The sequence below is a fragment of the Lygodium microphyllum genome, chromosome 2 (genome assembly GCF_053477565.2).
Source record: "Lygodium microphyllum isolate KBCC chromosome 2, Lygodium_microphyllum_v1.1.10, whole genome shotgun sequence".
Taxonomy (NCBI): Eukaryota; Viridiplantae; Streptophyta; class Polypodiopsida; order Schizaeales; family Lygodiaceae; genus Lygodium; species Lygodium microphyllum.
The window spans coordinates 6,537,428-6,609,516 of record NC_141136.1 but is presented as its reverse complement, the minus strand read 5'-3'; the positions used below and the strand labels follow the sequence as shown (position 1 = coordinate 6,609,516).

General features: G+C 42.1%; 1 protein-coding gene across 10 annotated transcripts; it reads left to right on the top strand.

Annotated features, from left to right (window-relative positions):
• The first annotated feature begins 28,463 nt into the window (after positions 1-28,463).
• Positions 28,464-59,683, top strand: LOC148039444 (oxidoreductase). 10 transcript variants are annotated; one of them, XM_087690723.1, is made up of 10 exons: positions 28,467-28,713; positions 28,878-29,053; positions 56,172-56,271; positions 56,981-57,015; positions 57,126-57,201; positions 58,206-58,266; positions 58,358-58,396; positions 58,535-58,647; positions 58,737-58,953; positions 59,032-59,679. In XM_087690723.1, the coding sequence occupies exons 2-10, from the start codon at positions 29,034-29,036 to the stop codon at positions 59,241-59,243; spliced, it is 873 nt and encodes a 290-aa protein (XP_087546849.1). In that variant the 5' UTR covers positions 28,467-28,713; positions 28,878-29,033; the 3' UTR covers positions 59,244-59,679. The 10 variants fall into 10 exon arrangements, with proteins under 10 accessions (XP_087546821.1, XP_087546829.1, XP_087546849.1 ...); XM_087690703.1 differs by lacking the exon at positions 28,878-29,053 and having other exon boundaries at positions 28,465-28,713; positions 59,032-59,682; XM_087690738.1 differs by lacking the exon at positions 56,172-56,271 and having other exon boundaries at positions 28,468-28,713; positions 56,944-57,015; positions 59,032-59,676.
• The last annotated feature ends 12,406 nt before the right edge of the window (positions 59,684-72,089 follow it).

Sequence of the window (72,089 nt, the reverse complement as noted above, 5' to 3'; positions counted from 1 at the left end):
CAAGAAAGCAAGCCAAGCTCGCGGTGTTCTGGTAAGAGGAGCAATGTTGCTTTCATTTTCTGTTTTGGGAGCAGATCTCTGCAGGTAGCACAGCCGGAAATTGCAGGAGTGCATTGTCTCAGGTTGAGACGCCCTTCGCGGTGAAGCAAGAGGGCAGTATATGCTGTGGTAAGGGCTTTAGCCCTTGGCGATCCTATTTTTTTGATTTGAGGCCATTTCGGGGCGTGTTTTGGAGGTGAAAGTTTTCTGCACGCACTCAGGAAAAGGCCCTGTTTTATGTTGTGCGACCACTGTTCTACAAGTCGGTGAAAAGTTACTGTAGAAATTGCATCGTATGCTTGTGCGCAAAGACATTGGGAGTTTCAGAATCATCCTTGGTTCCTGTTTATGCAAAATCGTCACTAGGAAGTGACTGTGTGGTCAAATACCACTTTTGCCAGTTTTGCTGATTTGCCCTTGTGGGGTGAAGCTGAGTTTTTGCAGTGACAGAATTTTTCGCAGTGTTATGTAATGGCGTCTGATTCTCTTTCACAGATTGTAACTGAAAAGCTTGACAAGAACAACTTCCAGGCATGGAAGTTTAGAATGACGAATTTCCTTATGGAAAAAGGATATTGGGAATTTGTTGCAGGAAATGAAGAAGAACCAGTTCTTCCTGATGTTCCCAATCAACAGCAAATGTAGGCATTTAAAGCATGGCATGAGAGAGCCAGGAAAGTTATGTGCTGGCTGTCTATCAGTATTTCAGACTCTATGATTGTGCATATTCAGGATGCAAGTACGCCAAAGGAGGCATGGGATACTTTGTCAAAAATGTATAGCACAAATACGCAAGCCAGGAAAATGCAGCTCAAGCAAGAGTTGCATAATGTGCAAAGAGAAAATATGAGCATCAATGACTACCACATGAAGGTGAAGAAGATTGCAGATGCACTTGCTTCCATTGGGTCGCCAGTGGAAGATGATGATTAAGTTTCTCTGACCTTGAATGGTCTAGGAAAGGATTATGCACAGTTTCGGACATCCATTTCAGTTCGTGAAAGATTTCCTGATTTTGAGGAGTTGATTGCTCTTCTAATTTCTGAGGAGCAGAGAAATGGTGGTGCATTTTCTTCAGGAGGAACTTCAAACGAAGCTGTCTTCTACTCAAATGCTGGAAGAGGTAGAGGCAGAGGTAGAGGAGGCCGATTTGGAGGCCGTGGTAGAAATCAGAATATGCAGCAAACTCAAGAAAACCAGTCCTATGGAGGAGGACGTGGTAATTCTAGAGGCAGGGGGAGCCAAAGAGGTCGTGGTGGATGGCAAAGAGGCCAAAATGCAAACAGTAATGTTGAATGCTACTACTGTGGTAAAATGGGTCATATGGCTAAAGACTGCTATAAAAAGCAGAATGACATCATGAATGGAAAACTGCAACAAGGAAATTATGCATCTTCCAGTAGATAGGGTGATGACAGAAATGAGCATTTGTTTATGGTGCAGCACATGAACAATTCTGTGATAAGTGCAGAAGAAAGCAATGATGTGTGGTATGTTGACTCAGGTGCATCAAACCACATGACAGGTCATGCAGAATGAATGGAGGATGCAAGGAAAATGGAAAAACCAGGATTTGTGGAGACTGGTGATGATACTGCACATCCTATTGTGCAGATTGGAAAAATTCCTTTGTCTATGTAGGATGGGAAAAAGAAATACATGTCCGATGTATTTCATGTCCCGAATATCACCAAGAATCTGGTTTCTGTTGGTTAAATGGTTGAGCAGGGCTTGTAGGTCAGATTTAATCCTCATGGATGCTTTGTTGAGGATATGAAAAATAAAGGTCGCTTGATAGCAAAAGGAAAGAAGAAGGGCAGAATGTTTACATTGGATGCAGACATGCCTGAATTGAGTGCAGCAATGTTTGCACATGGGACCGGTGTAGTTGTAGATATTGATATCTGGCATAAACGCATTGGTCATGTTAATGTACAGCGACTTAAATCAATGCAGGCCCAAAACATTGTTGCAGGATTGCCTAAGTTCAAGGTTGCAGAAATGCATAAGGTATGTGAAGCCTGTCAGTTTGGAAAACAGGCAAGGAAACCATTTCCTAGACATGTTCAAGAGAGTAAGAAGCCATTGGAATTAATCCACTCTAATGTGTGGACTACTAAAGCTGCATCTCTTGGAGGCTGTCATTATTTTGTCACTTTTATTGATGATTATAGCAGAAAAGTTTGGGTGTATTTTATGAAAAAGAAAAGTGAAGTTTTTGGGCATTTCAAAACTCTTAAAGCTATGGTTGAAAAAGAAACAGGTCTGCAGATAAAATGCCTAAGGTCAGATAGAGGGGGAGAGTACCTCTCAAATGAGTTTGCAAGGTTCCTGCAGGAGCATGGTATAAAGCAGCAATATTCATGCATTCATACCCCACAACAAAATGGAATTGCAGAAAGAAAAAACAGGCATATTGGAGAGGTATCTCGTGCCATGCTCAACGAAAAAGACTTGCCAGATTTTTATTGGGCTGAGGCAGTTGCTACAGCAGTCTACATAATGAACAGGACTCCCACAGCAGCAATACATGGCATGACTCCAGAGGAGAGGTATACTGGTAGGAAACCAGTTATTTCTCATTTGAAAATTTTTGACTGCATTGCCTATGTTCATATGCCAGATGAGTTGAGATCCAAGTTGGATCCAAAAGCTGAGAAGTGCATCTTTATTGGTTATTCTCTGCAGCAAAAAGGGTATAGATGCTATAACCCTTCTACTCGTAAGTTTACAGTGAGCAGAGATGTTATTTTTGATGAGATGAGTAGCTAGTATAAACCAGTAAATGTGATTGATAATGTAGATGCACAAAATGGTAATGTTGCACAGAATTCTCAGCAGCAGTCACAAGATATTAGTGGACCTGGAGCGTCCTCTAGCAGTGGTTCACATTCTTCTCCATGGATAGGTAGATTGAGATCAGGAGAATCTTCTCAAAGCAATGCAGATAGTGGTATGCAGGCATCACGAAAAGGAAAAGAGAAGGTAGATTAGCCCATGTTTGATGTGAATGCAGGTCACTCTTATGTGGATGGTGAATCCAGTGGCTCAGAACTGAGTATTGATGATGAGTTGGGTATTCCTTCTATTGTTACACCTGGAGTAAGGAAGACCACGGATGTTTTGAGAGCACCTGGGAGTGAACCCACTTTGCGCAGGTCTACCAGAGTTAGGTATCCTGTGGATAGGCTGAAATATGATGGATTTACAGCCATTCACTATGCATATATGGTCAAGGTGATACAGGAACCAGAACCCACTTCTTTTGAGCAAGCCATGGGAAAAACGCAATTGGCTGTAAGTGGGTTTATAAGGTGAAGCACAATGCAGATGGTTCTGTGAATAGATATAAGGCAAGATTAGTAGTCAAGGGGTATGCACAAACATATGGCATTGACTATGAAGAAACATTCAGTCCGGTTGCAAGGATGGCAACCGTAAGAGCAGTCATTGCTATGGCTGCATCAAAGGGATGGTCTTTACATCAGATGGATGTAAAGAATACCTTCTTGCATGGTGATTTGCAAGAAGAGGTCGATATCGAGCAGCCACCAGGTTATGTACATGCTGTTCATCCTGAGTTTGTTTGCAGGTTGAAGAAAGCCTTGTATGGCTTGAAGCAAGCACCTAGAGCATGGTCTGACAAGATAGGACAATATCTTGTCACTATTGGCTTTCAGATTTCCAAGGTAGATTTCTCACTTTATGTGAGAAAAACAGAGAAAGGTATTATGCTACTTGTCATTTATGTTGATGATTTGATTATGATAGGTGACAATGATGAAGATATCCTTCATGTGAAAATGCTATTGAAGCAGAAGTTTGAGATGAAGGATTTGGGAGAGCTGTGTTATTTCTTGGGTATTGAGGTGATTAGATCACCAAGTGGGATACAGCTCTTGCAGAGGCAGTATGGATTGGACATGCTGTCCAAATATGGGATGACAGGCTGTAAGCCTATTTCAGTTCCTTTGGAGCAGAATGTGAAGCTGAGCACAGATGCAGGTGAGCTTCTGGAAGACCCTACTATGTACAGACGCATAGTAGGAAGTTTGATTTATATGACTATTACCAAGCCAGATTTGAGCTATGCTGTTGGATTGGTAAGTCAGTTTATGCAGACTCCAAGGAAACCGCATTTGGATGCGGCATGCGCATACTCAGGTATGTGAAGTCCACATTGCAGTATGGACTATTTTATGAGACTGGGGTTCAGATACAGCTGCATGGATACACTGATGCTGATTGGGCTGGTAGTATTTCTGATAGACGATCTACTAGTGGATATGTGTTCTCTTTTGAGAGTGCTGCAGTCACTTGGAGCAGCAAGAAACAGCCTACAGTTGCCTTGTCGAGCACAGAGGCTGAGTACAGGGGTGTAGCAATGGCTGCATGTGAGGTAGCTTGGTTGCATAAGCTACTTTATGATATGCATTAGCGTACAGATGGACCAGTTGTCATTTATTGTGACAACATGAGTAGTATACACTTGGCAAATAACCCAGTCTATCATGCTAGAACAAAGCACATTGAGGTGCATTATCACTATGTGCGGGAAAGGGTTTTACTAGGTCTTATTGATCTAGTTTATGTCAGCATAGAGGATCAGGTAGTTGACATATTCACGAAGGCATTGGGCGCAGAGAAGCTGCGCAAGTTCAGAGACCTGCTTGGTGTGCAGGAATTGGGATTGAGCTCGAGGGGGAGTGTTGAGATATCGAGCTCCACTCGTGATACGCCAGGGTGACTTGTGCATTTATGTCACCGACTTGTCAGTTGCAGATGCGGTTGGTACACCGCCCATGAATAATAGCTAGACGACAGCTATCCTTATCTACTCTAGTTCGTGGCTCAATTAGTATACCACCTTAGTTGGTTGTCTTTGGTTTGAGACCCATATATAGGGTTCTTCTATTTCTTTGTATGAGAGTTCTTTTGGCTTACACAACTAAGAAGAGAAAAACTGTTTTCAGCCTCCACCTCTGTGTGTATTCCCCCATTGTGTAAGCAAGAAAGCTACAAGTGAGACTCCTTCCTTCTCTCCCACAATCTTGATAATAGTCATATAAATCAAACTTCCTACTATGCGTCTGTACATAGTAGGGTCTTCGAGAAGCTCACCTACATCTGCGCTCAGCTTCACATTCTGCTCCAAAGGAACTGAAATAGACTTACATCCTGTCATCCCATATTTGGACAGCATGTCCAATCCATACTGCCTCTGCAAGAGCCATATCCCACTTGGTGATCTAATCACCTCAATGCCCAAGAAATAATGCAGCTCTCCCAAATCCTTTATCTCAAACTTCTGCTTCAATAGCATTTTCACATGAAGGATATCTTCATCACTATCACCTGTGATAATCAAATCATCAACATAAATGACAAGCAGCATAATACCTTTCTCTGTTTTTCTCACATAAAGTGAGAAATCTGCCTTGGAAATCTGAAAGCCAATAGTGACAAGATATTGTCCTATCTTATCAGACCATGCTCTAGATGCTTGCTTCAAGCCATACAAGGCTTTCTTCAACCTGCAAACAAACTCAGGATGAACAGCATGCACATAACCTGGTGGTTGCTCCATATAGACCTCTTCTTGCAAATCACCATGCAAGAAGGCATTCTTTACATCCATCTGATGTAAAGACCATTCCTTTGATGCAGCCATAGCAATGACTGCTCTTACGGTTGCCATCCTTGCAACCGGACTGAATGTTTCTTCATAATCAATGCCATATATTTGTGTATACCCCTTGACTACTAATCTTGCCTTGTATCTATTCACAGAACCATCTGCATTGTGCTTCACCTTATAAACCCACTTACAACCAATTGCATTCTTATCTTTAGGCAAAGGTACCAATTCCCATGTAGCATTTGCTTCCAAGGCATCCATTTCTTCATCCATGGCTTTCTCCCATTTTTCTTTTCCCATGGCTTGCTCAAAAGAAGTGGGTTCTGGTTCCTGTATCACTTTGATCATATAGGCATAGTGAATGGCTGTAAATCCATCATATTTCAGCCTATCCACGGGATACCTAGCTCTCGTAGACCTGCGCAAAGTAGGTTCACTCCCAGGTGCTCTCAAAGCATCCCTGGTCTTCCTTACTCCAGGTGTAACAATAGAAGGAATACCCAACTCATCATCAATGCTCTGTTCTGAGCCACTGGATTCACCATCCACATAAGAGTGACCTGCATTCACATCAAACATGGGCTGATCTACCTTCTCTTTTCCTTTTCGTGATACCTGCATACCACTATCTGCATTGCTTTGAGAAGATTCTCCTGATCTCAATCTGCCTATCCATGGTGAAGAATGTGAACCACTGCTAGAGGACACTCCAGGTCCACTAATATCTTGTGATGACTGCTGCTGTGAATTCTTCAATCACATTTACTGGTTTATACCAGCTACTCATCTCATCAAAAACAACATCTCTACTCACTGTAAACTTACGAGTAGAAGGGTTATAGCATCTATACCCTTTCTGTTGTGCAGAGAGTAACCAATAAAGATACACTTCTCAGCTTTTGGATCCAACTTGGATCTCAACTCATCTGGCACATGAACGTAGGCAATGCAACCAAAAATTTTCAAATGAGAAATATCTGGTTTCCTACCAGTATACCTCTCCTCTGGAGTCATCCCATGTATTGCTGCAGTGGGAGTCATGTTCACTATGTAGACTGCTGTAGCAACTGCTTCAACCAAGTAAAAATCTGGCAAGTCTTTTTCATTGAGCATGGCACGAGATACCTCTCCAATATGCCTCTTTTTCCTTTCTGCAATTCCATTTTGTTGTGGGTTATGACTCCATGAATATTGCTGCTTTATGCCACGCTCCTGCAGGAACCTTGCAAACTCATTTGAGAGGTACTCTCCCCCTCCATCTGACCTTAGGCATTTTATTTGCAGGTCTGTTTCTTTTTCAACCATAACTTTAAGAGTTTTGAAATGCCCAAACACTTCACTTTTCTTTTTCATAAAATACACCCAAACTTTTGTGCTATAGTCATCAATAAAAGTGACAAAATAATGATAGCCTCCAATAGATGCAGCTTTAGTAGTCCACACATCAGAGTGGATTAATTCCAATAGCTTCTTACTCTCTTGAACATGTCTAGGAAATGGTTTCCTTGCCTGTTTTCCAAATTGACAAGCTTCACATACCTTATGCATTTTCTGCAACCTTGAATTTAGACAATCTTGCAATAATATTTTGGGCTTGCATTGATTTAAGTCGTTGTACATTAACATGACCAATGCGTTTATGCTAGATATCAATATATGTAACTACACCAGTCCCATGTGCAAGCATTGCTGCACTCAATTCAGGCATGTCTGCATCCAACGTAAACATTCTACCCTTCTTCTTTCCTTTTGCTATCAAGCGACCTTTATTTTTCATATCCTCAACAAAGCATCCATGAGAACTAAATCTGACCTGCAAGCCCTGCTCAACCATTTGACCAATAGAAACCAGGTTCTTGGTGATATTTAGGACATGAAATACATCCGACATGTATTTCTTTTTCCTATCCTGCATAGACAAAGGAATATTTCCAATCTGCACAATAGGATGTGCAGTATCATCACCAGTCTCCACAAATCCTGGTTTTTCCATTTTCCTTGCATCCTGCATCCATTCTACATGACCTGTCATGTGGTTTGATGCACCTGAGTCAATATACCACACATCGTTGCTTTCTTCTGCACTTGTCACAGAATTGGTCATGTGCTGCACCATAAACAAATGCTCATTTCTATCATCACCATGTCTACTAAAAGATGCATAATTTCCTTGTTGCAATTTTCCATTCATGATGTCATTCTACTTTTTATAGCAGTCTTTAGCCATATGATCTATTTTACCACAGCAGTAGCATTCAACATTGCTGTTTGCATTTTGGCCTCTTTGCCATCCACCATGACCTCTTTGGCTCCCCCTGCCTCTAGAGTTACCACGTCCTCCTCCATAGGACTGGTTTTCTTGAGTTTGCTGCATATTTTGATTTCTACCACGGCCTCCAGATCGACCTCCTCTACCTCTGCCTCTACCTCTTCCAGCATTTGAGTAGAAGACAGATTCTTTTGAAGTTCCTCTTGAAGAAGATGCACCACCATTTCTCTGCTCCTCAGAAATTAGAAGAGCAATCAACTCCTCAAAATCAGGAAATATTTCGCGGACGGAAATCGATGTTCGGAACTGTGCATAATTCTTTCCTAGACCATTCAAGGTCACAGAAACTAAATCATCATCTTCCACTGGTGACCCAATGGAAACAAGTGCATCTGCAATCTTCTTCACCTTCATGTGGTAGTCATTAATGCTCATACTTTCTCTTTGCACATTGTGCAACTCTTGCTTGAGTGCATTTTCCTGGCTTGCGTATTTGTGCTATACATTTTTTACAAAGTATCCCATGCCTCCTTTGGCGTACTTGCATCCTGAATATGCACAATCATAGAGTCTGAAATACTGATAGACAGCCAATACATAACTTTTCTGGCTCTCTCATGCCATCCTTTAAATGCTTGCATTTGTTGTTGATTGGGAACATCAAGAAGAACTAGTTCTTCTTCGTTTCCTACAACGAATTCCCAATATCCTTTTCCCATAAGGAAATTCATCATTCTAAACTTCCATGCTTGAAAGTTGTTATTTTCAAGCTTTTCATTTACAATCTGTGAAAGAGAATCAGACGCCATTACAGAACACTACAAAAAATTATGTCACTGCAAAAAACACAGCTTCACCCTCACAAGGGCAAATCTGCAAAACTGGCGAAAGTGGTATTTGACCACACAGTCACTTTCTAGTGACGATTTTACATAAACAGGAAACAAGGATGATTCTGTAACTCCCAATGTCTCTGCACACAAGCATACGATGCAATTTCTGTGGTAACTTTTCACCGACCTGTAGAACAGTGGTCGCACAGCATAAAATAGAGCCTTTTCCTAAGTGTATGCAGAAAACTTCCGCCTCCAAAACAGGCCCCGAAATGGCCTCAAATAAAAAAAACAGAGCAACCGAGGGCTGAAACCCTCACCCGCAGCATATACTACCCTCTTGCCAAACCGCGAAGGGCGTCTCAATCTGAGACAATGCACTCTTGCACTTTTCGGTTGTGGTACCTGCAGAGACTTGCTCCCAGAACAGAAAAATGAAAGCAACACTGGTCCTCTTACCAGAACACCGCGAACTTGGCTTGCTTTCTTGAGCTCCTTACCACGAACAAGGCTCTGATACCATGTCAAGATTGTGGGAGAGAAGGAAGGAGTCTCACTTGTAGCTTTCTTGCTTGCACAATGGGGGAATACACACAAGGGTGGAGGCTGAAAACAGTTTTTCTCTTCTTAGTTGTGTAAGCCAAAAGGAATTCTAGTACATAGAAATAAAAGAACCCTATATATGGGTCTCAAACCAAACTCAACTAACTAAGGTGGCATATTAACTGAGCCATGAACTAGAGTAGATAAGGATAGCTGTCATCTAGCTATTATTCATGGGCGGTGTACCAACCGCATCAGCAACTGACAAGTCGGTGACATAAATGCACAATGGTCACCTTGGCATATCACAAGTGGAGCTCGATATCTCAACAGGCAATACCTAGGTATCTTGGAGCTTATGGATCTCACACTACAGGCTATCATTCATCATGATGTCTTCTAGGGAAATCTTCCTCAACATCAGATGCTTCTCTGTGGCACATCATGCTGCGAGATTGGTCATTCTATGCTTCAGCATTGCTCAAGATTCATCACGCTGTCAAAATATGCGCCCGTGCTGATCCAATGCTTTGATCCATCTCTATGCATCACAATTTCAGTCGTCATCATAGGGCAATGATAGCCCTTGAAGTAAGCTTCATCCTCATATAAATTCCATAAGGAAATTCGTCAATATCCTTTTCCCATAAGGAAATTCATCATTCTAAACTTCCATGCTTGGAAGTTGTTCTTATCAAGCTTTTCAGTGACAATCTGTGAAAGAGAATCAGACACCGTTACAGAACACTGCAAAAAATTCTATCACTGCAAAAAACACAGCTTCAGCCTCACAAGGGCAAATCTGCAAAACTGACGAAAGTGGTATTTGACCACACAGTCACTTCCTAGTGACGATTTTGCATCAACAAACAAGAAGGATGATTCTGTAACTCCCAATGTCTCTGCGCACAGGCATACAACGCAATTTCTATGGTAACTTTTCACTGACCTGTAGAACAGTGGTCGCACAGCAAAAAACAGGGCCTTTTTCTAAGTGCGTGCAGAAAACTTCCGCCTCCAAAACGGGCCCCGAAATGGCCTCAAATAAAAAAAAAACAGGGCAACTAGAGGCTAAAGCCCTTTCCCACAACATATACTGCCCTCTTGCTATACCGCGAAGGGCGTCTCAATCTGAGACAATGCACTCTTGCAGTTTCCGGCTGTGCTACCTGCAAAGACTTGCTCCCAAACTCGAAAAATGAAAGCAACACTTGTCCTCTTACTAGAACGACGCAAACTTGGTTTGCTTTCTTGAGCTCTTTACCACGAACCAGGCTCTGATACCATGTCAAGATTGTGGGAGAGAAGGAAGGAGTCTCACTTGTAGCTTTCTCACTTACACAATGGGGGGATACACACAAAGGTGGAGGCTGAAAACAGTTTTTCCTCTTCTTAGTTGTGTAAGCCAAATGAACTCTAGTACAGAGAAATAGAAGAACCCTATATATGGGTCTCAAACCAAACTCAACTAACTAAGGTGGCATAACTGAGCCACGAACTAGAGTAGATAAGGATAGCTGTCATCTAGCTATTATTCATGGACGGTGTACCAACCGCATCTGCAACTAAAAAGTCGATGATATAAATGCACAACAGTCACCCTGGCATATCAAGAGTGGAGCTCGATATCTCAACATCTTGTGCATGAACGACCCATGATGAAACTAGATAGCCCCTTGTTGCAAATAAGTAAACTTTTTACAAGCAGTTTGAGCAACAACAACAATATTCTTTCTTATCACCTTCTAGAAATTTCCCCATCATCATCCACATTGGAGCTAGTACTATTAGTAGTCTCAAAATGGATGACAAACTCATTATCCTAGCGCTGCGTATCTTTGTCTTTGCCTTAGTGCTGCTAGAATCCTTATGACTGATGCATTGATAGATAAGGACTTCGATTACAAAATTCTTCCTTATTACTACTAGAGAAACCTAGGGCAACCACAATTGCAACCCACTTGATCCATATGGGGGACATCCTTATTCCTTGCTAGACAAGTGCAAATCGATGATCACTATTGAGAATGAGAGCATCCTTCTCCTCTTCTGCATTCTCCCAAACATTGAGCATTGGCACCGAAAACCTTTTAGGTCTAACATTTAAGTTTATCACAAACTGCAATATTGACTACATTGGCAAATGCATCCACCTCCAATTTCTAGACACTCATATCATAATGAATTTTTGCTCTAAGGAGACACCATCTCCTAACCATCCATACCCCACAAGCTAGCCCACCCCTCATGAAAAGAATTCTTGTGAACCAACTCTTGATAGATCCACTACATTCAATAGAGGACATCCTTCCCAAAATCTAAACATTTTTCCCATGTAAGATAAGCTAGTTTTATCCTCCTCCATCAATAAACAAAAATCCAATCATAGATTTCTCTACACAAGTAGACTCAACATTCAATACCTTTGCCAAACTTTTTAGACTCATGGACTTAGGGCTGTTGATCAACCCTAACATGCTTTTACTTGCATCTCAATGGCATCTTATATGGAAAGTATATAAGCACCTCATCCGTAAAAGTCTTATGGTCCTGGATCAATTGAGATAGGATATCCCACAAGAGCAGTTAGAAATGTGCCAAATACTTCCTTCCTATGTGAAAAGTACAATCCTTAAGGACTCTTGCACTGTTGAAAACTCACACCAACTATGCAGCTCTACTACTCGCTTTCTTAGCAAATGGTACACACTTCACCATAAAGCTACAACCCTTGAATGCAAAATCATCACCACAATTCAGCATCGAAAGATCATCAACATCTTAAAGTATGACCTAACATACAACGAGATAACATCCCTCCATGCAATCATCGAGTCTCGTGCACTAACTCTACCAAAAGAGTTGCTTCATCACCTACTCCTCAACAAGCTACTGGTTGAGGAAGAGCTCCACATCGCAAGTCATTTCAATAGACCATCGCTCCTAGATGACCTCATGTCATATCTTTGTGAGCTACTTGTATGGCCTGCTAACCTAGACTCTCTTGTCGAACTTGCGTACAACCCAAACTCCTACAAATGGTGAATTCTAGACCCTTCTTCTACTATATACATAAATAAAACCACCATCTTTTGTATATAAAAATAACATTGTAACAATAAAAAACTTTTACAAATCTTGTTGTGCACATGTGACCACCTCTCCCAACCTGGGAACCTTGACTCACTTTTGCAAGAGGGAGGGAGATCGATGACCAATGCCAATGACCATGCCTACGATCATGTTGACAAACAAATAACAAGCAACTCATTGAAACCAACCAAGCCACCAAATAAGTAATAGTTATTGTAATGTCATGGTAAGAGGTGGGTAAGTTGTGACCTTTAATTTGTGTAATGATACGCATGTATAGAGTAGTGGTACAACATCATTTGGCATATGAACATGGAAGCAGGTTTTGAGATTTTATAAGGTGACTCATGAATACTTTTATGGCTTTGTAGGAATTAGAATAGCTAATAATTAGGGAATAAGTCTAGCCTCATTAAATACCCTCTTAACAAACAAGAATATATTCTCGTTTTTGTAGCAAACCAACTTTGGCATTAAAGTGAGCATGTACAAAATGGGGTACATTCAATTTAGAGTATAAACAATCTAGACAATATATTAACACATCATCAATCACTCCAAGAATTGATAACAAAATGCGAATTGGGCACCTATGTCAAAGCCTCAACCAACCCCAACCATTTCACAATATGTGAAGCCACAATCTAGTACTAATACCCAAAAAAGAAGGCATTCAAGCTAAAATGTAATATAAAGAATGGAACCACTATGAGGCCTGGGAGACCATCATTGGACTTGCTCCAGAAGTAGTAGAAAAAACTTTAGGCATAAAGGGTGCTCCTACTTGATGTATAGGATGAGGAGCTAAAAGTCACAACACATGTGCTCCACCACCTCTTTACATACAACAAGCCTAGAACCAGCCAGCTCAGGACTCCTAAGTGGTTCATGAAGATGTCATGACAAAGAATATTGTGAATCGAGACCTGATTGCATTATGGCTGGAATGTATAACTAAGTCTCTTGCCAAAGCCCCCAAGGTCTATGAGTGAGATACAACTTGCAAACTAAACTACATGAGGCAAAGAACACCATCATAAATTATGGCAGTGCCTTGTCTCATCTCATAGCAGTCCATCTTGGCATTGATGTAGGAGCACATATAGTACCTCACTCACCACCTAGCCTAGAAGAACAAGAAAATGAATTAGAAGACCAGTCGAAGAGATGAAAATGCCACGGAGGAGGGGATGAGAACAAAGAAGATAGTTGACTAGTGGAGAAAATCTCAAAGCTATCTAAGTTGGACTAGATTCTCAAGTGTGGGCCAACATTCAAGGTTTACTTGGAACTCAACCCATGTCCCACTGACACTACACGAGTGCCTCACATCACCAAGACAAGTATTCACACCCTCAAGGAGAGCACCGTGATAGGTACATAAAATGCATGAAGAACCATCAACATAGGTGGCCCATACTACAATGTCCTCCACCTCTAGTAACCACCATTTTCCTCTTCACCACACTTTGCACCTTTCCCTTATATTGTCATAGAAAATTGGCCCTCTAGGATCTCTTCATCAACTGACCCAGCACTTCTTGCCAACCACATCATGCTTCTTTGGCATAAGTGCCATGGGAATAGCACTCCACTAGGAGGGGGCAAATGTTAACGAGTTTGAAGATATGAAGACTTGAAGAAAGAGAAGAACATGGAAGCCTCAAAATTTTGGAAATTATTATGCTTTGAGAAAAGAAATCATTTGTTGTAAATGAGAGCCGAGCTCCCTCTCGTGCAAGTTATAATCAAAATTGGTAGCACTCAATATATGAATATGGATTTGAGTGCATGCAAGGGGAGAAGTTTGATCTTTGGTCCAAAAGATGGGCACGATGCCCAAGGGTATTGGGAAACCCACATAGGACAAGTACTAGCGTACCAAGTATGTCAATATAGGGCACAATTGATAATTCAAATGGTGACGAGGAAGTAGGGAGATTTATTGAGCAACTGGTTGAGAGCCCCATGGTGCCTCATGAAGAAAGAGTGGAGTTTGAAATTCCCACTCTAATTTAGCCCATTATGCTAGACTAATCTACTTGTATCTCTCATCCCCCTAAGAGATTTGAACTTGGGGTTGACTATTGGATGTTGACAAATTGTGAAGAATCATTCTATTATAAAGAGGCCATGAATCATGATGATAAACTTAAGTGGAAGCTAGCTATGCAAACTGAAATGGATTACATTGAAGGATCAATATTGAAAGTTGCTTCCTTTGCCATAGGGCAAAAGTTCTTTGGTATCCAAGTGGATCTATCAATTGAAGATTATAGGTGATGCTAAACTAAAGTACAAGGAAAGGTTAGTGGTAAAAGGTTTTAAGTAAGAAAAATGTGTGGACTTTGCAAAGATCTTTTTACTTATGGGGTGAAATTGACTACTCTTTTGCACTGTGCTTGCCTTGGTGGCTAAGGATGATATGGACCTTACACAATTGGATATCAATGCAACATTTCTATATGGTGGTCTTCATGATGAGATCTACATGTAGTAGTCAAAAGGTCTTGTGGTGCTATAATATATGTACATATGCTTTGGGAGAAGTAGCAGTGCTATACTTGAATACATAGATGCAGACTATTCAAGACACATTGACAATAGAAAGTCAACCAAAATATATGTTTTTACTTTGTATAGTGGTGCAATCTCATGGATGACTTGCTTGCAAAAATTCCTGGTATTATCTACCATTGCAGCTGAATATATTGCAACCATAGAGGCATACAAAGAAGCCATATGGCTTACTCGTCTAGTGGGATATTTGGGCCTCGGCAAAGACATGTTGTTGTTGCATAGTGATAGTTAAATGCCATCATATTAGCAAAGAATCTTGTGTTTCATGCGAGAATCGAGCACATAGAAGTGAGATCACTTCATTCATCAGGTGCTTGAGGATAAGTTAGTTGGGCTTATCAAAGTTCATATTGATGATAAACTTGCAAACTTTCTCACCAAGAGTTTGTCCTCTGAAAATTTTGCACATTGTAGGCAATTGATGGGCATTGCTTTAGGATAACTATGGGCTCATTGCCTAGACCAAACTCTACATTTCTAGTTTGTTGTAATGATACAACTGCCTTTTCATTTGCTAACACTACCAAGAGGTTAGACATTGGTGCAACCTCTATACATAGCTTCTATGCATATTTTGAAGAAATAAAGGAATGAGTACCATGATGGTTTGTTAGTGTCTAAATCACTAAGAAGTGGCAATTTGGTCCCTTCTTATCAAGAGTGGCATGAATCATCGCTCTTTTGATTTTTGCTTTCATTGAGGACTATTCTTCTTCCTCTCCTATGATGGTTATTATAGTATCTCTTCCTTATCCTCTTCTTGTTGCACCTCTATTTTGGCCACAAAATTGTCATTGTTGAGGAGATTTGTCTAATCTAGAATACTATATTTTATAGTGGCCTAATTCATCATAATAGAAACACCTTTGAGTACCATTGCCTCTTTTAATGGAACAAAGGTGTGGGTTGTATTTACCTTGGCTTTCTTCCTTGCATCAACTTGTTGTTGCCCTTGCACTCTTTTTATGAAGGCATGATATCCCTTATTGGGTGATGCATTACCCTAATATCTTGTATTCCTTGGTTTTTCTTAGAGGCTAAGTGTTTTAGCTCTTACAAAAGCATCCTGGAGATCTATGGGATGCATGGCTTCCAATAGAGTATTTAAGGGAGGATTTAAGCCTTGGTAAACATTGGCCACTTATTGAGCAATATCCATAGGCAGAGTGTACTCCTTGAGGGTCGCAAACTAGGAGTAGTATGCTTCCAAGCTCAACTCTAACTAGCAAAGCTCAAAGAACTCATTCATCTTCAAGGCACAATAGGAAGGCCAAATATATCTTCCACACACATCTTCCTTTATGTGTTTCTAAGTAGTAGTGGCCTTCGAGACTCCAATGTCTCTACACCACTCCTTCTACCACAAACGCTTTTGTTGTTAGTTTCAAATAAGCTAACATAGCTTGGTTAGGGGTGCTTGTCCCAACAGCTCCAAAAAAATCCTCCATGGATTCAATTTAGACTTTAGCATCCATCTCAACATCCTTAACCTCCCATAAAACTCTCGAGATTTTATTTGCTTGAGAATGGACTTCTTCTCTTGTAATTCACTAGGATTAACATCAATTGGAATGTCTTGGATTATAATATGCAAATAACTAATTTAATATGAGTTATCAAGATTCTAAATAAACCTTCTCATGTTTCAATGTAAGATTTTTAGACCTTGCACAAGTAGAAGAGTTAGAAACATCTTTTATTTAAATTTTCTTGATAACCAAAGGTATCATATCATGATAAGGGTTCTATTATCAAGATTCACCCATGGAAATTAGATACATAAATAGTGTGTTACCATGGAGGTTTGGCAAAAACTTCTAGGAGTCTATATTTGGAAGAAAGGCCTAGATAATCTTCTTTATAACAATTTTGGCGAAGAGCGGCCTAGAATAGCAACTCTATTAGCCGGAATCAATTTAATTAATTCGTCATAAACATAACGATTTAGGCAAACTTGCCATCCTATTGTGAAAAGAATAGCATTAACCCTAGATTCCTCAAAAATAAATATCTTGAAAATCTTTAGATTTGTCCATCCACTGTATTTGTTTAAGGTTGGTTTGAATATACAAAAGACAATCGGCATCGCTGAAACAATATATGCCATTCCCATCCATCACCTTTTGCGATACAATGGAAAAGGATCACAAAGTCAATCTAAGGTATGCATAAACTGCAGGGGAATCTACAAGATCTTTATGAAGAAGGTGGGTACAAGCATTGAGTTGATCTTGAAGTAGGTGGATGGAGCGAGATGTCACAACAGAACTTGCGAAGAGGAAGATGTGATGAAGTTCTTTGAAACATGAACATGACCGACAATCTCTCTCTCTCTCCTCTATACCTTCTCACTCTCTCCTATATCTTGCTCTATACCTCTCTCTCTCTCTCTCTCTCTCTCTCTCTCTCTCTCTCATGGTATGCATAGACTAGAGCTTGGTTTGACAGACATGGGCTGGACATTGATAGACTCCCACCTCTTCTATATGATACTCAGGCTCCCACTCACACCCTCTCTCTCTCTGAGAGGAACAGAGTCATCAGACAGGAGATATGGCATATTTATATACAAAGGACATGGGTCAGCCCTGCACAGCCACTGCCATCGAAGATGGCACATTATTATACACAGTTCTTGAGCATATCAGAGCAGGGATTCATAGAGATTCCGAGATATATGTAGATCTATATGCCACATCGATTGAGAGTTCTTATTGGACAGCTCAGGGTATCATCACATCAGCTTATGATTGAGAGTGGCAGAGCCAGTGGCATCCCACGAGAGGAGAGGATATGCCCCCTTTGTAGATCAGAGGTGGAGAGTGAGGAGCATTTTGTTCTCAGATGCCCGACATACTCAGAGTTGAGATCTAGATACACACTGAGCAGCTCACTTCAGGGATGTATGACTGATATGGATTAGAGATCATTTGGCCGTTTTCTGGGAGAGGCATGGCACATCAGAGAGCAGAGCACACAATGAGTCCCAGTCAAAGAGGGGCCCACCCAGACGACTGTTACACAGTTCTTTCAGACAGACAGAGTGAGAGCTACTGCACCAGCCTCCAGCTAGACCTCCGGGCTCACACTACAACAGGCTGAGAACCAGCGTACCCGACGCCGCACGAGGATCCGTGGGTTTCGGACCCCACAGCCACACCGACAGGAGATCCGGAGGATTCTTGATCTACATCGACAGCAGACTGAGATTCGACGACACTCGACACATTGGATCTCAGATCTCCAGTTTGCTCTTTCTCCACCGCCGATGTACCACATCCTGCATCCAGGAGGGATCACCTACTATTAGCGACTTCGACGACTGCTACTACATCCTAGGATAGTATATCTCCCTGCATTTGTTACATATACACATCGCACCACTTTATCACAGCTGACAGTTGTTCCCCTATCACAGCCGACATTTGTTCCCCTTTTGTAGCCATTATCTGGAGTACCAGAGCTACATACGCACATACACATACACGACACTTATCACACTCACAGCACCGTACTTTCAGTTTCCAGTTTTTAGCTTTTCATTCAGCACTTTTATTTTGGATAGCTGGACCTCATAAGTTGTATCACAGTTTGTCTCATAGGCCAGTTTTGGTCTTTAGAAGACGTTAATATAACTTTCTTTCTTTCTTTCTTTCTCTCTCTCTCTCTATTCTCTTATTCTCTCCCTCTATATCTCATGCACGTGCACACATGCACACACACACACACACACTCACTCACTCACACACACACACACACACACTCACACACACACACACACACACACACACACACTCTCTCTCTCTCTCTCTCTCTCTCTCTCTCTCTCTCTCTCTCTCTCTCTCTCTCTCTCTCTCTCTCTCTCTCTCTCTCTCTATGCATGGTTAAAAGTGTAACTACCTAGCATAAGCCTTAAAGGCTTAACTTATATAGCCTTTGGCCTCCTCATTGTGCAACACGCTTTGAGCACCGTACTTGAGATTTTTCTCTCAAATTGATTTGTGATTGACTAGTCGAATTGATCTGATCTAGATTGTGCTTTGCTTGCTATGTCTAATCGATTATATGGGAATACTTAAGGAATCCATGTCATAGTAGCTTTAGGATATCTGTGAGCATAGCAGAAGTCAAAGTTGACGTTAGATGAAAGTGGCGATGATGTCTTATAAGGTGACCATGATGATGACAAGGATGATGGACTGACGATCCAAAGGCATGAGCTCTTTTGTTTTTGAAGATTTATTAATATTTTTCTCTAAGGCTATTACATAATGTGTTGTCAAGACAAGGTCATAACTCAATGCACACAATGCCTCCAACTAAATGTGGATTTGTTAGGAGTACTTGTCTCTTAGGCAATGAATGTTCCTTTATTAAGCTTTGTCACTAAGGTTGGGAGTACTTGTCTCTTTGGCAATGAATGTTCCTTTATTAAGCTTTGTCACTAAGGTTATTACATAATGTCTTGTCAAGGCAAGGTCAAGTGACTCAAGGTATACAATGCATATAGGTAAATGTGGATTGGTTGGGAGTAGTTGTCACTTAAGGAGCAAGCATTCCTTTTATCCAACTCAAAGTGTTTTAGGCACTTGTTGTGATGGTATAGCTCTTAGCTCAAAGTCATCGAGTTTTAGGCTTAGAATACCTTAAGATGGGAAGTTTTGGCAAAATTGCCATACCTTGAGACATATAAGACAAAGCTCAACTCAAGACAATGTTTTAATGGCAATTGTGAGGTCTGAGGATATATAATTATGATGTTAAGTGTGTTCCAAAAGGTATTAGACTCAAGGATGATGCAATTCATCATTCCAATACTTGAAGTTTGTAGGTTTTGGGGTTTTAAAGGCAAATTAACAACACAGTAAGGCAATTCTCTTCTTAAGACAATGTTCTCAAACCATACATAGCAATCTAGTAGAATCTTCTAAATCCAATTACAAGCTCTTTCGAGTTCTCAAATCATGCATAGCAATCGAGTACAATTAAAAATTTATTTGAGTACATCAAAATCAGTTGCAAAATTGAATTTTCATGTCATTAAGCATTCACAATCAATGCAAAATATAAGCACTCTCCTAGCTACAGTGCAAAGCTCGTGCAAAATTGATTTTTTATGCCCTCAAGCATTCACAATCAAAGTAGAATACAAGCACTCAAATCTTCCCACCAGTGGCTAGTTGCAATGCAAAGATTCCAAGTGCATGGATTGACCCTAAAAGTCTCATGGATGCAACAATAAGCTTAAGTTAGAGAAAATTGTGGGTTATCCTACTCTCTTTATGATGCGACTTATGCATGGTCTACTATTGTCTACTTATGACTGCTAATTGTTTATACATAAGCTATTACTTATTTCTAAGTTTTTCAAGGTTTTAGTATCATAAAACTACTCTAATCTATTCTTTCCATCCATAGAATCCTAATCATACATCCCTAACAAGACAGTGTGGTGGTGGCACCCCTGCACCCTTGATTGGCATGCTACTCTGATCTCCTCTATTGTCACCCTTCTCTGTGTAAGTATAGTGTGTGTGATTATTATCTTGAAAAAATGGGCGAGCTAGGATTGTCTACCCCCTCTTTGCAAGGTTCTTGCTTGAAGTTTGTCTCTCCTTAGAATAGTGTGGGGTATCTCAACCTAAGCTATATTGTAGGCCTTGCATCTACAAATGTAGGGCTTCTCACACTCCACCTCCTCTTAGCATATTCTACAAATCCTCTCAACTCCAGGGATGTGGTTTGCTCTCCCTGTCTCAATCTTGAGCTAATGAGAGGAGACCCTAAACAGGCTTATGGCTACTCACATCTCATGCAACATGTATATGTTTATGTATCTAGGTCTCTCAATAAAACCATCTATTGTAGTCCCCATAAAGTTGTGCATGCAATATGACATCTTTGGGAGAAGGGGCTACTGGGTGAGATCCATGTATGCTACTGATAGAGATCATGTTTCATGAGCATGTTTCTCTTAGTGAGAAACATGTGTATAGAGGGGGAGTCAGGGTCATATTGGAAGGGAGAAGGTGGTGCATATCAATCCTCTATCTTGTGAGCCATTGCTTGATTTGTGCATACCATGAGTTTTTGTATCTTCCCCTATAAAGAATGGGGATTAGAGGGTCTTGCACGAGGTTAGCACATGTGAATACCCGATTACACTGCGGGATATTTAAGGTGTACAAGGACTTGATTAGGGTACCATTTGAGAAATACAAATCTGTCTCCTCCCTTCACCTTCAGCTCCCATGGCTTCCCCCCCCTCTCTCTCTTATGCTAGTCTTTCTCTCTCTTCTTCTCTCATCTTCTTTCCCCTTCTCTCTCCTCTCTACAGTCTCTCCCTTCTCTCCTCTCTCCTAGGTCTCCTTCATTACAGTTGGTATCAGAGCTTAGTTTTTAAATCCTTCCTTTCTCTCTCCTTTCCCTCAAATCTAGTCTCATTTTCCAACAATAAACCCTACTTTTCAGGTACACAGGTAGAGATGGCAGCTTTCTTGGAAGTCACACAGGAGCTATGGTAGGAAGTTTGACTAAATTTGAAGGCCAAAAGACAAAGATGGCAGCTTGTTTTTCAACCCCAAGCCAATTTTGAAGGTGAAGGGAGGAGACAAATTTGTATTTCTCAAATGGTACCCTAATCAGGTCCTTATACACCTTAAATACCCCGCTAGGGTAATCGGGTATTCGCATGTGCTAACCCCCTGCAAGACCCTCTAATCCCCATTCTTTACATTGATTAGGTCCTTGTACACCTTAAATACCCCATAAGTGTAACCGGGTATTCGCATGTGCTAACCCCGTGCAAGACCCTCTAATCAATACCCCATCAGTGTAACGGGGTATTCGCATGTGCTAACCCCATGCAAGACCCTCTAATCCCCATTCTTTACATTAAACCCCGTCATTGTAACGGGGTATTCGCATGTGCTAACCCTATGCAAGACCCTCTAATCCCCATTCTTTACATTAACCCATCAGTGTAATGGGGTCTTTGCATGTGCTAACCCCGTGCAAGACCACCCACTAATCCCCATTCTTTACATTTAACCCATCATTGTAACGGAGTATTCGCATGTGCTAACCCCGTGTAAGACCCTCTAATACCCCGTTACACTGACGGGTTAAATGTAAAGAATGGGGATTAGTGCACAGGGTTAGCACATGCGAATACCTTGTTACACTGGCGGGTTAAATGTAAAGAATGGGGGATAGAGGGTCTTGCACGGGGTTAGCACATGCGAATACCCCATTTCACTGACAGGTTAATGTAAAGAATGGGGATTAGAGGGTCTTGCATGGGGTTAGCACATGCGAATGCCCCATTACACTGACGGGGTTTAATGTAAAGAATGGGGATTAGAGGGTCTTGCACAAGGTTAGCACATGCAAATACCCCGTTACACTGACGGGGTATTGATTAGAGGGTCTTGCACCGGGTTAGTACATGCAAATACCCGGTTACACTTACGGGGTATTTAAGGTGTACAATGCAAAGAATGGGGATTAGAGGGTCTTGCACAGGGTTAGCACATGCGAATACCCGGTTACACTGACGGGGTATTTAAGGTGTACAAGGACCTGATTAGGGTACCGTTTGAGAAATACAAATCTGTCTCCTCCCTTCACCTTCAGGAAGCATCACATACAAACATAGCAGATCTTCCATCGTCATTCCTTGAAACGGTTCCTAGATTGAAGCTCCGTCCCATCGATCTTTGATGAGCAAAGATCTGGTTGAAGGATACTTCAGCTTGCATGTAGACATGAGGATAGTCTTTGTCTCTGCTGTACCAGCTCTCCAGGTTAGCCAACAGGGAGAAAAACTGCCTTTCAAGTCTCACTTGCTCAGCAACGTCTTTGCAACATTTTTCGAACTACAATATCAAATCTGGAAACATCATAAATCCTTGTAAAGTAGCCTGCAACACAACAGCAAAGCGAGAGAAAGAAGACTCCCCACTGTCTGACAATTCCTCTGCTCAGACAACCAATAAAGCCAAATGTTCCAGGTGATTGGATTGGAAGATGGATTCAAGAGGTGTAGCCTTCCTGGAAGTTGATTGAGTACTTGATCTCTAAGACTTGATAGATCAAAATGTCAAGGGAAAATCTTCTAGTGTCTACGAATCCAAGGATGCATCAAAGTCTATGTGATAGTCATCTTTTTGTGACACATAAAGGAGATTACTCATCTACCTCGTGAACAAGTCAATGAACACCATGCGAATGTGCTAGAGAATCTGCCTTTCTTGTCTCAGGAAGTTCAAGTCCCCAAATCCATACAGTTGGCCCAGCATCACTATCAATTGGTCTATCAAGACTGCAACTTTGCTTCAAGTTCATCTATCACTTTGTTTATAAGCGTTATAATGCTTGGTATATGGGACTTTATTACAGACTTGGGGTGCTTTGAAAGTATTTGGCCCAAATATTCAGATCTTATGGGTAATCTTCTCCACCACTTATGGGTAATCTTATGGGTGTCACGTTGTGTCATTGAGATCTAACATCAATACTAGGAGCACCCAAGGAGCTTAGTTGTTGTTATTCAAAAGGATTCCAGCAAGCCTTGGTAGTGTTGACTCTAGAGGGTATGACCAAATCTGACTTAACAATAAGTGAACTTGACAATGGTACTCAATGTGGGATGCCTATGCCTTGATTAGCAATCTTGGTAATGATGCTTATGATTGGTCTTGAGATGTCATGTCTGGTAAGGTTATGCTCTTGTTGGCAATGTATAAGCCCTAATCAACAAGGATTTGGTTCATATTGGCAATGGTTCTCACGCATAGTGATGCATGGAAGTTGCAAAGTATTGCAGGGATGCGGACTTAGGGAACTGCTGACAAAAGTCAATTACAGCAAAGCCTTCTTGTGTGACTGCACACGGACCCCATAGCTCCATTCGAAGAGGACATCATCCAATTCAATCTGAGCCAAAAATCTCCCCATTCTGCCCTAAGGTTTGGGAGATACTCCCAATTTTGTGCTTAGAGGTACTATGGGACAGGCAGCAGTCCTACACAGTCAGCCCACAAAAGTCAATTACAGAAAAGCCCTGATCATTTACTGTCAGAGATATTTTTGCATAGCCTCGTAGAGGGGATTGAGAGCTTTAATTTGAATAAAAAAGTTTGGCAATCGGAGCTTCCTAGCTCAAGATATTGTCATTTCTGTAACAAGGGGTTTGGTGGACTGCACTTGGGATGGCTGGCCACAAGGGTAAAGCAAAGGCCCAAGAGGACTTCCACCGTGAAATAAGGGACTCCTGTGCCTCAATGAATGATCCTAGCTCAGCCCAAGAGGATCATGAGGACATGTTTGAATAGGGTGCCCTCGAGATGGACCACTTCTCTATGCTCAACCATACTCTATGCCAACATGAGACACGTCATGCCGACCGACATCGAGAGTTGGAACAACACCATAGGGAGAAAGAAACCCGCCAAGATCAGCGTCATTCCGAGATGATGGCCAAGATGGACTTACTCATTGAACACATGGGCGCCCTCATCCCCGCCATCGCACCCTCCTCGGCTCAGCCCAAGGAGCATGTCCCTCCCCGTGAGGCCAACTCCCCTCCTACCTTGGAGATCGGGGGTAACCCACAAGGTTTTGGTGGCACCCATGACCTTTCCCATAGCATCTATGAGCTGGGTGAGCCCCTTATGCGACATGATGAACCCATTCTCCCATCACCTGTGACGAACCCTTCTAGCCCATCCTTGGGACAGCAGCTCCCCCGTAGTGGAAGCTATATGTAAGGGCAAAATGCAAATTTTGGGCACATAGTATGCAGGGAGCACATGGGCAGCATGCACATGGCAGTTTTGGGCAGCAAGGACCCAATGTTCAGTTTGGTTTGCATGTATTGCATGGGCAACATGGAAATTTTGGGCAGCAAGGCCCTAATGCAGGTGCACATGGGCAGCATGGGAATTTTGGGCAGTAAGGCCCTAATAATCAGTTTGGCCCACATGTAATTCATGGGCAGTATGGCACCCATGGACATTTTGGTCAACATGGCATGTATGGGTATTCTCACGGACATTATGAGTACCATGACTACTTGCATGCGCCTACTTATGATCAACATGCATATGATGATTGTGAATATTTTCAGCAGCATGCATATGGAGATTCTTATGCAATGCAGGAGCAACAAGCCATTGATTATGACCAGCATCATGCCGATACCTATGCTCATGGACTTGCCACTCATCATATTTATGGTCAGCCTAGGATGCAAGGACCCCTTTGTAGTCATGTTGGACAGTCATCATGCAATCTTGGGCAGCATGTTTATGGGCAACGATATGACCAAAGTTTTGGTAATAATCAAGAGCAAATAGATGTACATGAGTAGCAGGGCTATTATCACCATATGTAGTATGGACAACATGAGTATCATTATGAGCAACGACCACATTGGTATGACCCTCCATATGGACAGCATGAGCATTATGGTCATGGGCAGCCATCTATTGTACATGAGCAGCAAGTTGACTATCAGCAGGATGTCAGAACTATTACTGAGCTGACCAATGGTGATGATCGTGTGTGTAGATTGCTATCTAAGGCTAAATGCATTAGACACCTTACTAGCGATACGATACGAGAACTGCACGCTGTGGGCTTATGCTATTGATGTGCTAAGCCAATATCTTGTGATCATCAAGACAAATGTAGAGCACAGAATGCAAAACTCCTATTTGTATTCGAATATCATTATGACAAAGATAAGATAGATCTTGCTGAAGACCATTTTGATGTGGGTCCAAAGCAAAATGAACTTTCATTCAAGAAAGAAGATCATGTAGATCTTAAAGATCATGCTCATATTACGGATCAAGAAAACATGTCCTTTCAGGAGACCCTTCAGTCTGTACACATGTCACATATAAGGGTTGATGCAGTACACTTTTCCACTTATGTAATCCCATGTGTTATTGACAGCATCCAAGCACAGACTGAGCTTAATCATATGATGCTTATGGCAGACTCAATGCAATAGCTAGTAGTACTGACCATTCTAACTTTACTTGTGGATGGTAACCCAATGCATGGAAAGGATAACCACTTTCTATTTGACCCCGATGGTAGTGCAGAGAACCACGCTTGCATGGATGACTTGTATGCTGGTGATGCTTAACATGCAGGTTATCCATTTGATCCCGGGGGTTAAAAAAAGCTCTATCTACATCAGTACTTCCCCGATGTAGTCCCCTGACCTTGAGGTAGCAACCTTGGCTGAAGGACACCTCGATTTGGGCCTGTTTTGCAGTAGACAGCTATCTATTTTTGAACAGTTTTGGGCCTGCATTAATTGCACCCATGCATGACCTACTTGGGCTGAAAGTACGCTCAACGAGCTTAGTTTTGACATGCGAAACTTCTCGTTTGGAGTTTCCCATGGCAAGTTATGATCAGTTTTCCACTACAGGCCTATTCGAGATAGCATGATTGGGCCTGTTTTGCACTAGACATGCATCTATTTTCGAACAGTTCTGGGCTTGCATTAATTACACCCATGCATGACCTACCTGGGCTAAAAGTACGCTCAACGAGCTTCATTTTGATATGCAAAACGTCTCGTTTGGAGTTGCCCATGGCAAGTTATGATCAGTTTTCCACTACAGGCTTGTTTGGGACAGCATGCTGTCCAGTGTTGTCCAGCCCTTCTTGTTTGGAATTGGTGTCTATCCTTGTACTAAGTTATCTCCTTCCCTCATGCTCACACTGCATACATGCTTGTAGGCCACCGTTCCACAAGATTTCACACCCCCCTCCCCCCCCCCCCCCCCCCCCCCAGCCATACCAATACGTCCTCTTTTTGTTTTTGAGGGCAAAAACCTTTAGGATGGAATGTAAAGAATGGGGATTAGAGGGTCTTGCACGGGGTTAGCACATGCGAATACCCCGTTACACTGATGGGGTATTTAAGGTGTACAAGGACCTGATTAGGGTACCATTTGAGAAATACAAATCTGTCTCCTTCCTTCACCTTCAGCTCCCATAGCTTCCCCCCCTCTCTCTCTCTGTGTCTTTCTCTCTCTTCTGCTAGTCTTTCTTTCTCTTCTTCTCTCATATTCTTCCCCTTTCTCTCTCCTCTCTGCAATCTCTCCCTTCTCTCATTCTCTCTCCTAGGTCTCCTTAAGAAGGTGGATGCGGTCGAGTGAGGCTCTAGAGGGTGTGGAATCAACAGCTAGTGTGGCACATCATATAACCTCTTTGCATATGAGTGCCATGTCTTTAGGTCTATATGAGCTTGGGGCACCATGGATCCCTTAATTTGCACCATATTGTGGCTACATCTCTGCTTTTGAATAGGTGGCATAGATTGTGCTATTGTGCCTACTTGTATGGTCATTGTCTATGATGAGTGAGGGTCCTCATTTGTCTAAGGGCCTTCCTCTTTGTAATATGCCTTAGCCCTCTTTGGATTTGAAGGTGTTTGTATAGTTCCTTGTGCTCCTCATCATACCATCAGGCACGTGTTACGGAGTGTCTCTATTTGATGTAAAAACCAATGTACCCCAAACTTTTTATCACATCACGTGGCTAGTAATACATTGGAAATGAATATCTGCAAAATATCATTGTTTCACTTCCTAAAAATAGTCCCTTAATACCCTAGACACTTGGTGTCAATGAATAAAGATAAGACCTCCACGTGGAGATGAAGGTGGAGGTGGACCCAATCCTCCTTATGATTGTAGAGGAGAGACTACAAGGGAAATTGAGGGCCATGAATAGTGGAAATGACTTGAAAGAGTGTCACTAGAAATCAAACCCCAAAATTATGGATTGTGTCTACTTGATACAAGAATTAATGCGCCCCAAAATTGTTCATCATAGCATTGGGTTGATGATAAACTAGAAATTAATACATGCAAAATATATTTCTATTACTTGCTAAACATAGTCACTTAATACCCTAGGCATTCCAAATCCATATACAAAGACAAGGGAGCCATGCACATGCAAAAGTGGAGGCGGACCCAACCCTCTTCATGATTCTAGAGGAGAGAGAACAAGGGAAATTGGAGATGGAAATTTAGTGCCACATTTAAGGTAAGGGACCCAAAAGCGTGTCACTAAAAATGTTGTGCTTCGATCTTTGTATGTATCACAAATTTAATGTGTGTCTAGCTTTGACTTCTCACTTAAGCAAAGAGGAAGTACAAAACAAAAAAGATAGAAGAAAATATAAAAAAATTATGTAGTTTTTGTGTCAAAAAGTCAGGTGACACTAAAGGCTTAGAAAGAGCATAGTTTGAATAGAAGAAATGGTCAATTGAGACTGTCCATTTCCAAGACATGGAAATTAGAGCCATTCCCTTGTGCAAATCAGAGTCACTTCATTGGGGGTTGGACTGTTGCCATTCTAGCACTGCTACACTAATGGCTCCTTTACCCTATTAAACTTGCATAGCCCATCTAGTTCCCTCATTTTCATTTTTTTTTGTGGACAGTGAGCCAATTGATGGTGTTGACTACCATGACTAGAGTAAGGTAGTGTTAGGCATGTGCGTGTCACCGTTCGCGGGTTGCTATACAGACACTAGAAGACGTTTTAAGGCCTGTATTCGTACCGGAATGAGATGCAGACCATGGAAGATCTGGACGCGTACCGAGTGGGCAACCTGCCTACCATCTTCTACATCCCTAACTACGTCTCGCCGAAGGAGCAGCTCCAACTCCTGCACCAGGTAGGATATACTGTTGTTATTGTATAGCTTGTCGTTGCACGTCTTTGCTCTCCGAGTTGTTTCAATGGATATCGCTTTCCAATTCCTGTTCTTTGTAGAACGTATCTGTTTATGGTGGGGCTTATTTCAATGGATAATGCTCTCCATTTTGCTGTTGTTTGTAGAATATGTTTATTTATGGTGGGTTTACATCTATGGATAATGCTCATTAATAACTACACGATGAGCGTAAAGCTGAAGAACCTTTGTTCAACAAGGGAGTGCAACATGGGACTACAGAAATCCTTGTCAACAAGCTGTAGGGTGCAAGTGGCTGTGCAATGGGCCGTCGGAACAAAAGGTGAAAAGCTTCATGATGCTTCTGATAGCCTGCCTATGTTAATCATGTTAGTCTGTCATCTCCCGGTTGTGAGCATCTGTCAGAGTCTCGCAAAGACATAGGAGCTCTGGCAGTTGTAGGTGCATTTTATTCGGTCGTCAGCTTCTTGTGTGCATTCCTAGGCCAGCCAGTTTTTTCTTTCTACAATCTGCCTCTGCCTGTCAGACATTGTCCTTGCCATCCGGGATTTTTCTGTAGCCTTCCCCTATTTTTTTGGCATTTTCTTCAAAGTGACCAGCATTAAACGCTGGTAGGGTTTTCTCCGCATGTAGTATAGACTGATCCGTACGGTACGTATTCACATGATTTAGTACGAAAAAATAGGCACTTTTTGGCCACTCTCCTTCGAGCATACAATGTTCTTTTTTTCCTTTCTCCTTTGTTTTTTCTTCTTCTTTATTTCTTATTTCTCTCTCCCCCAAGCACCTCTCTCTCTCTCTCTCTCAAGCTTCTCACACCCTCTTTTTCTCTCAAGTCTCTCATCTCTCTCTCTATAGCCTCTCTCTCTCTCTCAACCTTCTCGCTCTCAAGCCCATACTTCTCTTATTTGTATGATCATTCATGTATGAGTGTCCACTCCCATCTTTGTAGTTGTAAGTTGTAGGTAGGAGTAGTGCATGTTGCACATGCAACATTAAGTTTTGATACGCTACCCTCAAGTATTCATCTTATACTCTAAAAGCATTGCTATTTAGACTTGAAAAATCTATTCTATTATCTTTAGTCCAAAATAATCAAGTTAGTTTTTTTGTACTAATATTGTACGGTACCATATAAAATCTTAAGGTACCATTTAGTACCGTATTTTATTGTACCACATTGTATCATACCTTTGGTACGTGACAACTATGAATGCTAGGTTGTCAGCTTTTTTGGCACCTACTAGTGTAGGTCGGCTAGATTTGGGTATTTATGGCTATTTATAGCCAGTCCCTCCACTTGGTAGGCGCACATTCTTTAGTCTACAGTCCTTCGTTTGTAGGTGCACAGCCGGCCAATCCATGCTTGGTGTTGCCATTATCATCAGCCTGATCTGGTGCCCTCATTGACTTTGTGGGCTGCGTGCAAGGACTGATTAGTGCATCCCCATTGTATCAACATTCTTCTTTAGTCAACATATTATTTTTTCTTCATTTTTTGCTTCCTCTCTTTCTCTATCTCTCTCTTTGCTTCTCTTTGTGTTCGTGTTTCTCTTCCGTTGCACACTCTCACATGGTATCATCGCCTAAGTGGGGATACAATTTGGGGATTTATTGAAGAGGAGCAAGTGATCTTCGCGAAGGAGCAGCCTTGATATGAAAACATAGATTTTTAGCTTTCTTTTGCTACAAACGTAGCCCCTACTAGAGGTCATGTGCCTTGTCGACAGTCTTGGAAACCAGGCGACATTCCCTAGAGGCTAGGTGGGAACATATAGGGCAAGGCGATAGCATACAGGCATCAGGTGGCTTCTCCTTCCTTGCGTTTTGTTAACAATGCAAATTTGCTGGTGGTGGCGACAGTTCCCTAGTGTTAGCTATCCCTTTTCGGTGGTAGGCAACAACTTTTTGAGTGCAGGTAGCAACTGAATGCCTTCTGTTTATTGCGTTGTTTCCATTCATATGCAGATATTTGGGTGATTGCAGAATCGAAGATGTCTTATTAGTTTATAGGCTTTGATGAGAGGAGGAGCTTCTCTCCGGATACTCCTTTGAGTGGAGATGCAATTATTGCGATTATCGTCGGCGGGAGGAGACTTCCATTCACACCTGTTCCCCTTCTATTCATTTTTCACAGAATGTTCCATCCAAAGTGAAGATGCGGTTTTCCTCCTATTTACACTTTTGCCCTAGCTGTTTGAGAGGCAAGCAATATAGGCAGCCACATCCATAGGTTGCGACTAGTGGGCTTCTATACCGCTTGAGTTGGTACACATCAACCTTTAAGGACCTATGGGCATGGCCTTCCTTGGAAAGGCCAAGTATTTGATATTGATTATAGATGACTTTAGTTGTTATGTGTGGCCTTATTTTTTGGAATACAAAAGTGAGGTGTACTCTTGTTTCTGCAAGTGGAAGGTGTTTGTTGAGACGCAAACTACCTCCAAAGTTTGTGGCATTCGAGCAAATCATGGTGGAGAGTTTACTTCTAACCTCTTTTCTCAGTTTTGCAGGGATCATGATATTCGGGTGGAGTATTCCCATCCGAACACACCTTTGAAGAATGGTGTGGTGGAGCGTGCAAATCGGACCATGCTAGAGATGGCATGATTGATGTTGGAACATTGGGGTCTTTCTCATTTCCTTTGGGATAAGGTGGTGGTTACTATAGTTTACATCTGCAACTGCTCCCCAACATATGCCTTACAAGACATGACTCCATATGAGGCTTTGTTTCGCAGGAAGCCTTCAATGTCTCACTTTTGCATCTTTGGATGTGATGCATTTGTCCATGTGGACAAGAAGAAGAGGAAGAAAAATCTTGACTTGAACTCCAAGAAGCTCATCTTTGTGGGCTAATAGCACTACTATGAATGGCTATTAGCTCTATGTCCCGATGACATGGAATCTTGAGGTGAGCAAGGATGTAATCTTTGATGAAGCTGTGGCCTTCGAGGATCCTATTGATGGTTCTCTTGTAGGTGATTCTTCATCATCGACGATTGACCCTTCCCCAACTTTCCTTAGTTTCTCTTCTCCCTTTCAGGTTGCCTTTTAGCACCTTGTCTTCATCTTCGGCTCCTTTCCTTCCTCCTCCTCTACCCTCTACCCCGGCTTTTGTCATGAGGACGTAAAATTTTGAGATACTTTAATCTTGCTGATAACATTCGATTAAATTATTAATCAAATGTGCAAGGTTGTTTAGCACATGTGATGCACATGGCCGCTATTTCATGGTAACATGCTAAGAACCTTGAGGATGTAGTGGGTGTCAAATGCAAAAGTTGTGATAAGTTATGCCAATTGGGTTGTGTTGGTCAGTTGGTATCAAATTGGACCCTAGGCAGTGGTTTGGTCAATAAGTGTCTGCAGTGACACTAGGGACTAGCATTAATTAATTAATTAATGCCAGTCTAAGGGTCAACAAAGGTTGGTGACTACTCCAAGTTGCAAATGGCCTAGCCAATTTAATTGTGGATGGGCACATTTAATTTCGGGTAGGGTCAAAAGGGCTGAAATTAATTTTCAGGATTATTTAATCTTGAAAATTAATTAAATGGCTAGATAATGCTGAAAAATGGGTTTAGAAGTTTGCCACTTGGCAAAAATGCCCATGAAAATTGAGAAAATGTTTTTGGGGGTTGGGCCTTAGCCATTCAATTAGTTTACAGCTTGGGGAAGAGAGAGAGAGAGAGAGAGAGAGAGAGAGAGAGAGAGGTGTGTTGGTTTATTTTCTAATTAGAGAACAACAATTTGCTGCAGAAGACAGTCATTTGGGGGCCTCAGCAGGTAGGGGACAGCAAGGAGTCACCTTCCAAGGGCTAATAATAGCATTGCTGATGAGGTGACATCATTTTGGAGATGTCCGGCAGTAGATGATTGCATTAAATGCAGGCTTGAGTAGACAATAGGCAGAATTTAGGGTGTTCTCGCTAAGAAAATCAGATTTCTCTTTCATCTTGGCTTTCTCTCACCTTCTCCAACCCATTCTTAGGAGATTTCAGCATATTTCTCAGCCATTTTGAGCAGATCTCAGCCAAATTTGGTGGACAACAGAGAGATTTGTGCTGGAAACCTTATAATTATGCAAAAATTAGAGTTTAGCAGCCACCTTGGGACCCATGCCAATAGGAGAAGGCATTGTACACTGAAATCAGCACGTGAAATTCGTGGAATTGATAGGGATTTCAGATGCTAGGCCATCCATTTTGAATTGGGGCAACATTTGGCCAGTTGGTAGTTCCATTTGTGCAATTCTTGGGTGAAAATCAAGGGGCAATTGGCCTAAAGGGCTTGTTGATTGTATATACAACAAGGGGCTTTTGGATCAGCAAAGGAGATTGTGGAATCTCAATTTATACTCAATCCATTAGCAATTATAATTAAAGAAATACTGAAAGGGGTGTCAGTTTTGGGGCCAATTGGGTGTCTATTGTCCAAGATTATTAAGGTAAATTGTGTATTTCAATTTAGGTCTATTTAGTGATTGTTGTAATTAAGTGCTTAATGAAAATTACCACCCTTTTCAAGAAGAAAGATTGGTTTCAGCTTCCCTACCACCTTTGATAGATGTGATTACTTCGTCTTCGTCGAGTTTTTCCATCCCTTCAGCCTCCACTTCGGAGTCGTTCAGGGATGCTCAGTCGTCAAAGGGGGAGCCTTCTTTAGATGAGGGGGATTTACTTTCTTGGTGAGGGGGAGTCCCTTCCACAAATAAGTGTATTGCAAGTACTGGAGGCTACTCAATCTCCCTTGCAACAGGATGAGTGTATTTGGATTCCTTGTTCATACCAACAACTCGTGCAGGACTCAGCTGTTTCTCAACTTTTTACTTCTCCAACAGGTCTACGTAGATCAACTCGTTTACAGGCCTAGTTGAATAGTTCACTCTGTGTAAACTATACTCTTATGTCACAGATTCTTCATGACATCGAGCCTACTACAATTGAGGAGGCTCTTGTATAGGATATTTGGTGTTAGGCCAATAGGAGGAGCTCGATTCTATTGAGTGAAATCAGACTTGAGAGTTGGTTTTGTGCGCGCCAAACCGGAAGGTGATAGGTGTGAAGTGGGTCTATAAGACCAAGTACCTTACTCTTTTGGTTGAAGTGATTCTGATTGGGTAGGTGATGTGGATTTGAGATGGTCCACTACAGGTTATGCCTTCTTCCTTGGATCGGGAGCTATCTCGTGGAGTAGTAAGAAGTAGCCTATTGAAACCAGCCTTCCTTCTTGGAATGGGTGGTGATAACCTGATTTAAGAGTTAATTACAGCAATAAATAAGTGCACATAAAATGAAATACACGCTTTACCATAACATTCTTGGACAGTAGACACCCTGTTGGCCCCAAAATTGGCGCCCCTTGAGGTATTTTTTTAGCTTTCATTCAATTGGAAGGAGTACAACTATTGATTCCATCTCCTCCTGCTAACCAATTGCTCTTGCTGTCACAAATGACCAGCAAGCCTTTTGGCTCATTTGCCCCTTGATTCACCCAGGACTTCTTCTCCAATTTGACCCTTGGCTGGCCAAATGCTGCTCCAAATCAATTCGAGACAGGCTGGCTCCTGAAATCCCTTGATAATCTTCAATTATTAGCTGTTGATTTCAGTCCCTTGAGCCTTCAATCTCTGTGGCTGCTAAACCCTAATTTTTGCTGTAAATTAGGGTTTACTGCAGAAATTACAGATCAACCCACCAAAAATGCTGAGATCTCCTCCGAATGGCTATAATTGCTGCTGAGCATAGGCTGAAGGAGATGAGAGAATGCTGTAGAGAGAGAAAATTCTGAGATTTGTCGCGAAGAACTGATCAAAATGAGCTGCTGCCCTGTTGTACCAGCCCCAAACGGATGCACCAACAACAATAGGAGCATCAGAGACTGTGATCTTCAGGAGAAAGTGCATTGGCAGCTTCCCAAGGTCGAGAATATGCAATCTCCATCACCAAAATGGTCTCCAATGGCTGGGAAATGGCCCAAAAGCTAGCAGCAATAGTCCAACACCTCTTTCCAACAGCTCCAAAATGAAAAAACGAGATTTCCCTCTCCCTTCAGCCCTATTTAGCCTTTCCCCCACTTGTATGGGAAAGTTTTGCCAAGTGGTAGCTTTCTGAATCCATTTTCAGCAATTTTCAGCCATTTAATCAATTTTCATAATTAATTAATTCTGAAAATTAATTCAGCCCTTAATCCAGGCCCAAAAAATTGACCTTGCCCATCCAAAAATTAATTGGCTAGGCCATTTGCAACCCAAAGTGGTCCCATGCATTAATTGACCCTTGGACATGCATTAATCCATTAATTAATGCCTAGGCACTAGTGTCACCACTGACACTTAATGGCCAATAATGGTCCTAGGGGCAAACTGACACCATAGTTCACCTAAGAACCTAACAAGTATAACTTGTTACAACTTTTGCCTTTGACACCCATCTTTTTCACAGGGTCCTTGGGCCTTCAACTATAAAAAAAAAGTAGCTTGCACCTCACATGTGCATCTTTTAATTGCACATTTGATTAATCCTTTAATCAAATGTCAATTAAACATAAGCAACGCATCAAATTTTCACTTCTTGTGACCGACCACCCCCTTGAAATCCTTGGAATCGTCCTCGATTGCACTGTAATGTGTCAAAGTAAACAATACTGCACTGGAATTTCCACAAGGCATCATAGTCAACACAACATTGGCCATTGCTGGCTAACTATCTCATATGCCTACCATTTGTTGAAAATTTCTAGCCAACATAAACATAGCATAAAGCTCAACAATAGTTCAGGACTGTTGCTAGAAACTCATCGGATGCATCCCAAACTCTTGTTTCTCAACAGTGCTGACTACACAACCATAGTAAAGCATAAACCGAGCCAAAACCATGGCTGAATTGTCAATGGCATTCAATACACATGCTGCCATCCATAGAACCAGCTGAATACCACTGAAACTAATGATCATACACTGAAAACCAGCACTCGATAATCAGTTTCTCATGATCATAACTTGATGCAAATGTACAGTTTCAGAGCTGCAGTGAAAACCATACTCATCTACATACATACCATAGTGACTAATACACTGAATAGTGACCTCATGGTAGACATACTATCAGCACAATACCTTGGATGCATGCTGAATACATTCGAGATCCACTATACACGAGAGCAGTCCATTCCTGGAGAAGTGGATGTGCTACCTCCCCCTTGAGTATCAGGTGGTACTCTGGACCCTTGCCCTGTTGAACCTGAAAGAGCCCGATCCAAAGTTGGCTCTAACTGAAAGGCATCAAGGTAAAGCTACAACAACTGAGGATGGTCTGCCAAGTCATCCTCTTCCATCCATTTAGCATCCATTGGTGAACAGTTGTGAAACTTCACCCAATAGCTTATGGAAGCTTTACCTTTGACCTTTTCTCTTTATGTGCCAAAATTTGCTCGGATACCAATATCTCATTCAGCTCCTCTTCATTGGACTGAATTTCAGCAGATACAGCCTTAGGCACATCACCATAAAAAGGCCTCAACAAGCTCACATGAAAGGCATAGTGTATCCGCTAGTGTAGAGGCAATTTCAGCCGATATACCACCTCGTTGATCCTCTCTAACACCTGGAAAGGTCCATAGTTCCTCATTTTGAATTGCAGATACATTCTGAAACTACTGGTTCAGACCTGTTCTGAAACCTGTTTTCAACTCATACTGTTCCCTGTACTGTTCAGCCCACTGTAATTACTGGTTCAGACCTGTTCTGAAACCTGTTATCAGCTCATATTGTTCCCTGTACTGTTCTGCATCATCTGTGCCAAGTGCCCCTTGACTCTGACATCAATTGGGCTCTGAAATAACCTCTGAACAGTCCAAAATCTGTACTGATTTAGTGCTGTTTCAGACACTTGCTTGGTGAGGTTACCACCCTCACCTGTTCCTGCTTGAGGGCAGCAAACAACTGCTCCTGTTCTTGGAAAAAGGAGGCTCTTGCCTCATGCAAAAACAACATATTCCCACACAGCTGTACCTGAATCAGAAGAAAGGCCCTTGATTCTGAAGCATAACCATACTGTCAGGGAGAGAGAGAGAGAGAGTAGGGAGCAAGCTCAGCCCTCTGTGCATCATTGACAAGATAGGCAAGCTCTCCAATCTTCTCCATCAGCCACTGTCCATCCTCTCCTTCACAAATGAGCCCCTCTAGACCAAAAACTACACGCCAGCCCCTCTTTAAAGAGGTAAGTGCACACATTTGTGCCAAGTGGCAGCACTAGAAGGTATTTTCCGTTATAGCCTTCCGGTCTAAAATTCTCCATTCTCGGTGCAAAATTTGACCTCGGCATAGACCAGAGGATTAATCCTCGTGCAAAAATGAAGATAATGACGCGAACAGATTCTGGGGTCCAAAAATAGTAACTCCCTAAATTTTAGGAGTTGCTTCCATTGCATCCCCACTAGTCTTCTGACCATCTTTGCAGACTATGGCTACATCCAAATTTGCAATGTAGCTCAACTGAAAGTGAATTTCCACTGATGACCCCACATGGACTAATCTCTTGAAGATTTGTCCATCTTCACTTTGAACTAGTCTCTTCCAGGCTAGTTCTTCAACACACTTGTCCATATACACTTTCACAAGTCTCTTCCAGGCTTGTCAATCTACAGTGCCATCAGTCTCTTCCAGACTTATACTGGACCTTAACTGTCCAGTCTTGACTCACTAGACATTCTTGTCCGTTTCACATACTGGCCATGCAACTCAGGCGTTTAGATTTCAAGAGGGATCCTTCGAAAAAGAAAAACCAAATAAAATATGTAATAAAGAAATCAGCAAAAAGATAATAGTTGTCACAGTCTTGTGACACATTCTCGTTTGCCCTTTCATCTTTTTCAGCCTTGACTTTTCAAAACGCAGCAATACATAATCACCCTTTAAGAAATACAATACACATCCATGGTGATCAGCTGCTCCCTTTTACGTTCCTTAAGTTCTTTGAAATGCATACTTTATCCTTACTTAAGTTGTAATAAACTGCGGCATCTTTTGCCTACCATGCTTCACTTGCTAACATACAATGCATGTCCGATCTTTCATCACATGCAACCCAGTGTGATATTCCATACATCACTGATTCTCTCATGTGCTATCATCGTTATCAGCTTGTTGTTGATTAGGACAGTTCCTAGCAATGTGTCCCTCTTGTTCACATATGTAACATTTATTAGCAGCCCTCAATTCTCTATGCTCTGCCACACTTTTCGAAGGTCTTTGCTGCTGTTTTTGCCTCTTTTCAGCTTGATTTTCAGATCTGCCATTTTTCTCAGCCTTCTTTTCCTTGACATTTGACTCATCATGGTCTTGAAAGCTGGCATCCTTTCCACGCAGCAATGTATCAGCTGTAGTAGCAGTTTCTATAAGCTGAGACATGCTTGAAACAATGGATTTAATGCAAAAATCCCTGATTCCTTTAGGCAAACCACACACATACTTCTCCACTTGCTCATGAAGGGGAACTGATCGATAAGAAGTGATGGGCAGCAATGCATCCCAAAACTTCTTATTGTATTGCTCTAAATTCTTGCATTCCTTTGCATCAAGCTTGTTTCAAGCTGTCATGATGTCCACCTCAAAGGTACTAGTCAACCAATTCGATACAAACATTTGCTTAAATTGTACCCATGTTGACGGTGCTTTACCTTGCATCAAGAGTGTTTACCACCACTGCAATGCATTTCCCTTCAAGAAAGTGGTTGCCTTTCGAATCTTAGAGGATTCGGTGAAGTTTTCCCCAGAATAGGCTGCATCAAGCTACTAAATGAAAGTCAAAGCTTTCAGCCTATCTTGTGTACCACTAAATGGTTCAAATTTCACACTTTTACCTCCCTCATCATAGTCCTTTGCTGGACTTATGGGGGTCAAATTGTCATATACGGGCTGCTGCAAAAAGGGTGCATTTGCTGTATTTGCCATGATAATCAGCATTAAACGGAGCATTTGCATGACCAGCACTTATTCCTTGAGCCCCAAAAGTGTGACGGGGTACCGATGCTTGCCCATATGCGTGGTTTTGCACACCAGGCATCGCACCGATGCCGCTATACATCGGATTATACATTCCATGAGCCATACCCGAGTACATTGGGTTATGCAAGCCATGCATTGGTTGCTGAAAGTTATGGGGAGGTGTGCCATACATTCCTACATTCGGTCGCTCACCCACCATAGCATGAAAAATTGTGCTACCACCAAAGTAAGCTGGCTACCCCAAATTCTCATGCAAACCTTGCTGTCCAAAAACCATAGGATTAGCATTTACATCATGAACTTGCATTTGCATTTCTTGCCCAACTGGCACCAACTGCTTTTCACCATGAGTATCTTGAGAAGGCTTTGGCTTGTTTTTCGGTGCATCTTGCTGTCCCGAAGCTCTAGAAGAGGATTTTCTCTTCTTGCCCTTGTTGTCCTTCGTAAGAGTGTTCAAAAACTGAGTAAACTGAGGATCTTTTGCCAATTCAGCAAAGATATTGGCTGCTGCCCTCATTCGATTCTTGAATGCATCATCGAATTCCGTTTCCCCTTGTTGATCATCATCCTCTTTCTGCATTGAGGGTCCAACATTTTCAGCATGTTGTCTATGATTCGTGCCTTGTCCAAGATCAGGCATTGCATTTCCTTCTTCCCCATGTGAATGTGAATCATGAGAGGCATCATTACTGCTTGATTGCATCCCACTGTATGAAGACATCTTGCTGTAATTTCTCAGCTGAGCACAAAGATCAACACTAGCACAAAGCTTTGGCTTGCAATCAGGCGCCTCGGGCCCACCAAATCAAGAGATTTGATGTATCCCGGCAATGGAACCATGAAACCAGCCGTCCTTCTTGGAATGGGTGGTGATAACCTAATTTAAGAGTTAATTACAGCAATAAATAAATGCACATAAAATGAAATACATACTTTACCATAACATTCTTGGACAGTAGACACCCAGTTGGCCCCAAAATTGACGCCCCTTGCGGTATTTCTTTGGCTTTCATTCGATTGAAAGGAGTACAACTCGAGATTCTTCAGTCTTCTCTTGCTAACGAATTGCTCTTGTTGTCATAAATGACCAGCAAGCCTTTTGGGTCATTTTTCCCTTGATTCACCCAGGGCTTCTTTTCCAATTTGACCCTTGGCTGGCTAAATGCTGCCCCAAATCAATTTGAGATGGGCTGGCTCCTGAAATCCCTTGATAATCTTCAATTATCAGCTGCTGATTTCAATCCCTTGAGCCTTCAATCTCTGGCATGGATCTCAAGGTGGTTGCAAAACCCTAATTTTTACCGTAAATTAGGGTTTACTGCAGAAATTACAGATCAGCCCACCAAAAATAACTGAGATCTCCTCCGAATGGCTAAGAATTGCTGAGAATGGCTGAGCATAGGCTGAAGGAGATGAGAGAATGCTGTAGAAAGAGAAAATTCTGAGATTTGTCGCGAAGAACTGATCAAAATCAGCCTGCTGCCCTGTTGTACCAGCCCCAAACGGATGCACCAACAACAATAGGAGCATCAGAGACTGTGATCTTCAGGAGAAAGTGTGTTGGCAGCAATTGGCAGCTTCCCAAGGTCAAGAATATGCAATCTCCATCACCAAAATGGTCTCCAATGGCTGGGAAATGGCCCCAAAAGTTGGCAGCAACAATCCAACACCTCTTTCCAACAACTCCAAAATGAAAAAACGAGATTTCCCTCTCCCTTCAGCGCTATTTAGCCTTTTCCCTACTTGCATGGGAAAGTTTTGCCAAGTGGCAGCTTTCTTAATCCATTTTCAGCAATTTTCAGCCATTTAATTAATTTTCATAATTAGTTAATTTCTGAAAATTAATTCAGCCCTTAATCCAGGCCCAAAAAATTGACCTTGCCCATCCAAAAATTAATTTGCTAGGCCATTTGCAACCCAAAGTGGTCCCATGCATTAATTGATCCTTGGACATGCATTAATCCATTAATTAATGCCTAGGCCCTAGTGTCACCACTGACACTTAATGGCCAATAATAGTCCTAGGGGCAAAGTGACACCATAGTTCACCTAAGAATCTAACAAGTATAACTTGTTACAACTTTTGCCTTTGACACCCATCTTTTTCACAGGGTCCTTGGGCCTTCAACTGTAAAAAACGTAGTTTGCACCTCACATGTGCATCTTTTAATTGCACATTTGATTAATCCTTTAATCAAATGTCAATTAAACATAAGCAAAACTGAAGAAAATCAGTCAAATGCAAAGAACTGAAGAAATCCGGTCATTTACTACTGTTGCCTTTGTCTCAACAACCTGCAGTTGCTGTCACCTGTTGTTGATGGGTCTTCTCCAGCCCTTGGCTGCCTCAGAAAGTCCTCCAATGGCTGCAAATTAGACCAGCAGCCTCTCCTCCCTCTCTCTTGCAGGCTGAATAGACTAAAAATGCCCCTCTCTAGCCTCTAAAGACGTTTTTCAGTCTTGCATGGACATTTTTGACAAGTGGTAGCCTTCCCAAATGGTTTTTTCAGCATTAGCCATAATTAAATATTAATTTTTAGTTTTTAATCTAAAAATTAATCCAATAATTATTTCAATGCCTAGAAAATTTATCTGACTGGCCAATAATTAAATTGGCTGAAAAACTTCCATTGCCGAGTGTCTCTCCACCATCTTTAATCATCAGATTGGCGTTAGGTACCATTAAGCGCTACATCTCTAGTGTCACCAATTGACACTTATAGCCAAATGAATGACCTAGGCCAACAACTACCACCATATACTACCTAGTACTTGCGCGGCATAACTTATAGCAACTTTTGCCTTTGACATCCCATGATTTCCTCGGGTCCTAGGCTCGTAAATTGTGAAGGGGATTGGGAGAATCCCATTGTAAATCAACATTTTCTTCAATAAAGCTAAAGAAATACCGAAAGGGGCGCAAATTTTGGGGCCAATCGTGTTGGGAATAAAGGTCCTCGTGCCTTTTAAATGTACTCGGGTGTGAACACACCCTTAGCACTTGTACTTTCGTATATATATCTATCTAAAAAACCTAAAGAGGTATACTTGTCATTGTACCCACAAATCGTGTTCAATCTCCACACAACTCTGCATTCTCTCTCTCTCTCTGTGTTGCTAGTAAGCACTGTGTGTCTCAATCCTCGTGTCCTCGGAGCTCGACAAATTGGTATCAGAGCGGCAAGGAGTGCACGCTTCTCGGGATGAAGCAGATGGTAGGTGTTGCAAGAGTCCCAGGTGGACTTAACAAGCAGCAGTTGTAAGTCAACAAGTGCAGGGGAGTTGTAGCTAGGCTCGTGTGCAGGAGAGGCAGTTGATAGGTGCAAAGGGCAGTTGACTAGTTTAGGATGCGACCAGTAGCGCTGACGACCAATGGTTTGTCAGATGAGCTGACGACAACATGGCGACTGCACGACGGGTAAGTCAGACAATCTGACGACATCGTGCCAATAGGACGGAGCAGGTCACGGCGCATTGACGGACGGGAGCCACACAACTGACAGGCGACCAGCAGGCGAACAGGCCGCGGCTGCACTAATGAACGAGCAGGAGTCGCGCGACTTCACGGGCTCTGATGGTGGGACCACGACGGGCCACGGATGGGTGACGATCAGCCGGCAACCTGCACGGGGTCAGCATTAACAGCTTGCTGTCCTTGCTGTCCTGGCATTTCAGCCTGCAAATCAGCATTAACAACTTGCTATCTTGGGTGTTCCTGCACGTATAGTGGCTCATCATCATGGACAATAGTTGGCTGATCATTTCTAGCATTATTTTTTGCATTTAAAGGTTCATTTATAGCAGGTATTTGCTGCTGTACAACGGGCACATTTTGCTGTCCAAAAGGTATTTCTTCTCGGAATACAACCCTATGGACCTTCTCCGTCTTTTTGGGTTGTTTATGCATGCGATCTTTCCGGAAGATAACATCATTGTTGCATACTACTTTCCTTTTCTCGGGATCCCATAATCTACACCCCATTTTACCCTCGTCACTATATCTTAGAAAAATGCATTTACAGGACTTTGGCTCAAGTTTGCTGCGTTTTTCTTTACGAATGTGTATAAAAGCCTCGCAGCCAAACACTTTCAGGTGAGCATATGAAGGTGGCTTGCCCGACCACGCTTCTTGGGGAACTACCCGCCCCAAAGACGTGCTTGGTGACTGATTAATCAAGTGTATGGCTGTCATAACAGCCTCTACCCAAAAACCATGGGATAATACAATATGAGACATCATTGTATGAACCTTATCCTATATGGTCCGATTCATACGCTTTGCAACGCCATTTTGGGATGGATTATGAGGGGTAGTGAGCTCCCTCTTTATCCATTTGCTGTCACAAAATGCTTGAAAGGCCTTGGACACATATTCCCCACCATTGTCAGAGCGAAGGCACTTAAGTGTCTTATCAGTTTGATTTTCAACCAATGCCAATAATTTTTTAAACTTATCAAGCACTTCATCCTTGCTACGAATAAGATAAACCCATACCTTCCGTGTAGCATCATTGACAAAGGTGACAAAATATTTCTTTCCCCCTAAAGATAATCATGGCATCTGACATACATCGGAATGTACTAATTCTAGAGGAGAAGATTTCAGCGAAAGAGACTTTTTATGAGACGACTGTGCATGTTTACCATAAACACAATGATCATAATGCTCAAAATCAGCTTAACAAAGACAAGGCAAGTAACCCAAACGAGAGAGCACTTTCATTCCAGTTTGACTCATGTGTCCCAACCGGCCATGCCACAGAGAAACACTTCGCTGCTCGGTCATGGCAACAACATGATCACTCACACTAGATACATGGAGAGGATACAAGTGTTAGCAGAGTATTTGTCAGCTCATGTGTGAGTCTGAGCTTGATCTGGGCTGGGCATTTTTATTAGTTATTTTAGGTATTTTTTTGGTGTGGCATTTTATGCCAGTGGAGCATTTTTATGCACCAGTCGGCCAGCATTAATGCTGTCTGACCAGCATTATTGCTCCCCACTTTTTCAGCCTATTTATACTCAGTGCTCCTCCTCAGTCAGTATCATCATCTTCACTATCTGCAGACTCTGTGGAGAGAGGAGCCAGTGCCAGTGCTAGTGCCCACGCAGCGAGTGACTCACTGTTGTATGCGATTGTCTCGTGTTCAGATATATGGATTCCATTTCCCGTGCATACATCTGAGTTCTCATCTGTATCATGTTCTTTCTTTCTCTTTTTGTCTTGTGTTTCGACAGTTTATTTCAGCACATGTTTATGCTTCCACCGCTGCTCCACTTCTGACATGGTATCAGTTTTCAGGATGTGTGTTTTTGCTGTGTTTTATTGCTGATTTCAGGACTGTTTTGTACCCCTGCTGATCAGACGACTGCTGTCGCAGCCAGGCGACCTGTTTTGGGGCTGTTTTCAGCCTGCGTTTTTTGCAGTTTTGCCATCGCCTGCTGCCTACGCACGCTCTACTGCCTGCTTTTTCATCTGCAGTTGCTGGCGACAGTTTTCTACTGTTTTTCTCCAGTTTACAGCCTGCGTTTTGCTGATTCCGCGTCTCTCGTGGCTGGGTGACTGTTAATTCAGGCCGTTTTTACTGTTTTTGGCAGTTTCTGACTGATTTTTTGACTTTCTGCAGCAGATTTTGTCTTCTATTGCTCAGATTTTGGTTTATATTGCATGTGAACTCTCATTTTCTGCCGTCTGTGCTTGTGTTTTGGCTGTGTTTCCTCTCTACATTCCATCTCTTCTCTACTTCTCTTCTTATCCTCTCCATATGGCTCCTCCGTGCACTTCCACTGATGATAAGCTACATGGACCTGATTATCTCACATGGAGTGCTGTCATGAAAGCTTGGTTTGTGCAGAAGCGGTTATGGTACATCGTCTGTGGAGCTATTCCTTAACCTCTCCGTCCTTTTCCTCTTCCTGACGACTTTGATGAGGACAACCATGAGGAAGCGGTGCTCACATGGGACTCGGACGATACCCGTGCTTACTCGGTATTGCTTCGGTGTATTTCTAAAGCGGTCTTACCGGCGGTTACCTCCTGTAGGACATCTCCTGAAGTATGGCAGAAGTTGCAGCAGATGTACGAGGCATCTTCCACCATGCGGGCAGTCACACTTTATGGCCAGCTCCAGCAGATGAAGTTTGAGCTGAAAGATACTATTCAGTCTTTTCTTCTTCGTGTTACGCAGGTACAGGACCAGCTTCGGCACATGCAATCTGCTCTTCCCGAGGCGCATCTCGTCGGGACGGTTCTCTACAAGCTCCCCCCGGAGTTTGATGAAGTGGCCAATGCTTTGCGGGCGCAGACATCATCGACTCTTGTTAGTTTTACACATATGACCTCGATGCTTCTTGAGCATGAGACATCCTTGAGATTACAAGGGCGGCTTCCGGCACATTATGGAGGTGAGGCTTATGTAGCTTCAGAGAGGGGTGACGGGAAGAAGAAGTCGAAGGCCCAGTGTTACCATTGTGGCAAGAAGGGACATTTGCGGAAGGACTGCAAGACGTTAGCGGCTTCCAGGAAGGAGCAGAAGACGAAGCGGGATGTTGACTCTACCGATGAGTCCTCTCCTTCATCAGACTCCGACTCCGATCCTCCGACCAAGGTGAAGTCCAAGGCGCGGAAGGGATCCTCTTCTTCGGATCGCGGGAAGGGCTTGGTGGCCCCTTCCTTGGCTGCTTTCTAGTGGTGGTGATGAGGTCATCCCTCACGACTCTCTTGTGCCAGAGAGGGAGTGTGAGCGGGTGTTCAGATGGGGCAGCCGCGCCTCATCTATACTTTTATACCGGTGCACAGGTTCCAGAGAGGGACGTCCCTGACGCATCGACTTCAGTCTAGCGGAATCAAATCCTGGAGCTGGGATTGACATCCAGGTTCATGATGAGCTGATTATCTGACAGAGAGCGGGAGGCTTTCGTTTGGAGCTCAAATGAGGGGACACTTTGGTGGTCTGGCCAAAGGCGGGGAATCCATGGTCACCTATGTTCAGAGGCATTTTTGACAGGCTGGTCTTGTATGCTACTGCGAGACATTGGTGATGGACACAGAGACATTCTATGATCTTCTCTATTTTCCGGTGTTTGGTACGATCGACATCGACATTAGGTTCTCTCCGAGGCACCTTGGTGGTGGCTTGATCACCCACTGCTTGGGTATCCATGGTTCTACTTGGTGGTTCTATAGTTTCTGATCCCTTTTCCTTGTACTATTGTATTGTATCAGATCACCCATGATCTGAGAGAGGGTGTTAGCAGAGTATTTGTCAGCTCATGTGTGAGTCTGAGCTTGATCTGGGCTGGGCATTTTTATTAGGTATTTTAGGTATTTTTCTGGTGTGGCATTTTATGCCAGTGGAGCATTTTTATGCACCAGTCGGGCAGCATTAATGCTGTCCGACCAGCATTATTGCTCCCCACTTTTTCAGCCTATTTATACTCAGTGCTCCTCCTCAGTCAGTATCATCATCTTCACCATCTGCAGACTCTGTGGAGAGAGGAGCCAGTGCCAGTGCCAGTGCCCACGCAGCCAGTGACTCACTGTTGTATGCGACTGTCTCGTGTTCAGATATATGGATTCCATTTCCCGTGCATACATCTAAGTTCTCATCTGTATCGTGTTCTTTCTTTCTCTTTTTGTCTTGTGTTTCGGCAGTTTATTTCAGCACATGTTTATGCTTCCACCGCTGCTCGGTCATGGCAACAACATGATCACTCACACTAGATAGATGGAGAGGATACAAGGTATCACTTCTACAAACTTTGGCAATCACTCTAGATCCCTTCTTACAGATTTTCCACTTTCCATCACGAAAGGTGGTATGAAATCCATTGTCATCTAGCTGCCTTGTGCTAATCAAGCTCTTCTTGAGCTGAGGTACATGCCGTACATGTTGAAGTGCGAAGATAGAACCCTGCTGAAACTGCAATTGCACACTGCCAATACCTGCGATGTTACATGTATAGTTGTCCCCAAGATGAACAACACCATGGCGACCCCTTGTATAGGTAGAGAACCACTCACGATGAGGGGTGACATGAAAGGAAGCACCTGAATCGAGAATCCAAGTATGCATGCTATCATCTGTATTTGCAAGTAAAGCATGTGCACCAAAGTGTGAAGAGATAAAGAGTACGTCATTCCCACTGTCACTGTCATGAGTGACTATTCACCTCTTTAATTTTGACACTGCTCTTCTTAGGCTGACTCTCTTTCTTCTCTTCCTTGCTATCATCTGTCTTCTTGCCCTTTCCTTTCTCTTTCTTCCATTTATAGTAGTCACATTTAAAGTGACTCTTCTTGCTACAATGATGGCATTCAACATCTTTGCCATGTGATTTACTGTGTCCCTTGCTATCAGATTTGCCTTTCTGCTGTGATCTACCCCTAGTATGCAAAGCACTGGAAGACTTACTGGATGCATTGTTCTGCCGATTCATTTCTTCCATGAGTAGAGCACTCTCTACATTAGCATACAAAAGGATTGCATTAGAATTGCTCATAGCAGTCCTGAATGTATCCCAACTCTTTGGAAGAGTGCAAATTAAGAACGTAGCCTTAAATTCTTCATCAATCAAGAACTTCAAGGCAACTAGCTGGCTGAAAATGGAGTTAAACTCACTCAAGTGAGTAGACATTGCTGTACCCTCTTTTACACGCAAATCCATAAGCTTTTTCAGCTCAATGTTACACAGCAAGGCATTAGAAATCGATAGTTCGATGGTTGAGTGTGCAAGCTCATTTAACTCATCCCAATCTTCCTGTTCCATGTCTGCGGGCTTTGTCCCTTTGGTCTTAATCGGCTTTGCCTGCTTCTTCTGTAGCAGGATATTGTAGTATTGTTTTTGCCAGAGAGCAAAGTTATGTTCTCCTTCAAGCTTCTTAACGTGCATGAGATTACTGATGTCATTTCTGCCAGCCATGGTTTTCAGCCCAAATGCGACCAAAAAATTCAGCAAATGCAGGCTCAAATTGTCACACAAGTGACCAAGGTACAAACAAGTACCAACCAACAATAAAAGTCCACGCAGAAGCAGAAATTTCAGATCTGTAAGTAAATTTTCAGAAGCACCAAACCATGTGCTACATCACTCCACAATTGATTACAATTGTTCCAAGGGCAAATACATCACATTACATGAGCAGTCCCAAATTTTAGCCAGAGCTTTTTAGTGGTTGCATAGAAAGGTCAAAGCTTTATAGACGACAAAATTGCTAAAAATAAATATTTCTCACACGTGTTCTTTAGGAGAGATGGGTTTCTCATGAGTGCTTAGAGGATAGGCTATTGATATTTTCTTTCCCTTGGAATGGAATTCTTTTTACTTCCATAGCTTTTTCCCTCTAACTCCATCCTGTCACATCGTTACCGTTGCTGCACCTTTTGTAATGTTACGTGGGTAGGAAAGCATAGAAATAAAATAATCGACGATATGCCTAGATAAACCAGTGGATATAGAGAGCGGATACGAAATAAAAGAAGATACGACGTCTGCATGTCGGAAACGATCATTTTTTATCAGACAATATAATCTCAGACTAGGCTATAAAAGTTAGAGAAGCATGTTGGTCCAAATCCAAGTACCCAGCCCAGACACTATATAAACAAAAAAGGTTCTCTGCCACATTGCTTAAGGGGTACAAGAGGATTTGTTTTTAAAAAACTACTTTTCTTTTATTTATTAGAATGGCATAAAAAACAAATAGTTGCTTTAACACCTGCACTGAATATGGGCATGTCCTATGGCGTTCTAAACCCAGTTCACGTACCTTTAAAAGACAAACAATCGACGTCAAAATACCAAACTTTCTTGTCGATGTGCATTGGGCTAGCTTTGAATTTCCTCAATGCTGCAATTTCAGTTGTACATGTACCCATGGGCATAAAATTTGAGACGCATGGTCAAAAGCCCCACAAATTTTTGTGCTCAAAGCATCAACCATACATTTGCACTGTCCCTGACATGCATAGAACATGCCAATTTTGCCAAAATAGAGCAATTTTAGCAAAACCTTCAAAACTTTCCAAGTGCTAGGTGTCCAAAATGCATGGAATTAAACCCGCATGTACATAAAATGACCAAATGGTGTACAAATTTTGCCCAAACAGCAAAAGCCCCAAATTGCACGGGGTCCAATGTGCATCAATGTCAAGAAATTGGGTAAATTTCAGCCCAATTTTGCATGTATATGAAAAGCCCTAAATATCAGAGGCAAAATGTCACAAATTCTTTCAATTTTTGAGACAAATTGTCTTGTCCTGCATCACAATCCCCAAATCCGAGAAAAGCCCCAAATTTTCAGGTCAAGATTGCACAAATTTCAGTGAAATTGACTCATCCAAGCAAAAATTTCACTTGCATTTGAGAATACCCAAAAAAATTCTGAGGCCTATGCATTCAATGTCTGCAATTTATGGTCTAGAGATCACTGCAATATGTGTCAGGCACCAAATTTGGGAAAAGCCCCAAAATTTAAGAGACAGATTTGCACTCTGTGCTTTTATGTGTGAATACCCGGTAGAGAGGTGAAAATAGGATGAAGTAAAATTTTAAAAAATAGACTGTTGACCTTTTGTCTCTGCCCGAGCCGAAAGAAACCTGTCGCCCACCATACAGAAGCTCTTCGGTCCCGTCGCACAGCCATATCTTGTCACCTCTAGCCTTCGTATTCGGTCGCTATAGCTGTTGCAGGTTGTTGTGGTCATCGCCTACAGAAAACGTATCCTGTCCCATGCCACGTGGCCTTCGTCTGACAATCAACCCTCTCGTCGACTGTCAGTCTGTTACCCGTCAAGAACTCGCCTACTAGCTGCCCTGTCGAGCCTGCAGTAACTGTCGCCCACGACCTCACGACCTCATGACTTGCTCGCCTTCTGCAACCTGGCTCACTTTTGACGTTTCGAGAAGCGTAGACTCCTTGCCTGCTCTGATACCAGTTTGTCGAGTTCAGAGGGTGCGAAGATCGAGATAGACAGTGCTTGCTAGCGGCAGAGAGAATGAGAGAGTGTAGAGTAGTCAGGAGTGAACATGATTTTTGGGTACAATGATGAGTGTACCACTTTAGGTTTTTAGATAGATATATATATATATATGAAAGTACAAGCACTATGGGTATGTTCACACCCGAGCACATTTAAAAAAGGCATGAGGGCTTTTATTCCCAACATCCCGAGGATGCAATGGGTGTCAAAGGCACAAGTTGTGATAAGTTTTGCCAGCTAGGCTTTGGAGGTCAGTTGGTGTTACTTTTGATCTTGGGATAGTTATTTGGCTAATAAGTGTTGGTGGTGATAGTAGGGACTAGCATTAATTAATAAATTAATACCAGTGTAAGGGTCAACAGAGGTTGGGGACTACTCCAAGTTGCAAATGGCCTAGCCAATTTAATTATGGATGGACACATTTAATTTTGGGTAGGGTCATAACCGATGGAATTCATTTTTAGAATTATTTAATTTTGAAAATTAATTAATGTTAGCAGAGTATTTGTCAGCTCATGTGTGAGTCTGAGCTTGATCTGGGCTGGGCATTTTTATTAGGTATTTTAGGTATTTTTCTGGTGTGGCATTTTATACCATTGGAGCATTTTTATGCACCAGTCGGCCAGCATTAATGCTGTCCGACCAGCATTATTGCTCCCCACTTTTTCAGCCTATTTATACTCAGTGGCTCCTCCTCAGTCAGTCACTTCATCTTCACCATCTGCAGACTCTGTGGAGAGAGGAGCCAGTGCCAGTGCCCACGCAGCTAGTGACTCACTGTTGTATGCGACTGTCTCGTGTTCAGATATATGGATTCCATTTCCCGTGCATACATCTGAGTTCTCACCTGTATCGTGTTCTTTTCTTTTCTCTTTTTGTCTTGTGTTTCAGCAGTTTATTTCAGCACATGTTTATGCTTCCACCGCTGCTCCACTTCTGACATGGTATCAGTTTTCAGGATTTGTGTTTCTGCTGTGTTTTCTTGCTGATTTCAGGACTGTTTTGTACCCCTGCTGATCAGACGACTGCTGTCACAGCCAGGCGACCTGTTTTGGGACTGTTTTCAGCCTGCGTTTTTTGCAGTTTTGCCATCGCCTGCTGCCTGCGTTTTTCATCTGCAGCTGCTGGCGACAGTTTTCTACCTGTTTTTCTCCAGGTTACAGCCTGCGTTTTGCTGATTCAGCATCTCTCGTGGCTGGGTGACTGTTACTTCAGGCCGTTTTCTCTGTTTTTGGCAGTTTTTGACTGATTTTTTAACTTTCTGCAGCAGATTTTGTCTTCTATTGATTAGATTTTGGGTTATATTGCATGTGAACTCTCATTTTCTGCAGTCTGTGCTTGTGTTTTGGCTGTGTTTCCTCTCTAAATTCCATCTCTTCTCTACTTCTCTTCTTATCCTCTCCATATGGCTCCTCCGTGCACTTCCACTGATGATAAGTTACATGGACCTGATTATCTCACATGGAGTGCTGTCATGAAAGCTTGGTTTGTGCAGAAGCGGCTATGGTACATCGTCTGTGGAGCTATTGCTCGATCTCTCCGTCCTTTTCCTCTTCCTGAAGACTTTGATGAGGACCACCATGAGGCATCCTTGAGATTACAAGGGGGCGAGGCTTATGTAGCTTCAGAGAGGGGTAACGGGAAGAAGAAGTCGAAGGCCCAGTGTTACCATTGTGGCAAGAAGGGACATTTGCGGAAGGACTGCAAGAAGTTAGCGGCTTCCAGGAAGGAGCAGAAGACGAAGCGGGATGCTGAACTCATCTACCGATGAGTCCACTCCTTCATCAGACTCCGACTCCGATCCTCCGACCAAGGTGAAGTCCAAGGCGCGGAAGGGATCCTCTTCTTTGGATCGTGGGAAGGGCTTGGTGGCCCCTTCCTCGGCTGCTTTCTAGTGGTGGTGATGAGGTCATCCCTCACGACTCTCTGCCAGAGAGGGAGTGTGAGCGGGTGTTCAAATGGGGCAGCCGCGCCTCATCTATACATTTATACAGGTGCACAGGTTCCAGAGAGGGACGTCCCTGACGCATCGACTTCACTCTGGCGGAATCAAATCCTGGAGCTGGGATTGACATCCAGGTTCATGCTGAGCTGGTTATCTGACAGAGAGCGGGAGGCTTTCGTCTGGAGCTCACATGAGGGGACACTTTGGCGGTCTGGCCAAAGGCGGGGAATCCATGGTTACCTATGTTCAGGGGCATTTTTGACAGGATGGTCTTGTATGCTACTGCGAGACATTGGTGATGGACACAGAGACATGCTATGATCTTCTCTATTTTCAGGTGTTTGGTACGATCAACATCGACATCAGGTTCTCTCCGAGGCACCTTGGTGGTGGCTTGATCACCCACTGCTTGGGTATCCATGGTTCTACTTGCTGGTTCTATGTTGTATAGTTTCTGATCCCTTTTCATTGTACTATTGTATTGTATCGGATCACTCATGATCTGAGAGAGGGTGTTAGCAGAGTATTTGTCAGCTCATGTGTGAGTCTGAGCTTGATCTGGGCTGGGCATTTTTATTAGGTATTTTAGGTATTTTTCTGGTGTGGCATTTTATACCATTGGAGCATTTTTATGCACCAGTCGGCCAGCATTAATGCTGTCCGACCAGCATTATTGCTCCCCACTTTTTCAGCCTATTTATACTCAGTGGCTCCTCCTCAGTCAGTCACTTCATCTTCACCATCTGCAGACTCTGTGGAGAGAGGAGCCAGTGCCAGTTCCCACGCAGCCAGTGACTCACTGTTGTATGCGACTGTCTCGTGTTCAGATATATGGATTCCATTTCCCGTGCATACATCTGAGTTCTCACCTGTATCGTGTTCTTTTCTTTTCTCTTTTTGTCTTGTGTTTCAGCAGTTTATTTCAGCACATGTTTATGCTTCCACCGCTTCTCCACTTCTGACAATTAAATGGTTGGATAATGCTGAAAAATGTGTTTAGAAGGCTGCCACTTGGCAAGAATGCCCATGCAAACTGAGAAAACGTTTTTGGGGGTTGGGTCTCAGCCATTTAATTAGCTTACAGCTTGGGAGAGGGAGAGAGAGTTGCTGGTTCATTTTCTGACTAGAGAACAACAATTTACTACAGAAGACAGCCATTTGGGGGCCTGATTAGGCAGGAGATAGGAGGGAGTCACCTTCCAGGGGTTGGCAATAGCATTGCTGATTAGGTGATAGCATTTTGGAGGTGCCTGATAGTAGGTGAATGTATTAAATGCAGGCTGAAGTAGGCACCAGGCAGAATTGAGGGTTTTCTCGTGGAGAAAGTCAGATTTCTCTCTCATCTTGGCTTTCTCTCACCTTCTCCAATCAATTCTTTGGAGATTAGCATTTCTCAGCCATTTTGAGTAGACCTCAATCAAATGTGATGGATAGTAGAGAGATCTGTGCTGTAAATCCTAAATTTCTGCAAAAATTAGGGTTGACAGCCACCTTAGGACCCGTGCCAATTGGTGAAGGCATCATATATTGAATTTAGCACATGAAATTTGTGTAATTGTGAGGGAATTCAGATGCCAACCCATTCAATGTGATTTGGAGCAGCGTTTGGTCAAATGATGGTTCTTCTATGCTTCCATTGCTGCACCACTTCAGACACTTGCCACATATGTGACAAGTAGACTCTTTGGCTTTGTCCTATTTGGACTTCTCATCCTTCTTCTTCTTGTTATTCTTTCCCTTTTGTTGGGAAGATTGTTCAGTCAAAGCCTCCGACTTAGGAGTGTTCTGACCTTTGAGTTGTTCCTCTTGGTCCAAGACCATAGGAACCAACTCCTCCCACTTAAGGGTCTCTATTCCCCCCCGAAGTAATCATGGCGGAATAGAATGCACTAAATCAAGGCAGTAACTGAGAAAGAAGAGTTATCGCCATGTCCTCTGAGGTAATTGCCTTTCCTGCATTCTATACATGTATCTGCAATTGTCGAATCTTATTGATATGCTCCTGTATAGAAGAATACTTAGTAGGACTCAAAGTCCTCATTTGAACCTCTGGAGACACCTGCTTCATCACGGTCATTTGATTGCATATTTGATTAAGCTCCACCTATATCTCTTGAGTTATGATCGAGTGTTTGATGTGAGCAATGGCAATTGGAATGAGAGAGAGAGAGAGAGAGAGAGAGAGAGAGAGAGAGAGAGAGAGAGAGAGAGAGGAAAGAACAGATGTGAGCATTCAATTTGTCCCAATGTGCTTGTACCTTCATCCATAGCAGCTAATAAACGCGTTTATTTGAATTTGAAACTAACAAAACGTTTCTTAAAGTATGAAACGTTTTTGAGAGTAAAAAACATGGGTTTTTTTTTTGGGTGACTTGAAATTCAACACATGGGTTTTTTTGACAAAAACTATTGGGCAATGTTAAACATGATAATGATGATGCGTAATGAATCGTGAGGGTTCAAGATTTTGGACGAGAGACTGATTTTTTTGTGATTCTGTTTAGTTATTAGACTTTGTCAATCTAGTATCTATTCTTGTCTTGAGAGTTAAATATTATATGACTTTAGTCTCATTTATGAGTTATTTATGATATATTATGATTCATTTTCGATTTTGACATTTTGTCAGTTTGCTTTGAAATGAGAATCATGATGTTGCAACTTGACTCAATCCATATTGTAGATAGGCTATTTACATGTTAACTTCAATTTTCTTTGTAGGATATGTATGAATCATAATGTTAGAGTTCTAAACCATAGTATAGCTTGTCCAAAGACTCAATTTGACATAAGTGATAAGTCAATAATGGATCATGGATATGTAACGTATTATTCTCAATTGACTCTACTATCACTGAAGCTCAATTGGCCATTCTTTGTTTAAGAGAGAGTTCCATAGAGATTTAGAACCTCTTTCCCTAGTCAAAATATTAAAAATCCTTATATTAAAAAACCTGCGTTTCTTATTTTACCCCTCTTGAAAGAAACTTACGAAACATGTTTTTGACGTTTTGTTTCTAAACATTTTTTATGTTTTTGGTTGCTATGCCTTCATCAACTCGGCTTTCTCATTTGTAGAAAGCTTGGAGGCATCATGAGTTGTAGGACAGTCTATAGTCTTGGTCATGAGCTTTACCAAATCATAAGACTCCAAGATGGCAAGCATCATTACACACCAAATGCGGTAATTCTCTCCATCAAGCTTTTGATTTGAAGGAAGAGCCAGCAACACGGGGACCATATGATTCATAATAGGCCGAAACTTCGTGTCAATTTCGGTTGACAATGTAAGTGGAATGACCTGTACAAAAATAAGAGCAGCTTGCTTTGATTTTGTGCACGGTGCTGGTGCTGGTGCTCGCTAGGGCGTCCTCCGCTCGTCCTCAAAGAGTTTCACTTGCTGGAGGCAATAAAAACTCAAAATCTACAGCAAAAGGCTGAAAGCACGGCCTTTCCTTCTTTACAAACAACAAGGACCTGCAAAAAACAGCAACTTTGCTCCTCCTCTGTGGAGAACCTGTTCACTACAGCCTCAAAAGGCTGAAAACTCAAACTTTTGTTTCGAAGAATATTCCCGATCAGGTCTGCCCATGATCAATCAACCCTTCTATGTTGCTTTGATACCATGTCAGAGTGCAACGAATGTGGAAGCGTATGGAGAAGACTGAAAGACAATGAACATGAGAGAAAGGGAGAGAGAAAAGAGACAGAAGAACACAGAAATCTGCAGTCAATGAATGCTGAAATGAAGAGGGCAGATGTACAAGGACTGTTGGTGTATCGCCTCAAGCTAGATGCACCAGACCTGAAAGAAAAAGTGAGGAGGGCAGGCTGAAGTGGTGCTATAAATAGCACAAAAGATTGCCTAAAATAATGCAGGTTGGCCAGCCAAATATGGCCAACTGCTGCCAGATCTGGCCGACCTGCCAAATCTGGCTGAAACACTACTAAAATGATTGCTGGAAATGCTGCAATAAATGTCTGCCCAGCCTGCCCATGTGGCACTGAATTGCCCACCGAACCTGCCCAGACATTGGCAACTGCTGAAAAGAATGCCCAAATAATTGACAGGAAACGCGTAACTGCCCACCGAACCTGCCCAAACATTGGCAACTGCTGAAAAGAATGCCCATATAACTGACAAGAAATGTGTAAGTCCCTCCGAGAGTACTGGCTGCACTGTGTCTTGGGAAATGCTAATCTTGGGGATGACTAATATCTAACAGTGAGCTGTGACCCTCCATGGATAGTTAAAAAATATCTGGTTTGAGGTGATTGATATGATTCAGTCATTTCTTTTGAAGGTACACAGACACAATGTCAGCTTCACAACTTATAGTTTGCTCTTCTTGAAGCTCATCTTGTGAGAATTGTTCTCTACAAGCTACCTTTAGAGTTTGATAGTGTCATTAATGCATTACGAGCTTAGATATTGGTGACATCTATCTGTTTTGATCATATGACCACTATGTTGCTTGAGCATGAGGCTTCTTTGCATTTACAGGGGAGATTACGATGTTAGTATGGCGGCAAAGAAGATGTTTTTGTTGCTCCAGAGAGAGGTGACAAGTAGCAGAAGAAGAAAAGTTGGTGTTACCATCATGGTAAGAAGGGGCGTCTTTGAAAGAATTGCAAGAAGCTAGTGGCATAGGGGAAGGAGAAGGAGAAGAAAAGCAGGTTAAGGACTCCTTGGTTTTGTGTTTTTCAAAGTTTTGTACAAGCCATCAGTTACCGTCATTTGTGTTTTTAATAATTTGAACTTGTGCTTTTTGGATCAAAACCTCACATGGCTAGCAACCACTGGATGCAAAGAATTGAAAATTGTGTGCCTTGAGAATCATGGCGTGCTGCCAATCCACGTAGATTGTGAGTCATTATTCATGAGTAGCACCTCTTATTCTTGCTATTACTCTAGTCCACATGTTTGAACAGGTCAAAGAAAGATTTGTAGTTTCCTGTGAAAAAAGAAACCTTTGAAATGCCACCGCAAACACAACACCTAAGGTTTTCAAGCCCTTAGTGAAAGGCATGTAACCCTATCAGTCAGTCTATAGACATTGTTTTGAATTCTAAGTTTAACTTAACCTTTACGCTCGACTGTTTAACTTTTGCATCTACCAATGCTACATTCATTTCACATCCCGATTGATCCACTTCTTGGATGTCACCATCTCCAATGGTGTTTTAAATTGATCTCTGCTTACGTATAAGGATCTCTTCAGTTTGATTTTAGCCAAATAGCTTGAGGTGTTTGAGGTATGGAGGACTTTTTCTAGGAAGAGGAGGTTCACAGTACTCTTGATGCCATGGCAGCTCTACCTGCATCGACATCGAGGCTTTCTTCTAAGGTGCTATTTCTGGTTTCCACATTGGATTATGTTATGGATGGAGAGGATATCCAGATATATCTCTCACAGTTTGGAGCTGGTATTCATCTTATATCATTGGGTATTATTAGTGTACTTGTAGCAGATCATGTGCTGCCAAAGGTACTTGGTGGTGCACTCATTGAGATACATCTGTCACAGTTTGCGGTATGTGTTCCTCTTATATCATAGGTCATTATTGGTGCACACGTGCTTTCATTATGCCAATTAAATGGGATCCATCCTGAGCATATCTTCAGAGGGTGCTTTTAAAAGGTCCGTGCGTCTGTTTCACCAAGACTTTTCTTAGCATCATGGTGGCAGCTTCCTAGTCCCCCCACAAGAATCGACTACTGGTGCTTAGAAGGAGATCTGTGTGTGAGTCCTTTTTAGTGTTCCTAGTCTGCAGTTGACAACAATGTATGGTTGTCTGGAAAAGATTGACCAAATCTCAATATCACTTTCATTCATAATTTGTTATTTCCTTTAACATATTTGAGATCCTTCATGTGAGGCTGCTGTCCATGAAGTCATAGAAGACCAATTGATAAGTATACACATATGTACAGTTTGTGGATGTGCATGCAGGCATTTCTAAATGTCATTCATGCAATGTATGCAAATGTGGAGGGTCCATCTTTTGTGTGAATTAATTGCCCAACGATGTGTCATTCAGCATGAGGTGCAGGAAGGTAGGGAGGGTTACTGGTAGCGCAAGTCATCTATTCAATGATATGAGGCAGCAAGGACCTAAGGCAGTGTGTGCACGAACTTCCCCACTAGATAGTTAGTACATGTAAAAGAATTGTGCTCAGATCTAATCATCCAACCTTTTGTGCTGTTTAAAGTTGGTTTTCTCTCGGTCCCTTCATTTCTAAAGTCACCTCTAATAAACAGAAATTGCAATCATAATTGAAACTTGAAGCTTATTGTGGCTCAGATGTCCACATTTTAACTTTGCTAATATCGGCTTTCAAACATCCCTTTGTTGTGTATCTGAAAAACAAAGAGGTGACTATCTTTGGAAGGAAAAAGTTGGGGGGAGGGGTGTGTTCAGGAAAGGAGACATGAGGTGCTATAGAGGGGAGAATAATTTCACAAGAGAAAACCTATTTTATAATGAAAATATCCAGGATTCCCACTGAAAAAGAAGACTTATTGTCCTCTAACAGGTCAATGCTGCTCCAGCCTCTAGATGGAAGGCATTAAAGAATCGAAGGTTACAGAACTGGGGTATAGTCAATCCATCGGACTCATTTGAAAGGAACCTTTTGGACTTTACATGGAATAATAGGGGCATGTACTCTGTTCTTGTGGTTAGCAGGAGGCGTTGTGCATGAAAAAGGATTGCTACCACAGAAATGTATGTGCCCTCCCTCCATCTTCATCAAAGTTCAAATGTGCATTTTATTGTGTCCATGTGCAGAGTATTTTGGCTAATATGGCAGGCATTTTACTCTCTTTTTGAAGAGCTTACACTATTGATTGACTTGAGTGGCAGTGCCACCTTGGTTATTGGTCTTAACAGAAAAAATATGTCATGATTTTGATTTATTTCCTTCTCCAATTAACCATGTGCTCATCAACGAATATGGCCCTGGCCAAGGGATCATGGTATGCGCTTTCTAAATAACAATCTTGCTTCTTAAACAGCCATAAGGAGGAAGGAATCTGAACATAGTAGTCTTGTGTTCAAATTGCAGCCACATCAGGACGGACCTGCCTATTTTCCAGTAGTTGCTATTGTATCCCTTGGGTCTCCAGCTGTGATGCAATTTACCCCCCATCAGCGTATTATAGAGCTTTCTAACATCAATGAAGACCCCAGTTTGAAGCACGATGCACCGCTTTCTCCAAAACCGGTTTCCATAGTTTTAATGCCAGGAAGTTTGCTTCTGTTCAAAGATTCTGCATATGAAGGTGTGCCATTCTTCCATGATTATGTTGAGTTACTTTGGACGTGGTCATGTTTTGACTTCCACTTTCCAACATGTGCAGAATACCTGCATGGAATCGATGACTGTATGGAACATACCTTGGATGACACAGTGGTGAACCTGGATAAGCTTGACCTTAACAGTGTTGAGCTTGATACAAAAGAGGTGGAAGACGAGACAAAAGTTCAACATACTTTGAAACGGGAAGGACTAAGAATATCTTTGACATGCCGCTTAGTGACGAGAGTTTATAAGAACCTCATTAAACTCTGATATGTTCACTAGGCTACTATATTTTGTTAGTAGCTCTTTTGTTATCATTCAGTTTGCCTGTGTGGGTTCTCTGTGTGTGTGTGTGTGTGTGTGTGTAAGAACCTCTGATATGTGCACTAGGCTACCATGTTCTGTTGGTATCTTTTTAGTTAATGATCCAGTTGGCCTGGTGGGCTCTCTCTCTCTCTCTCTCTCTCTAGTCAATCATCCAGTTGGCCTGGTAGTCTCCCTCTTTTTGTCTTTGTGATTGTGATGTATGAGTTTGACGAGGTGAAGGATGAAAAAGTTTGGAGAATTTCTGTGGTCCAATGAAAGAGTCTCTCAATGATGTTCCTAATTTCCAATGTTAGCCAACATCCAAGTGTTTTTGTCTAGCTAAAGGATTATATCCTATATATCCCACCATTCTATCATTCAAAACTTGCATTTACCTTTGGTTTAAGCTTCACAACACTCTTCAACATTTATTCTACATGTTAAGCCATTTTGCAGAGTTCATATTTCCAAGCTTGTTTTTTTTTTCTCTCACTTTTAACCATTCGTTAAAGATCTTGCACTTGTTCAGAATCCTTATCACGTATTCATAGATTTGAATCTTTCCTCTCGAGGATAGTTTATTGGTTTCTTTTTGTGTTGAAGGAAGATTTGGACTTGGTGAGGCCTCTTCATCACCTTGTGGGTGCTCCTCTTGGGATGGGTTGGGCACACACGCATGTGCATGTGAACGTGTAAGCACACATGGAGTTACTTTTGAGTAGTATTGTCATAAGGAGATGTGCCATGGAAGCTAGAAAAGAAATAATCACAATTTTTCCATCGATTGGCACCATCAATAATTGTGTTAGATGTGTAATTGAAAATATATTGTTTAAGTTGCACATTATGTTTGTCATTAAAAATTCCTGCTATCAAAGTTTTAATGAAGAATCATTACAAAATTGAGAAATTCATGTTTGTATGGAGTGAAAGGATAGGATAAGGTTAGAAATTTGCTAAAAGGTTAAAGAAAACATGATATCATTGTAGTATGATTTGAGTACTTGTCTTTCTCACTTTTTGGCTAGTAATTTTGTTTTAAAGATTGAGTTTTTGTGTTATTTGTGCTGACATACATTGTGAAAAAGAAAAAGATGATTCAAACAAGTAATAACTATATCATAGCATAGCATTTCAAAACAAATTTTAATGAATTTGTGGTGGTAGTAGCTCTTTTAAGACCCTATTGATGACAAAGAGTTCTATTTTGTTGTTTTTTATTGTGCTATGTTATTTATTTGTAAAGCTAATTAGAATTTGAGCTTATGCTTTGGGACTTGATATCATTAGGCTCTTAATCTTAAAGTCTCACTTAATAACTCTAACTTAAAATTATCAACATAGCTCAATGGTGTGCATATAATAGTAGACACAATTATTTGTGCAATATACTTTTCAATAGTTTCCCATGTAACATTGTCATCTTCTTCATAGAACTTTGGAAGGTGCATGCACGCTTTCTTTTTATAGTGTGGATGATGGCGATATTGCCTTATAAGTTATAATCACAAGAATGAGTTTTTTGCAATGTTTACATGTTACTCTCCAAATTAGCAATTCTTGGCATGATGAGACATCCCATGTGTGCATGTGCATATACACGTGGATATGCATATGCACATGTACACATCCCATATATTTTTAAGCACTAATGGCTATTTATGAAAGAGGAAATGGTAAGATGTGAAATAAAGAGAAATGACTTGCTAATATTTCCATCAAATGACTTAATTATCATTATATTTGTAATATCTTTTTAAACTAATTTGTTCCTTAGAAATGAATCTTAGTAGTATTGGAAAACTTGATGAGATCAATAAGTGTAGTGGCAAGGCATGGGATGGTAAATCCTTCATCTCATAGTTTTGAGTTTTTGTGTTGCATAATCTAGTTTTTTCCATTTTATTGGGAAAGTCTCCTTGTCATTAATTAAGATACCAATTGAGATATGCCATGGATTCATCTTGGCCTCAAAGAATTCTTTGGTTCACGCCCACTCCCATAGTCTTTAGATCGAACCAATCCACTGGTAGAAATGGTTCATAAGGAATGAATAACTTGACTAAGTATGAAGAAATTAACATGATGAACGACCAATCTTTGGGCTTGAGATATTTATTTGAGCATTATGAAGGCATTTGCCCTATAGGAATGTTAAAAAATTATAATATGTAAAGGAAGGTTGAAAATCTTGCCTCTAGCCTAATTAGGATTGATGGATTTCTCTAATGTTAGTCCTTGATTGGAATACAAGCTAGTATGTAAATATCATATGAGAGAGCATAACTTGTATATTGTAGCTTTATGTTAGAGACTAGTGCTAAAGATGTAAAGCTAAGTTAGAAAAGAGCCTATAGGGAAAAAAGAGAGGTGACGACTACACAAGTCTACCCATGTAATGAATGAGATTGAGAGTAGGGAGGAGAACGAGCAGAGGAGAGAGAAATGAGGAAGAAGAGAGAAATACTAGAAGATGAGAGAGAAATACATGAAAGAGGGGAGGAGGAAGGAAGCCATGAAAGCTGAAGGAGAAGGTGAAGAGTTAGTTCTTAATTATGTTTGGATGCCTACACTGGGTCTCTTACATCTTATATACTTCGGTTAGTGTGACTTGGTATCTAACCCCTAGTTCTCGTGTATCTCGCTCCTTACATTCCATCTCGATCTTGAAAAATTTTGCCATAAAAAACAGAAGACAATTGGAGAGACTTGACAGAGTGGCTAAGAAGTGTGGGTGTAGAGTACTACTCTTCTTCTCCACATTATAATGAAAAGATTGGGTGAAGATTATGGACAACATGTTGTCCACTACATGCATGTTGAGGTAAAATTGCCATAACTTTTGATAGATTGCTCCAAATGGGATGTGCCGCATGCTGTAATTTTTGAATTATGTGGCTGAAGTCCTTATTCAACAAATAGACTTCCTGAAGCTCCTCAATCCAATCACTATGCAACTCTAAAATGGAAGACACTCTACATGCTCACATCTGTGAGAGTGAATTAGCCACTATGTTATCTTTGTCCTTAGTGTGAGAGATGTCAAAATCATAATTTTGCAAAGTTACGAGCCAACTCCATTGCTTTGGAGTCAAAGTAGATTGAGTCAAGAAGTATTAGAGGACTTGATGGTCACTCCACTCTAAATTGGTTGTCGTATAGGTAATGGTGCCATTTCTTAATAGCACGAAGGATGGCCAATATCTCTTGGTCATAAACATTCATTTGCATCTCCTTTTCGTCAAGCTTACAGCTCTCAAAAATGATCACACTGTGCTCTTGCAACAATACATCACCAATATCTTAGCCACTAGCATCACATTGAATGGTAAACTCCTTTGAGAAGTTAGGGTATCAAGGGTACGGGTTGAAGCAATCATTTCCTTCAAGTGGTATAAAGCTATGATAAGGAATAGCATCCCAAAAGAATGATTCCTTCAAGTGGTATAAAGCTGCGATAAGGAATAGCATCCCAAAAGAACGATTCCTTATTTAACCGATTGATCAAAGGGGTTTTAATGTAGAATAATGCTTGATGAAGCGCCTATAAAATGAAGAGAGACTAAGGAAACCATGTAACGAGGTAGTGTTGGATGGTCTGGACCAGTCCTTCACACATTACACCTTTTTAGGATTAGCATGTATGCCATTTTTGCTAGCAATGTACCCCAAGTACTCCAGTGATGTCTACATGAAGATACACTTATTTTCCTTAGCAAATAGCCTATACTCTCTCAAGACATCAAACACCCTTTTGACATGTGCCATATGCTCCGCTTGCGATTTGCTGTAAATGGGAATGTCATCAAAGAAAATGAGCACAAACTTGAACTGGAAGGGATATAAGATTTTATTCATGAGGCTCTAAAATGTGGTGGAGACATTAGTCAATCCAAAAGGCATCGCTTGAAAATGATGAAGCCCATGATGAGTCCTAAAAGCCGTTTTGATCTCATTATCCTCATGCATATTTGATGATAGCTAGAGTGTAGATTAATCTTAGTGAAAAACAGTGCCCCTTTCAACTCATCCAAGAAGTTATCAATCCATGGGATGGGATACCGATTCTTGACTGTGATCTTATTTAAATCCATGTAGTCAATGCACATGCAAAAAGAGCCATCGTTTTTCTTGACTAGTAGGATTGGAGATGCATATGGTGAGGAACTCGGTTCAATAAATCCAATCTCAAGTAACTCTTTGACTTGCTTTGTAACTTCTTCACATCCGCACTTGGAGAGTTTATAAGGTGGCTTGTTCACTGGCTTGGAATGGGGCTCTAGATCAAGTGGGTGGTCCACTTGCCTCTTAGGGGGAGGGCCTGTATGCATCTGAAATAAATCATTATACTCCTCAAGTAAGGCCTTCAATGCTGAATTCTTAGATTTTCCGTATTCAAGTGCAAGGCAAAGATCCGTGAGCATTTCTTAAACTCCCTTTTGAGTTGCTTTGCTATAATTAACTAAAATTCAACATTATCATGAACTCCCTCTAAGCGAATGAGCTATCCATGCATCATAAACTCTATGTAGAGTTGAGAGAAGTCCATAGCAATTTTACCCAAAATTTTTAGCCACTCACAACCCAAGACAACATTAATGGGGCCCATGTTTAATGCAATTAGATTAATTGATGCCACATAATTTTCAACCATGTATATGGAAAATTTGGAGCATACATGTGTGCTGATTTTTTCTTCACCATTTACTACTTGAGTTTTTAGGGGGTGTTGTAATTCCATAGCGGTGCATTGCAACCAATCAATGGTTGATTTACTAATAAAATTATGTGTACTATCACTATCTCCACAAGGACAAATATATACTTTCCATTAATATGGCCTTGAATGTGTAGAGTGTTGGGACTCTTAGAGCCAATCCATGCGTCCATGGAGATGGAGCAAAGGAAAGTGGTAATCGGGTGGGGTGCAGTAGGGGTGATCAAATCAAGAGTACAAGATGGGTAACCACTTGGGTCAAAGGGAAACCCATCCTCTAGATAATAGAATTGCTCTTAGTCCAAATCCTCAACATACTCCTCATTTTTATCATGTAACTCCTCCTTATCATTGTTTCAATCTTCCATTACATACATGCTATGAACTTTAACCTTGGCTGTCCTTGTAAGGGAATTTTGAGGCATGGTTGGCCGTGTACTTATCACCACATTTAAAACATAGGCCTTTTTCTTTCCGCTCCCTCATAATATCTGGGGACATGGACTTTTGACCACTTGGGCCATTTGAGGCTAATGTAGTTTGGGGTCTATTTTTAGCATATTTACTCTCACCATTAGAGTCAAGTGCTGTCCCGAAAGTGCCATGTTTCTTTCAGTATGGAAGGGGAGAAGGGGTAAGTAGGTATTTTGGGGCTGCTATTAGGCATGGGGTTTCCTCTAGAAACATCCCCATATGGGACTGACCTCAATGGGGTACGGGGCTATCCATAACCTTGCTGAAAATTCTCATTTTTATAGTACTTTCTTGCATATCTTTCAGCCAATTCAATTGCATTGAATAAAAGTGGAAGGCTTTTGAGCCATTACATAAGTTGATAAGCTAGGCTCTAACCCATATATGTAATTGTGCAATTTTTCATAATCACTAACAGTCTCAACATACATGGTCAAGTTTATGAACTGATTTGTATACTCCCGTACTATGAGATTATGTCGGTCATGCTATTACCATTGTCTTTCCAACCACTCTTTTTCCACTAGGGATACAAAGATCTGAACATCTACATCTTAAAGTCTTCCCAATAATTGAACCGATGATTCTCACAGCTGATGTAGCACCACCATGTGTGGGCAAATCCCTCCAAATGAAGAGAAGCAAAGAGAATTTTTTGATAATCAGTGCATGGGTAAATATTGAAGTAGGAGTCTAATTTGGATGTCCATTCTTCCAAGTCCGATGGGGATGGTGATTACCCATTATACTTGGTAAGAATGATCTTGTCATGGAGCTCATTGGGGCCTCGCTGCCCATACATGCAATTTGTGTGAACCCATGTTGCCCACCATTGTTGCCATTCTGGCCATTAATGCCATGTTGTCCATGATGGGGCTGAGTTGGATAAGGCCGATTGGGGCTCTTGGGGAGAGTGTGTGAGGTTCAACCCAGTGTGGGATGGGGGTCTTATGGAGGGATTGGCTGCATGGATGATGGAGAGCTCAAGAAAGGCTTATCCTGATTATGAGAAGGCTCAACAATCTCAAATGTGGAAGGAGGAGGGATACCCTTAGTTCCAAGAATATCATGTGGGCCATGAAGCGCGGGTCCAATGGTGGAGGCTAGCGAGATTTGGGCTAAGACTTGTTTGCCTTGTCTTGTGACAAGGTGGTTGCCAACTGGGCTACAAGAGTGGTGAGGTGTTCCAAGGTTTGTTGAGTTTGAGAGTTGGAAAGGGCCATTTTTTCAATTGCAAGATCCATTTTTGAGAGTATTTGACGATGATCGATAACCATATCATCGTGCCTTTCCATGTGGTGAATCTCATGTTGACAAAGGGTGGGATTGAGCATGCTGTAAGGGTCCATATCAGGCATTTCCTCTTGCATCTCACCATTAAAATCTTGTGCCGAGTTGTGTTCTTCATTCATTGAGGCTTTGGAGTCCGTAATCTCCCTCTGGATCTCCTCATGGGCCTTGCCTTTGCCTTTCTGTCTTGGCATCTAAGTGCAGTCCCATAGGATCCATTGTTAGTAAAATGAGCGTAACTTCTAGTAGGAAACTCTGATCAAGGAGATTTTTGATTCAAATCTAAGGGAAAAAAGCCCTCTTCAAGATGACGTATAAAACTATGTGACAAAGATGACCAAATAATTTTTCAATTAGATCTCTGTGCCTATTCTGGAGTAGTTTGCACCTTGTCCATAGTGACCTCAATGCCCAAAAATGGCCACATATTTTAGACCGTAGCTTTGATTGGAGAAAAATTTGATTCAAATCAAAGGGAAAAAAGACTCTTTGAGATGAGATATAGGGTTCACTCCTAGATGCAATATAGAATTTATTTCAACAAGCTTTCTATGACTATCCATGAGTGACTATGACTAAAACACTATTTGTCCCAATTCCAACATGCATTGTATGAGTGGCTCATGGATTGAGGATACTAAGCATCATAATAAGAAAAATCCTAAGCATACTGAGCATGATATCAAGTACATTTAAGCATCAACTTACTTTGCCATCATTGCATAAGGAAGCCTCAGTGCCATACATCTTGCATTGACTGCATATATGTCAAATGCCATACATGGGTGTCTTGATTGCTAAAAGTGTCTCAAATGAGGAGGTATCTAATTGGAAATGGGGTGACCATGGAGTGTACCTACACCTGCATATGACTATCGAGCTCTAGATCATCGGGAGATGGGTAAAGTTTAGGGTCTTAAGTGGTAAGAGAGGATCACCTCTCCTTTGGCTGATCACCTAGCCTAGCATCGGACTTTTTCCTTAGCCAGAGTATACATATCATACATTTTTAATTATGCAACTTGCATGAGATGCATTGGAAAATACACATTGGTCCTTTTCATGGGATGCAAGGATTGAACAAAAGCTTAGATGGGGCTTACCTTGGACTAGACTAGCTACCACTTACCCATTTACAATGGCTTATTATCCACTTGGGATCAATTCAACACACACATGATCGGATAAGTGTTAGAGTCATCAATAATCACTGAATAAGAGTTAACATGATGTATTGGAAAGCAAATGGGGAGCAATTAGGCTACTAATTCCATGTGGGCAGCATGCATTCAATTAGGCTACTAATTCCATGTGGGAAATATGCAAGCTTAGTCTCTCCAACAAAGGGGCTAAGCTTAGCAAGTGGATTAAAATGAGAGGTTCTCCACTAATTCATCCTAGGGAAGTAAAGCACTCCAATGGGTACAATCTTCAAGAGCTTGGTGCTTCCTCTGATGGTGGGGGACTCTTGTGATGGATCTTGAGCTTGCTCTTCAAGAAATGAAAGCTTCAAGTGAAGCTTTTGTGGCTATGCCCATAAGAAATCCCTACATGCTGCTGAGCTTCAATGTGGGAGCTTTCGCTCAACCTCCAAGACCCACGGACCGCTTATTGTTTCAAGCGTTCCAAGCCGAGCACTAATGGCTACCTCTCACATAGCTGACGCGCCATCCATATCTATGGGTGTAGTGAGCTTACCTCCATGCCGATTGAGTTACTTCCTCTCCCGTGCACCCCGATACGATCCAAGTGCAAGCTTCAAGCAAGCTCCATCCTCAAGCTCCACGCTCCAAGCTCCGTCAATGCGAGCAAGACAAGACAAGAGAAGAAGAGAGGAGAAGATGGAGAGCTTCTCCTCCCCGGTCCCTCACCCTCACACACTCACTCCCTCACACTCTCACACTCCCTCTCTCAAGCACAAGCTCAAGCAAGCAAGCAAGAGGAAGAAGAAGAAGAAGAAGAGGAGAGCCACTTTTGGCCACACACAAGAATGAGCTTCTCATTTACTTTTCAACTTTATATACAAAACCCTAAATCCCTTTTTGGGTGGTCATCCCCTTATCCCCTTTTTTACATGGCCGGCCGTGGCCTAGGCCCTTTTTACCATTGTCCTTTTATCTTCCTAGCTTTCTTTCCACTGCCCGTCTACATTTACAAATTGCACAGGTGAGAGCCCAACGCTCCTTGAATTAAACCATGATGCTCTTGCGCTCTTTTACAAAAGTATTGACTTGCGCTTTTTCTTGCGCGCCTTTCTCCCTTATTTAGGACTTTTCTCCTTGTGCATCTTTGTCTTTCGTTTCACTTTGCCTTGGCCTTTGTCTTTTGCTTTAGCTTTTCCGGATTTTCCACCTTCGTTCGTTTGAGGGTTAACATTACCCCCCTTCTAGATGAGTGCCAATCCCATGGCACTCACCGGCGTAGGTAGCAGGCTTTAGCATGCATCGAAGACGTGGGTGGCAAGGATGTCTGTGGTTGCCATGGAGGAGTGTTGGTAGTGGTGGGGAGGAAGGTCATTGGGGGCACGTTGGTGGTTTAGGTGGCTGGTGGTAGGGCTATTGGAGTTGGTGGTAGGGCTGTTCTTTGCAGGGATTGCATTGATGGAGGAGAAGTGGCGGTTTGTGGGGGATTCTGCACATGACGATTCTTGGCGGGCTTGCAGAATGATAAAGGATAGGAATTCAGAGTTGAGTGTTGATGAAGAGCGAACGACACCTCCGTTGGAGTCTTCAATATCTGCAATTGAAAACCTCTCATAGAGGCGGTCTCTCCCTAGGGGTAGTGCTAGTCTTCTCTATTGTGCACAAGACATAGTTCAATTAGTTTAGGAGACAGGTCGAACTCTAAGCAAGCTGAGAGTATTATCCTGCACTTAAGGACCCAAACTATGTATATACTTCGGTGTAGATATTATGTGAGTGCTCGCGTATACTTAGATATTACGTAGCTAGAAGATCGTGGGCTGGTTTCTTGTAACAATGTGTGGATGAAGCAAAGTTGTCCATGTTGAGAAGAAGTACACATGAAGGTGTATGAGACATCCTTTGCGTTGTGACTACATGACGTAGCCTAATTGAACACAAGAACACCACACTTTTGGTAGTTGGGAGCTATTGGACTTGCTTGATGAGGACAATGTACTTTTCATGGCCATTAGTGCGGTGCTTACCACAAGTGATTGCAATGATATTAAGGCAGAGTGCAAGAGGGAATTGTGTGAATGGGTCAGGGTGACAGGTCTAACCATAGGCGAGGCAAGCTCCCTAGGTATGTCCTCCCCTTGATGTGCCATGAACAATTGTGGGTGATGCTAAGGGGCTAGGGGACAAGGGATGGAGCTAGCCGACCAAGGTCACTTGACGCACCTAATTTGAGGACCCCTAGGTGCTGTGCTGTGATTGTGGGTGCTTGTTATCTTTTCGTTCTTTTTTTTTCTCCTTTTCTTTTTTTCTTTTCTGTTGTCTTTTTTTGTTTCTTTCTCTCTTTTTTTTTTGGTGGCTGCTTGAGTACAACCATTGCAATATATTGAGGCTATTAGCCTTTCAATGGGTTGGAAAATGTCAAGCTTCGAAGGCTCAGGAAATGGATCTTACAGTGATGATTGTGCCCTAGCCTCGTTGTTGGAGAAGCAGTTGTTGAGATGGGGAGATACACTTGAGATATTGCAAACCTCTTTGCGACACGTGATGTCGGTACAATTGCGGTAACAACTATTGTGAGTCAACTGTAGAGCTTGACCCAGAAAGAGAGCGTAGCCCATGTCTATGCTTTGGATCATGCGATGTGGGCACTTGCAAGGGTGATTTTTCGCATTCGGCAGCGTGGTTTTGTCGCGGTTCTTTGTGAGATTGGTGGTCTTGCAGTGACTTGGGCATTGAACATGTTCGCACAAAGACCTGTGTCATCTTGCATTCACTTGTCACTTCATGAGAGTATATGCAAGTCGCATGCATCAAGTACAACGAACAAATGCAATCATGTCAAGATATTACTTTTTCAAAATCCTATGATACTGATTGCGATGCCTATTCCGATGCTTGTTAAAGACTTGGCATATATTAGCAATAGGTGAGGAAAGTGTGTACAAGTGGGGAGCCTGCCTCTTTAACCATCAAAAGACAAAAAGTTATGGCAGGATGGCCTTTGCTAAGTTGGGAGCTACTCTATTTGCACAAGGCGGGGTGAGTCCGAGTGGTCAGGTGATTGAGGCTCTACTGGTGAGGGGCTCCTGTGAGGTTGGGCAGGGAAGATGTCGGCCGGGACCTAAATGGTGTAGTCTCTGGCTGCAACCGTTTCCAAAATGCTTTTGAACAATGCATCGAATTCTTTCTTGTCTTGAGCTGCCCTTTCTGCCTTTGAGCACCTGGTGCTCGAGCGTCTGTTGGGAGCTCGCACAACCAGTGTTGCCACACCTTGTGTGCTTCTATTCCCCTGGCCTGGGGATTCTTCAGCCTACGTCCAAGGTGATGTCGCTTGGGACCTCGTTTTTTTGCATATCTTTTGAGGCTAGGCACGTAGCGCACCGGTGGAGGAGCTTGTGCTGCATGTTCCCTTCGACGGTGGAGAGTGTCTTTGCAAGCCAACTGCCCTGGGTGCTCCATGTCTTCCACGTAGGGGGACCTATAAAATGCGAACCAAGGATTAGGCCTTGATACAGGATAAAACCATTTGCATTGAAGGGATTATAGTATGGGTTATCAAGCGCATATGACGAGGAGCGGAGAGATGAGGCATGCAGTGTTTGTTGTAGAGGGATGGCCCCCCATGATGATGTTCATTTTTCCTCCAGCCAATAGCAGATCTTGGCTTATGTTAAGTTGTGTGGATTGTCATGGAGTGGGGCAAGGCTTATCCTTGGAAGGATAGATTGGAAAGGGGCAAAGGTGTAAAGCAAGGGATAGTACCCTGTCTACACCCTCAGAGATGTTGGTCAGGGCTTCCTATGGTGGTAATGAGGGTTGCATGCCCTCCACCTGGAGGGGGGAACAGTCACACAACTTCTAAATGTGTGGTGAGAGGAGGACCTGAGGAGCTTAGTTTGTTGAACCCAACTCTTCTCCTTGCACTTGACTATCATTGCTTGTGTGTGTTGATATTGTCTATACAGGGTCACTAAATTTATTGTTTATTTATGTCCATATTTACGAATCCTTGTCACATCACGAAGGTAAGAGCCAATTGTAGAACTTTGGATTGTACTGGAGTGTGGCACACGCATCTAGTACTCGTGGCAGCTTATTCAATACCGATAGATATTTTGCAACATTGAGTAGCATGGAACCTTGTCCGAGTCTACTGGCAACATGTAACTCCTCCTCAATGAGAACATTATCAAACAAAGAGTTCTCTTGGCTAGGTTCAGCTAAGTCCGTACCTTGAATGGCAGTCAGCAAACATCAGTTGAAAGGAAGTTGGTGCCACATAGGTTGGATCTCGTTGAGACCGCCATTTGGCCAATTGCTCCTCTGAGATTGTCATGATCTGGGCTCCTAGTTTGGCCATTGCAACACGGTTTTCACACCAATGTTGTTCAAATTGACTTCTACCCTCTGATAGTCGCTTTAGTTGCTCTATCTCTAAGAGGTTTGGTTGGCAGAGCACATCATTGAATGTGACAGTTAAGCATAGTTCGTCGGCTTCCTCGTCTGAGATGAGTCGCACGCGTTCATACAGGAGCCTGTTATAGTGCTTGTCAAGATGTTCTTGCTCTTCCCAGGATAAGGAAAATGGCAAGTATTCTTCAAGCTGCTCTTTAGGGAACGTGCCCATGTCTGCCAGGACATAGACACGTGCGAACACTTTGAGCTTAGCATCCAACTCGGTTAAGCATTCTGTGACACTTCTATGTTCAACGAGGGCTTGCTCGGTTGCTATCTCATGCAAGGTTCTAGGAGTTTTCTTGGGCTTTAGCATAGCTGGGGGCTCAGGCCTAGACGAGCAGGTTTGGCCAATGCTAGGATTTCTTATTCTCTCGGGGTTTCCATGTTTCTCTTGAGGCTCTGTTATTGCATTATGGTTCTCCTTGGATGTGACTGGTATAGATTTGTCACCCTATTGTGACAGCATTGCATCCACTCTTGATTGGTTAATGCGAGTTCTGTTGTCGGTGGATTGAGTGTTGTAAGCAACCGTTGATGGTAACGACTGCTTTGATTTTTTAGAGTACACAGATGTGTCTGAGGTTTCACTGCTATTAGGAGAGGCATCAATTGGTTCAGTGGTGGATGGACTTGATGCTTTATTCCTCAGCTCTCCAGTGCTCTTCGTCTCAATGTTCTTGGGGTCCACAACCACCTGCAACTGCTGTTGTCTCTGTTGTTTTCTCCTCT

What these genes read in the sequence shown, in the direction of transcription:
- LOC148039444 (XM_087690695.1), top strand. Translation starts at nt 28,529, where the DNA reads ATGTGCGTGTCACCGTTCGCGGGTTGCTATACAGACACTAGAAGACGT. An exon ending in TCGAAGGTTACAGAACTGGG is followed by an intron (nt 58,267 to 58,357) that starts GTATAGTCAATC and finishes TGTGGTTAGCAG; the next exon opens with GAGGCGTTGTGCATGAAAAA. An exon ending in AGGATTGCTACCACAGAAAT is followed by an intron (nt 58,397 to 58,534) that starts GTATGTGCCCTC and finishes CTTGAGTGGCAG; the next exon opens with TGCCACCTTGGTTATTGGTC.